General features: G+C 47.1%; 2 protein-coding genes across 3 annotated transcripts in view; both read right to left on the bottom strand.

The window, feature by feature from the left end:
* cyldl (cylindromatosis (turban tumor syndrome), like) overlaps window positions 1–20,439 on the bottom strand; it is a 44,917-nt gene extending 24,478 nt beyond the window's left edge. Inside the window, exons 1-6 of the mRNA XM_078536401.1 lie at window positions 20,305–20,439; window positions 15,459–15,938; window positions 13,889–14,182; window positions 12,879–12,984; window positions 8,051–8,262; window positions 815–968 (exon numbers count right to left, since the gene is read on the bottom strand). Coding sequence (XP_078392527.1) covers window positions 815–968; window positions 8,051–8,262; window positions 12,879–12,984; window positions 13,889–14,182; window positions 15,459–15,908 — 1,216 coding nt within the window. The 5' untranslated portion in view covers window positions 15,909–15,938; window positions 20,305–20,439. The remainder of the gene's footprint in view (window positions 1–814; window positions 969–8,050; window positions 8,263–12,878; window positions 12,985–13,888; window positions 14,183–15,458; window positions 15,939–20,304) is intronic.
* An 11,117-nt stretch (window positions 20,440–31,556) lies between these two features.
* naprt (nicotinate phosphoribosyltransferase) lies at window positions 31,557–68,129 on the bottom strand. Of its 2 annotated transcripts, XM_078534490.1 has the most exons (13): window positions 67,838–68,129; window positions 66,298–66,425; window positions 54,620–54,702; window positions 50,862–50,992; window positions 47,557–47,672; window positions 42,087–42,283; window positions 39,497–39,637; window positions 39,301–39,385; window positions 38,810–38,890; window positions 36,956–37,058; window positions 35,256–35,413; window positions 33,302–33,409; window positions 31,557–32,569 (listed from the first exon to the last, which is right to left on the bottom strand). In XM_078534490.1, the coding sequence occupies exons 1-13, from the start codon at window positions 68,043–68,045 to the stop codon at window positions 32,447–32,449; spliced, it is 1,662 nt and encodes a 553-aa protein (XP_078390616.1). In that variant the 5' UTR covers window positions 68,046–68,129; the 3' UTR covers window positions 31,557–32,446. The 2 variants fall into 2 exon arrangements, with proteins under 2 accessions (XP_078390616.1, XP_078390626.1); XM_078534500.1 differs by lacking the exon at window positions 39,497–39,637.
* Between the last annotated feature and the right edge of the window lie 3,960 nt (window positions 68,130–72,089).

The raw sequence follows: 72,089 nt of genomic DNA, 5'->3' as shown, positions 1-72,089 counted from the left end.
TTTTGTTACAGTGCCCCTTTAAGGGCCTGTCAATTTAATTAGTTCATTTGTTAATTAGCTTATTTTTTCCCCATTGGTCAATGGGATTAGCGAAATAATATTTCGGCACAGACTAGAAGGGCCGAATGGCCTGTTTTCTGTGCTGTAGTGTTCTATGGTTCTATGGTTTACTCAAAAGAGTATGAAGAGAGACTGCTGGGACACTGGGTTGGTGGTAGGTAGGAAGCAGACATATTGTAACGCTGCATCCTGTAAATAAACCTATTACCGGGAAAAGTATTAGTGACTAGTTTCATACTTTACCAATTGGCTTGGGATCAACTTCACAAACAAGGCCAGTCTATCCATTCTGAGGCGCAGTTCCCAGAGCTGATCGCGTTACTCCAGAAGAGGATCTGACCAAGTCCCTGTACAACTGAAGCATCATTTCCTCCCCCTTTCATCCCCATTCCTCTTGAAATAAAGACAATATCGATTGCATTAGCCTCCGTTAGAATTGGTGGAGAGGTGGGAGGTGGTGATAGCGGGTCCTACACCTAAAACTCACCTTCATCATCATCCCCCGCCCCACTCTGATCCGCTCTTGGCCTGAATCTCCAAATCTGTGGAAACTTGACACCCGCACCCTCCACCCCACCACTCATGACCTTTAAGCTTTCCTGACCCACCTCAACTTTCACCTTTGCCCTTTAACCCACCCCAGCCCACGCTTGGAGTGACCCACGCTAAGGGCCTCTGGTCACTCGCCACTTATCTTGGTGAATAAATAGCTGAATGTGAAGATGAGAGGAGATTTAGACCAAGAAACTCTTACTGGTTCGCTCTGGGTCGTCCAGAGTTATGGCCAGAGACTGGAACCTGGTGTCGGGCTGGCAAGATGCCGCTCGGACAAAGATGCCTCTTTTGGCTGCACACTGGAAGAAGCGATGCCCCTGCCAGGTCCCGTCCGAAAATCCTTTGTCTTCATCCTGTGTTTAAGAAGACAAAGGACAGCTGGTGAAATTAAATTATCAAGGGATAAAAAAGAAAATTGCAAAGTACTCCACACGCATAAGTAATAAATTGGAATGGGAATAGGGTCACCAAGGGATAGAGCGTGGAATACAGATCAAGGATGAATGGGAAGATGACCAAGACAAAGGTGAAACGCAGGGATCTAACCCGTGGGAAGTGAAGGAGTGAAAAGTAAATGGAACAGTGAAAGGTTTCGCACATCTCGGGCGGATGGTCACAAGATGATGGGAGGTGTGATTGTGAGGTCCAAAGGAGAACGGAGATAGCCAAGAGCAGCTTTGTCAGAATGAAGGGCATGTTAACATGAAAGAAACCGAACCTGAATCTTAGGACATGAATGCTGAGGCGCTGCATTCTATGTTATATACCTCATGGACAATAAACAAGGAGACAATTGACAGGCTGAATGGACAAACAGGGTAGGGGCGGGGTGGGAGTTCGGCATGTCCTACACCGACAGAGGAGAAAGTGCTGTAAATGGCTGGAGAAGAGAGGAAATTACAGCCTGACATCGGAGAAAGATACAATATCTTGGTCACATCGTTAGAGGAGGTGGTAAGACCCGTGGAGCAGGCTCGAAGGGCTGAATGGCCTTCTCATGCTCCTGTTTCTTATGTCCTAAGACAGGGACGGTTATTGGAAGGAAAGATCGACCTATAAAAGGTAGGAGGGGGAAAACCGAGGAGAAAATGATTGATGGATATAATGGACTGGATGAAGTTGACCGATGTGGAATGTGTGAGGGCAGCACAGGACAGACAGAGGTGGTGATCCATGGCAGTCAAAGGTGATACCAACAAACCCAATGAACTACAGCGAAATGGCAGAAATATGAAATAATGACTTTGCCCCGATATTTACCAGGAAACTAACATGGCAGACATAACATTAGAAGAGATCAAAAAGGATATAAAGATATTTAAAGATAGAAAGGGGGACAGATAATTGATAAACTAATCAAACTCAGAGGACAAAAACCCTGGACCAGGTCGACTGCATCTGCCAAAAATAAGAAGCGTTAGGAAGAAATAGCAGAGGGAATATAACATGTAAAAGGAACGAGAAAAGAGAATAGTAACGGGGGACTGGTGAACAGCTAATAGGATTCCTATATATATACAAAGTGATATAGCACAAGCTCAGGTAACTATAGATCTATTAGCTTAATGGCAGTGGTAGAGAAAAGCTTAATGATAGATGGAATAGAAAGACACTGAGAAACTGATATTATAAAGAGCAGTCAGCACAAATTCCAACAGGGAAAGCCACGTTTCACCAATTTTCTTCAATTTTTTGAAGAAGTGGGGGAGACAGGGGTAACGCGGTGGATGGAATATTGTTTGTTACCGGACTGCACAGTAAATTCATGGCTAAGGTCAGGCAGCGCATTCCAGACCGTCACCACCCTCTGGGTAAAAATGTTTTTCCTAACATCCCCCCTAAACCTCCTGCCCCTCACCTTGAACTTATGCCCCCTTGTGACTGACCCTTCAACTAAGGGGAACAGTTGCTCCCTATCCACCCTGTCCATGCCCCTCATAATCTTGTACACCTCAATCAGGTCACCCCTCGGTCTTCTCTGCTCCAACAAAAACAATCCAAATCTATCCAAACTCTCTTCATAACTTAAATGTTTCATCCCAGGCAACATCCTGTTGAATCTGCTCTGCACCCCCTCCAGTGCAATCACATCCTTCCTATAATGTGACGACCAGAACTGCACACAGTACTCCAGCTGTGGCCTCCCCAAGGTTCTATTCAACTCCAACATGATCTCCCTACTTTTGTAATCTATGCCTCGATTGATAAAGACAAGTGTTCCATATGCCTTTTTCACCACCCCACTAACATGCCCCTCTGCCTTCAGAGATCTATGGACACACACGCCAAGGTCCCTTTGTTCCTCAGAACTTCCTAGTGTCATGCCGTTCATTGAATACTTCCTTGTCAAATTACTCCTTCCAAAGTGTATCACCTCACACTTTTCAGGGTTAAATTCCATCTGCCACTTATCTGCCCATTTGACCATCCCGTCTATATCTTCCTGTAGCCCAAGACACTCAACCTCACTGTTAACAACCAGCCAATCTTTGTGTCATCCGCAAACTTACTAATCCTACCGCCCACATAGTCATCTATGTCGTTTATATAAATGACGAATAATAGGGGACCGAGCACTGATCCCTGTGGTATGCCACTGGACACTGGCTTCCAGTCACTAAAGCAGCCTTCTGTCATCACCCTCTGCCTCCCACAACTAAGCCAATTTTGAATCCACCTTATCAAATTACCCTGTATCTCATGTGCATTTGCCTTCTTTATAAGTCTCCCATGTGGGACCTTGTCAAAGGCTTTGCTGAAATCCATATAAACTACAACAACTGCACTACCCTCATCTACACACCTGGTCACCTCCTCAAAAAATTCAATCAAATTTGTTAGGCATGACCTCCCTCTGACAAAGCCATGCTGACTATCCCTGATCAAACTCTGCCTCTTCAAGTGGAGACAGACACTCTCCTTCAGAACTTTCTCCAATAGTTTCCCTACCACTGACGTGAGACTCACTGGTCTGTAGTTCCCTGGCTTATCTCTACAATCCTTCTCAAATTGCAGTGCCACATTAGCTGTTCTCCAGTCCTCTGGCACCTCCCCCGTGGCCAGAGAGGAATTAAAAATTTGGGTCAGAGCCCCTGCGATCTCCTCCCTTGCCTCCCCCAGCAGTCTGGGACACAAATCATCTGGACCTGGAGATTTGTCCACTTTTAAGCCTGCCAACACCTCCAATACCTTGTCACTCCCTATATCAATTTGCTTAAAAACCTCGCAGTCTCTCTCCCTGAGTTCCATACCTTCATCCTCATTCTCTTGGGTGAAGACGGATATGAAGTATTCATTCAACACTAGCGATGTCCTCTGGCTCTACCCATAGATTGCCCCCTTGGTCCCTTATGGGCCCTACTCTTTCCCTGGTTATCCTGTTCCCATTGATATACTTATAGAATATCTTAGGATTTTCCCTACTTTTACCAGCCAGAGCTTTCTCATATCCCCTCTTTGCTCTCCTAATTGATTTCTTAAGCTCCAGCCTGCACTGTCTGTACTCCACTAATGCCTCTGCTGATTTGCTTCCCTTGTACCTGCTAAAAGCCTCTCTTTTCCTGCTCATAGTAACCTGAATATCTCTGGTCATCCATGGTTCTCTGGGCTTGTTACTCCTTCCTATCACCCGAGAGGGAACATGTTGAGCCTGTACCCTCCCCATTTCCTTTTTGAACACCCCCCACTGTTCCTCTGTAGATTTCCCCACAAGTAGCTGTTCCCAGTCTAACTTGGCCAGATCCTTCCTTATTTTACTAAAATCCACTCTCCCCCAATCCAAAACTTTTTTTGCAACTTGTCGATTTCTTTGTCCATAACAAACTTAAACTGTACTAGGGAGAGTGTTTGAGAGAGAGTGGGAGAGAGAGTGTGAGAGGCTGAGTGAGAGAAAAGGTGCCTCCATCTTGAAGCACCCTCTCTATTCCTGACCCTGCCATCACAGCCTGCTGTTCCTCTCAAACTGGAAGGTCTCTGATTGGCCCTCCAGTTTTGAGAACCAGCCCACCAGCCTCACGTGAACAGGGAACCTATCTCCGTGCCAATTAAAGGAATGTCCCTGTGAAGATCCCAATGAGTGAATGTCTCCCCCAGGGAGCGGGTTCGGGACGTGGAAACTGTCCCGACTTCTGTTTCCCATCTCCATCGGGAAAATCCAGCCCCGTGTGTCCAAATTGGGTCGAGGAACAGGAGGACCTCAAGGTACAAACACACAAATCACAAAAGTAGCAACGCAGATCAGTAAGGTCAGAAGAAAAAGCAAACCATAACACGGATTCATTTCTAGAGGGATAGAGTTGTAAAGTAGAGAAGTTATTAAACTGGTAGAGAATCTTGGCTAGACCACATTTTGAGTACTGTGAACAGTTCCTTATTCACTAAAAGACATAGAGGCATTGGAGAAGGTGCAAAAAAGCTTTACAAGAATAATACCAAAACTGAGAGGTTATATGTATCAAGAAGATGGGGAGATGGTGGTGTAACTCTTTCGAGTTATCAACAGTCACAGATTGTAACTCTTTCGAGTACATTCACAGTTCTTGGTTTCCGGGAGTGGGACATGAACCCACAACCTTCTGATTCAAAGGCGAGGGTGCTATGAACTGAGCCACAGCTGACACCTCGAGATGGTGGTGTAGTGGTAATGTCACTGGACTAGTAATTCAGAGGCCCAGCTAATGCTCTAGGGACACGGGTTCAAATCCCACCACAGCAACTTCAATTAAATTCAATTAATAAAATCTGGAATCACATCTCAGTATCGGTGACAACTATCATGGAGTGCCCTTTAGGGAAGGAAATCTGCCATCCTTACCTGGTCTGGCCTACATGTGACTCCAGACCCACAGCAATGTGGCTGACTCTTCACTGCTCTCTGGAATGGCCTCGCAAGCCACTCAGATCAAGGGCAATTAGGATGGGAAACAAATGCTGGTCTTGCCAGAGACACACACATCCCATCAAAAAAGGAAAAATTAACATGCTCTTTTCCCTAGAAACAAGAGAAGATTGGGGGGGGTGTGGAGTGACCTAACAGAGGTCTTTAAGATTAGGAAAGGGTTTGATAGGGTAGACATAGAAAAAGTATCTTGGAGGAGTACAAAACTAGGGGATATCGTGACTCCCCTCCTGACTCCCCAAAGCCTCTCCACCATCTACAAGGCACAAGTCAGCAGTGTGATGGAATACCCCCCACTTGCCTGGATGAGTGCAGCTCCCACAACACTGAAGAAGCTTGACACTATCCAGGTCAAAGCAGCCCCCTTGATTGGCACCACACCCACAAACATTCACTCCCTTCACCACTGACGCACAGTAGCAGCAGTGTGTACCATCTACAAGATGCACTGCAGGAATTCACCAAGGCTCCTTAGACATCACCTTCCAAACCCACGACCATTACCATCTAGATGGACAAGGGCAGCAGATAAATGGGAACACCTCCACCTGGAAGTTCCCCTCCAAGACACTCACCATCCTTACTTGGAAATATATCGCCGTTCCTTCACTGTCGCTGGGTCAAAATCCTGGAACTCCCTCCCTAACAGCACTGTGGGTGTACCTACACCACATGGACTGCAGCGGTTCAAGAAGGCAGCTCACCACCACCTTCTCAAGGGCAACCGGGGATGGGCAATAAATGCTGGCCCAGCCAGCGAAGCCCACATCCCATGAATGAATAAAATAAAAGTCAGTAATAAATCCAATGGGGAGTTCAAGAGAAACATCTGTACCAAGAGACTGGTGAGAATGCGGAACTCACTACCTCAGGGAATGGTTGAAACGATTAGTGTAGATGTATTTAAGGGCAAGGTAGATAAACAAAGGAGAAAGGAATAGAAGGGAAATGGTGAGATGAAGGGAAATGGTGAGAGACAGATAGCATGACTGGCAAACCAGTTAGGCCAAAAGGCCTGTTTCTGTGCTGGATGTTTTATGTGAGTATATTTAACACTGAATACAACTTTAGGACCTCCCCAGAAAATACTTTTCAAATGTAGTCACTGTTGTTTTATAGGAAAACACGGCAGAAATGTGGTAATGACTGAATAATTGGTCTTTAGTGATACTGGAAAAACGGTGGTCAAGACACCGGGACAGGCACAGCTCCTTTGCCCTCCTTCGGACAACGCCACACAAACATACCAATTAGGAGCAGGAGTAGGCCATTCAGCCCCTCAAGCCTGCTCTGCCATTCAGTTAAGATCATGCCATGGGATCTTTTACATTAACCTGAGGGCTGAGGGCGCCTCAGTTTAACATCGCATTTGAAACGCAGCACCTCCAACAATGCAGTACTCCTTCAGTGCGGCACTGGGAGGGTCAGCCTAGATGTTGCGCTGAAGCCCCTTCAGTGGGAATTGAACCCACGGCCCTCTGACTCAGAGACAAGAGTGCCACAAACTGAGGGGAGTTTCACAAGTCGGTGGAGATACGAGGTACCCTGTTCTTCGGCGAGAGTCAACATTCAGTGAGAGGCAGTGCAAAAGAAACCTGCAGAGTGGGGAGGGGGAGTAAAGCAGTATCCCATCACACTCCTGACTTGTGCCTTGTAGATGGTGGACAGGGAGTCAGGAGGTGAGTCACGATATCCCCACTGAGCAAACGTTAGCGGGACCTGAACCCATGGTGCAGCAGGGGTGTGATCTCCTGGCCTGTGAGGAAGGGGCTCAGCAACACCTACTATGGGTTGAAGGAATGGTATTTGCAAAAGGCATCCAGTCCATTCTGCCCAGTAGATGAACACCCCACGCAGAGTGGCAACGAGGACCCAGTCGTACAGCGGTCAGGACACAGAATGCAACACGGACGACCAGGCCCAATGGCAAACTGTGAACTTCTGGTAATTAAGTGCCAGGGAAAATATCCCCCCCCGAGCTACCATTTCATCGTTTAAAAACCCAAAGTGCTTCTCTTAGGTCCTTCAGGAAAAGGAACCTGCTACCTCTGCCCAGTTAGGCCTCCAGTGACCCTCCTGTGCGGTTAACTGCAAAGACCCCAATCACTATTCATTGACACTATTGCTGAAAAGTGCTGCTGTGATGCTCCTGCAGTCGAATGGCCGAGAACATTTCCTTCTATGCTCTCTCTCTCTCACACACATACACACACGCACGCACACACAGTGGCTACTTCAATGAAGCAAAGGAGATCAGAATCGCAATCATGAGAGAGAGAAAGGAGAGAAATGCACAGGCTCATTAATGCTGCGGGGCCCTTGACATGGAGAAAACATCCAAGGGCCTTCATGGAGGACTAATGGTGAGTCAGAGAGGGGAAACAGAGAGATGGGTTTAAGGAGATGGAGACGTTTAGGGGTGGAACAGCAGGGAGTGAGGCCTAGATGGTTGAAAGGCAGTGCTGCCATTGGTAATTGCACTGCTTGAGCTAATGTGTTATCCATCGTTCCTGGAAAAAGTGCCAACCTTCTCCTTACCAACTCGACACCAGCAATTTCGCCCGTCATTGTTGGGAGGTGACCCATCCACTGGATGACTCCAGTCATCCACTGCCCTTTTCCCACGTCGATTTGAACAACAGATTTAACTCCCAGGTAGCGATCTGACCGGCTCCCTCCATTTTCCACGAGGTCTCGGTTCAGGCCCTCATGTAGCCAGCCTCCATCCCCTGAGACCTGGCTCTCTCTGGCTGGATTGGAAGAAAGAGAAAAAAATATATAATCATCGACTCCTCAAGTCAGCCTGTTTAAACCAGCGGGGGTCAAAGGCCACGACCCTAACCTACCCCGACGACCTTTGGGCCAGCGGTCCTGCATTTCCCTTACACGGGGCGAGCTCCTGATTGGCTATCTAGGCCACTAGGCCACTAGTGACCACTAGGCCACGTAGCAGCAAAGCCTGCGACACCAGGCCGCGACCAGGGGGAGGAGGGGCCTGCAGCGCTCATCTGACTGCATTGGCTATTCTCGCTTCCTTCAGCTGCCCTGAGGAATTGCCTTTCAAGGCCTTACATCTAGATAGCTTCTAAAAGTATGAGACTCGCTGCCCAACTTGCATATATAAATAACTAAGCTCCCCCTAGAGAGCAGGTTAGTCATCCCCACACTATCCACCTCCCTCATAACCAGATACCAGAGGTTGGTTTCAGGTTTTTGACATTTTAATCCTGTTCTGCACCCCTCTCTCCGATTTGTGGAGGGAATTACAAATCTCCCAATATTTCTGCCTTAATATTGGACTGGAAAGGTCATCACCATGAACTGCTTTCCACCCAATAACAGGCTTGCAACCACAAGGACCACATTCAGGGTTACGTCGATATAAATACACTCCCAGACACAACCCAATTGAACCATAACCAACCGCTCCCTCTGGCAAAGCATTCCAGGCTCCCTCATTCCGTCTCTGTGAAGAAAAGTGTGAGGGCGGAGTCAATAATTATGCGGCTTGATGTTTGTCACATTGGACACAGCCTTCCCACACACTCCCTCCTCCACACACTTTTTGCAGAAATGCTCACAAGAGCAAGCTTCTTTCATGGGATGTGGGTCGTCACCGACAGGACCAGCATTTGTTGCCCATCCCTAATTGCCCTCCAACTGAGTGGCTCGCTAGGGCAGTTAAGAGTCAAACGCATCGCTGTGGGGCTGTGCGTCTGGAGGCAGATGTTAAACCAAGACAAGGTACGGACGGCGGATTCCCAGAATGGGTTTTTTTTAAACGACAATTGACGATAGTCGTCATGGTCACCGTTACTGAGACTAGCTTTATATTCCAGGTTTATTAATTGAATTTAAATTCCGCCTGATGCCGTGGTGGGATTTGAACCCCTGTCCCCAGAGGTTTAGCCTGGGTCTTATTAGTCCAATGACGTTACCACTACACCATCGCCTCTCCCTTTTATACAAAGGCAAATCGTTAATGCAAAAGCAAAATGCGACGGCCGCTGGAAATCTAAAATAGCAACAGAAAACATGGGAAATACTCAATAGGTCAGAGAAAAACAAAACGTTTTTGTCTTAACCTTGTTTTTGCTTTCAAGCGGCAGCTGTTCATCGTTCTCTCATTCGCATCTCCTCTGGGCACATCTTTTGTTCCTTTACTTGTTCCATTCCCACTCCCTTTGGCCCTACACGAACAACACTCTTGTTATTTAATCTCTCCTGCCCTCCATCCTTTCGCAGCTCTTCATTTTTGTTCCTTTTCACCCGCTTAAGATCTATTACATCCCTAACTTTTCCCAGTTCTGAAGAAAGCTTGGGGAGAGACTGGGGCAGTAGGATTCATTTTAGGTATGGGGACCACTACAAACACTCCCAGGACAGGTACAGCACGGGGTTAGATACAGAGTAAAGCTCCCTCTACACTGTCCCCATCAAACACTGCCAGGACAGGTACAGCATGGGGTTAGATACAGAGTAAAGCTCCCTCTACACTGTCCCCATCAAACTCTCCCAGGACAGGTACAGCACGGGGTTAGATACAGAGTAAAGCTCCCTCTACACTGTCCCCATCAAACACTCCCAGGGCAGGTACAGCATGGGGTTAGATACAAAGTAAAGCTCCCTCTACACTGTCCCCATCAAACACTCCCAGGACAGGTACAGCACAGGGTTAGATACAGAGTAAAGCTCCCTCTACACTGTCCCCATCAAACACTCCCAGGACAGGTACAGCACGGGGTTAGATACAGAGTAAAGCTCCCTCTACACTGTCCCCATCAAACACTCCCAGGACAGGTACAGCACGGGGTTAGATACAGAGTAAAGCTCCCTCTACGCTGTCCCCATCAAACACTCCCAGGACAGGTACAGCACGGGGTTAGATACAGAGTAAAGCTCCCTCTACACTGTCCCCATCAAACACTCCCAGGACAGGTACAGCACGGGGTCAGATACAGAGTAAATCTCCCTGTACACTGTCCCCATCAAACACTCCCAGGACAGGTACAGCACGGGGTTAGATACAGAGTAAAGCTCCCTCTACAATGTCCCCATCAAACACTCCCAGGACAGGTAAAGCACGGGGTTAGATACAGAGTAAAGCTCCCTCTACACTGTCCCCATCAAACACTCCCAGGACAGGTACAGCACGGGGTTAGATACAGAGTAAAGCTCCCTCTACACTGTCCCCATCAAACACTCCCAGGACAGGTACAGCACGGGGTTAGATACAGAGTAAAGCTCCCTCTACACTGTCCCCATCAAACTCTCCCAGGACAGGTACAGCACGGGGTTAGATACAGAGTAAAGCTCCCTTTACACTGTCCCCATCAAACTCTCCCAGGACAGGTACAGCACGGGGTCAGATACAGAGTAAATCTCCCTCTACACTGTCCCCATCAAACACTCCCAGGACAGGTACAGCACGGGGTTAGATACAGAGTAAAGCTCCCTCTACACTGTCCCCATCAAACACTCCCAGGACAGGTACAGCACGGGGTTAGATACAGAGTAAAGCTCCCTCTACACTGTCCCCATCAAACTCTCCCAGGACAGGTACAGCACGGGGTTAGATACAGAGTAAAGCTCCCTTTACACTGTCCCCATCAAACTCTCCCAGGACAGGTACAGCACGGGGTCAGATACAGAGTAAATCTCCCTCTACACTGTCCCCATCAAACACTCCCAGGACAGGTACAGCACGGGGTTAGATACAGAGTAAAGCTCCCTCTACAATGTCCCCATCAAACACTCCCAGGACAGGTACAGCGCGGGGTTAGATACAGAGTAAAGCTCCCTCTACACTGTCCCCATCAAACACTCCCAGGACAGGTACAGCACGGGGTTAGATACAGAGTAAAGCTCCCTCTACACTGTCCCCATCAAACACTCCCAGGGCAGGTACAGCACGGGGTTAGATACAGAGTAAAGCTCCCTCTACACTGTCCCCATCAAACTCTCCCAGGACAGGTACAGCACGGGGTTAGATACAGAGTAAAGCTCCCTTTACACTGTCCCCATCAAACTCTCCCAGGACAGGTACAGCACGGGGTTAGATACAGAGTAAATCTCCCTCTACACTGTCCCCATCAAACTCTCCCAGGGCAGGTACAGCACGGGGTTAGATACACGTAGTGAGAGGCCATCACCTCTAGGAAGCAGCGTCATGGATGAACCCAATGTAAAACAATGGCAACAGGAGCAATAGGAAGAATGTCCTGAGGACCTGGGGTTTTTTTTGAGACAGTTAGAAAAAAAGCTGGTACTTACATAACAAAAGCAACCTGCATTTATGTAGCACCTTTGAAACATGTCCCAAGGTGCTTCACAGTTGTGCAAGTACAGTGAGGCAATGAAAGGGAGATCAAAAGCTGGGTCAAAGGGTAAGCTTTAAGGAGGGCAGAGAGAGAGAGAGAGAGAGGTCGAGAAGCGGAGGATACGAGTTCCAGGGTGAGATGCTGGTGTAGTGGTAATATCACTGGACTAGTAATCCAGGGGCCCAGGCTAATTCTCACACGGGGTCAAATCCCACCACAGCTGCTGGTGGAACTTAAATCAAATTAATAAAATCTGGAATTAAAAGCTAGCCTCAGTAATGGTGACCATGAAACTATCATCGATTGATGTAAAAACCCATCTGGTTCACTAACGCCCCTTTAGGGGAGGAAATCTGCCGTCCTTACCCCAGTTTGGCCTACGTGTGACTCCTCTGAAATGGCGACTAGATTTGGGGCAACAAATGTCGGCGACGCCCATATCCCATGAGAGAATAAAAACCAAAGACACCAGGGTGGCTGAGAACTTGGCTGCCGCTGGTAGGGAGAAAACTGGGTGGGGGATGGGGAGTTTGTAGGCCAAAAGTTACAGGGACATGGCTATGGTTGGATCCTCAACACGAGGACGGGAATTTTAAACTGGAGGTGTTGCAGTCCGAGAGCCAATACAGTTCAGCAAGGAGAGGGTTAACGGGACATGGGTCAGGAACTGAGTAATGGATCGGGCGGACAATGGGGTCAATAGGGTCCCAGGGAAAACAACTGGGGTCAAGGGGCCAGCAGAGTTTTTAGTGAGGAGGATGGATAACGTGTGTGGAATAGTAATTTCTCTTCATAGCAAAATGGAATACTTTTGTAACATGGTCACAGTTGTTAGTGAGGCAAATTGATAAACCATCTTCTAATGGGAACCACGGAGGTGACAGGTAGTGCGCACACATTGTCCCTGGGCAGAGACCACAGCAAGAGCTGGGAGAAATCGAGTGTGCCCGCCTGATGTCCCCCTCTCGGGTATCATCCGAGATCAGTCCCAACCCCGACTAACTCCCCTCCCCGACCACCCCCTTTGACCATTCATCGAGACTCACAGGTACTCCGCCGGATGCTCCCGGCAGGTAGAAGCGTGTTTTCCTTTATGACAGAATGTAGCGGCACCCTCAGTGGCACCTTCGGCTCCTCCCCGTTCACCTGGTCCTGCAACAGAGTGAAGCAACCCTCAGCTTGGACATCCACACACCAAAGGCGACGTTCGCTGATGAAAGCACTGCCTCGGAAAGCCAAAAGAGTGAAGGAAATAGAGAGAGGGGAAGAGACTAGGAGAAAAGGAGGTGGGGGGGGGTGGTGGGGAAACTTAATTGTCTGTCAAATGCCTCTAGGGTAGGCAGGTTCCAGCTCCCCCTGGTGTGCACAGCAAGCTCCCACATACAGCAATTCAGGTAATTATGGGGAGAAACACTGGCCAAGACATCAGGAGAGCTCCCACACCCCGGGATCCTTTAGGAAGAGGGCAAATGGGGCCTTGGTTCAACATCTCAGCCGAAATATGGCACCTCCGGCAGCGTAGCACTTCCTCAGTACCGCGCGCTGTGGGATTTTCAGCCTAGATTCTGAGCTCGGGTGTCTTGGAGTGGGACTTGAATTCACAACCTTCTTACTCACAAGGTAAGGGCGCTACCCACACAGCCACAACTGAAAGGGCGTGTACGAGGGGAGTCATGCTCGATTGAGCTTTGCCCCTCCTGACCCCCCCAACCCAACCCCGGAGATTGAGTATTGACATCGCTGTGTCAGGAAAGGAGTTGGAGAGAGGGGTAGAATTTACAGACGGATTCAAAGCCAATTTACCTCAACGAGCCTCTCAGGACCGAACTCACGACTGAAACTACAGCACAATCCCCCCGACAACAGCAGGATTTTAATCGCCCAGTATGTGGAGGATAGTTTATGTTGTTTACAAAATCAATCCCGGTAAGCGTGGTCCTCTAGGTGTGATGGGCAGGGGAAATGAACCAATCACCTCCATTCTAGCTGGGACTTGTGCTGCCCCTAACACTGCCTGATAAAAAAGACCGTTAGCCGACGCCACAGTTTCACTCACCGATTCGAGGTTGACCAGTACCGCCGAGCCCCCGTCCATGAACCCCATCACCGTCCCCCCTTTCATTTCCTCTTCGACGCAGACAACCACCCGGTCTCCAGTGTTCACGGGGCGATCCACCCGCCCGTCACTGGTCTTCACGCCTCCCGCGCTCGTGCACTGCCCCTCCTCCCCGAAGCTCCATCCCCGCGTGACCTTGTTAAACGGCACGAAGATGCCGCACCCCTTCTTGCAGTGGAAGTACTGCTGCTCGCCAAATGTTCCGTCGTTTTGGTCCTCTGCTTCCCCCTCTACCTGCAACGGGGAGGAATTAAAACAGGAGGGAAGAGGAGAGGGGGGTGGGGTGGGAGCAGGAGGGAGGCGGTGAGTAGGAGGGGAGGCAAAGTGACAGCTTGTTTATAAAAGTGACCGATGATGCTCAGTGATCTTGCTGAAATGAAAATGGAGGGAGTGCTATTCGGGTAACATCCCTAACTTACAACAGCGCTTAAAAAAAAAATGCATTATTAGAACACACTTTAAATGGGGAATATCTGTACTGGGTTCTCAGGAGTGAGTTACAGGCTGCAATCTAATCGAGGGGTTTGGGGTGGTTTATATGTAGAATAACAGATACCCGGGAGTGAGTTACAGATTAGAATCAAATCAAGGGGTTTGGGGGGGGGTTTATATATAGAATAATGGATACCCGGGAGTGAGTTACAAACTGGAATCTAATTGAGGGGTTCAGGGGGATTTATATATAGAATAATGGATACCTGGGAGTGAGTTACAAACTGGAATCTAATTGAGGGGTTCGGGGGGATTTATATATAGAATAATGGATACCCAGGAGTGAGTTACAGACTGCAATCTAATCGAGGGGTTCGGGGGGGTTTATATATAGAATAACAGATACCCGGGAGTGAGTTACAAACTGGAATCTAATCGAGGGGTTCGGGGGGTTTATATATAGAATAATGGATACCCGGGAGTGAGTTACAGACTGCAATCTAATCGAGGGGTTCGGGGGGTTTATATATAGAATAACAGATACCCGGGAGTGAGTTACAAACTGGAATCTAATCGAGGGGTTCAGGGGGTTTACATATAGAATAACAGATACCCAGGAGTGAGTTACAGACTGGAATCTAATCGAGGGGTTCGGGGGTTTATATATAGAATAATGGATACCCGGGAGTGAGTTACAAACTGGAATCTAATTGAGGGGTTTGGGGGGTTTATATATAGAATAACAGATACCTGGAAGTGAGTTACAGACTGGAATCTAATCGAGGGGCTCGGGGGGTTTATATATAGAATAACAGATACCCGGGAGTGAGTTACAAACTGGAATCTAATCGAGGGGTGAATGCGGTGGGGGGTGGTTTATCTCTAGAATAATGGATAACTGGGAGTGAGTGTTACAGATTAGAATCTAATCGAGGGGTTCGGGGTGATTTATATATAGAATAACAGATACCTGGAAGTGAGTTACAAATTGGAATCAAACCAAGTGGTTCAGGGGGTTTATATATAGAATAATGGGTATTCGAAAGGGAGACTTTGTTGCATCTTCCGTGAAGCCTACCTGCAACTCAATTCCAAAGAATGTTCCGGAAAGCTTCGGCATGTCGCATATGCTTCCGATGTACCTGACGATCCCAGGCAGTGACTTGGATTTGTAGTCGACAGTCACTAGATCCAGTAGGTGGATCTGCCGTGCGTTTTCCAACATCTCCTTCTCCAGGTAGAGGCTGAAGCGGCGAGCGGACGGGCTGACTGCGTGGAGCAAGCCCGCCTCCTGCTGGCTCAGCTGGTGCAGGCTGTCCACCTCCAGGGCGAGGTGCACATCTGCCTCCACCAGGTGGAACTTCAGTTTCCGGCCAGGTGCCTGAGGCTCGGTCTGCATCTCCTTCAGGTAGTCAGGCTCGGCAATAAGGGCAATATTCCCGGCAGGGAAGACACGGTCATTGACAGGCAAGTCTTCCATTAAAATGAAGTAGAGGTATTTAGTCTCTTTCTTACTGGGTAAGAACATCACGGCTTTGTAAAATCAGTTACAAAAATCCTGAAGAATAGAAGAGAAACAGTTAAGAGATGGGGGCGGGGGTCGGGGGTGGGTGGGGTTGACAGGGAATAAAATGAATATTTTCTCTTGGGTCTGTTGTTCGCACTGGAGAAATTTAACTTTTGACTCTCTGGATAAAGGTCACAGTCTTCAATCCGGCCGAGACTACAGGGATTGAGAGTGTGTCTGTCACTGTCTGTGTCTGACTAGCTGTCCCCTGTCACTGTTGCCTATCTCTCGATCCATCTCTGCGTCCGTTCTCCATCTGCCTCTCTGTTGCCTGAGACTCTGTCTGACTGTCGCCTCTCTCTCTCTCTCTCGTCATCTGTGTCTATTGTTTATCTGACCGGTCTTTATGTTTCTGTCCGCTGGTTTCTCTCTCTCTCTCTCTCTCTGTCTGTCTCTGTGTGTCTGTCCTGCTCCCTGTCTCTCTCTCTCTCTGTAGGAAGAAAGTATTTAAATGGAGAGAGACTGCAGAATGCTGCGGTGTAGAGGGATCCAAGTATTTTCATACATGAATCACAAAGTTCACATGCAAGTAGTTAGGAAGGCAAATGGAATGTGGGCCTTTATTGCAAGGGGAGATGGAGAATGAAAGTAGGGAAATCTTGCTACAACTGTACAAGGCATTGGTGACCTGGAGTACAGTGTACAGTTTTTGTCCCCTTACTCACGAAGGGATTATACTTTCATTGGAAGCAGTTCAGAGAAGGTTTACCAGGCTGATTTCTGGGATGAGGGGTTTGACTGAAGAAAGGTTGAGCAGGTTAGTCCTGTACTCATTGGAGTTTAGAAGAATGAGAGGCGATCTTATTCAAACATAGAGGGATTAGTAATCCAGAGACCCAGGGTAATGCTCTGGGGATGGTGGAACTTGAATTCAATAAAAATCTGGAATTAAAAGTCTAACGATGACCATGAAACCATTGCCGATTGTTGTAAAAACCCACCTGGTTCACTAGTGCCCTTTAGGGAGGGAAATCTGCCGTCCTTACCTGGTCTGGCCTACATGTGACTCCAGACCCACAGCAATGTGATTGACTCTTAACTGCCCTCTGAAATGGTCCAGCAAGCCACTCAGTTGTCTCAAACTGCTACAAAGCCCAAAAGGAATGAAACTGGATGGACTACTTGGCATCGACCCAGGTACAGGGAAAGACAACGGCAATCTCAGTCCTGTCGACCCTGCAAATTCCTCCTTGCTAACATCTGGGGGCTTGTGCCAAAATTGGGAGCGCTGTCTCACAGACAGCAACAGCCTGACATAGTCATCCTCACGGAATCACATCTTACAGATAATGTCCCAGGCACCACCATCACCATCCCTGGGTATGTCCTGTCCCACCAGCTGGACACACCCAGCAGAGGTGGCAGCACAGTGGTATACAGTCGGGAGGGAGTTTCCCTGGGAGTCCTCAACATGACTCCATGAAGTCTCATGGCATCAAGTCAAACATGGGCAAGGAAACCTCCTGCTGATTACCATATACCACCCGCCCTCCCCCGCCCCACCCAATCCCCAGCGACACCCACATCCCATGAATCAATTTTTTAAAAAAGTAATGGTGACCATGAAACTACCATCGATTGTTGCAAAAACCCATCTGGTTCACTAATGTCCTTTAGGGAAGGAAATCTGCCGACTTACCTGGTCTGGTCTACCTGTGACTCCAGTCCCACAGCAATGTGGTTGACTCTTAACTGCCCTCTGAAATGGCCCAGCAAGTCATTCAGTTCAAGGGCAATTAGGGATGGGCAACAAATGCTGGCCTTGCCAGCAATGCCCACATCCCATGAAAGAATTTGTTTAAAACTTGAGCTGCCCCCTGATGACATGAAGAATCAACCACGCAGTGTGGCGCTGGAGTCACTTGTAAGGACGGTCAGGGAAGGGGGGGCAACAGGTTTCCTTCCCTCAAGGCCATCGTGAGGCAGCTTCTTGACCACTTTTTTGGTTCTAACAGAAGTTGTTCAATTCAGTTTCCCAATTTGTCACGAACTCATCCTCTGATTCGCTGGTTCAGGGCCACACGTGTGTATAACGATGGCTCAGAGGATAGTGCAGTCACTGCTGAGTCACAAGGTTGTGGGTTCAAGTCCCACTCCGGAGGCTTGAGCACAAAATCCAAGCTGACAATCCAGTGCAGCACTGAAGGGGTGCTGCACTGTTGGAGGTACCGTCTTTCATATGAGACATTAAACTGAGGCCCTGCCTGCCCTCTCAAGTGGATGTAAAAGATCCCAGGGGGCTATTTTGTGAGTTCTCCCCACTGTTCTGGCCAATATCTATCCCGCAACGATCATCACAAAAACAGATTATTTTGTCATGACAACATTGTTGTGGGATCTTGCTATGTACAAATGGGCTGCCACATCACAACAGTGACTACACTTTCGATGGCTGCGAATTATTTTAGCACATCCAGAGGTTGTGAAAGGAGCTATGTCACAGCCATTTTGTACACAGCAAGATCCCACAGCAATCTTATTAGGACTAGATAATCTGGCCTAATGATAAAAGTCTTTCTTAATAACAACCATTCCTCCTTTAAGACTCTCCTCAAGACCAAGCTTATAGTCACCCGCCCTAATATCACCTTATTTTGGCTGAGTGTGCCTTTCTATCATTGATAATCACTCCCGTGAAGCTATTTCCAATGGTCCCCTACATTAAAGATACTATATAAATGCAAGTTGTTGTTTTACTGCACCACCTATAAGAACTGAAGGGTCTAAAATTCAGTAGTTTTTCAGTTGGAACTCTTTCCAGGTATAAAAATAGAAAGTGCTGAGATTGTACATGAGGTTAATCCACATCTGTGAGAGGTTTAATTGTTCAGGGTGGGAGCCTCTCTGATTGAAGGTTCCCTGTCTGTCTCACTGCAATGTGGTGACACAGGGGTCTAAATTCCAACAGTGATGGCACTTCATGGGCTGCCAAGCACTTTGCAACATCCAGAGGCCAGAGAAGGTTCTGTACAACCACAAGCCCCTTCTCCGACATATCAAAGCTGAGACTGGATGAACACTTGAAGGGAAATCATTTTACGAGACTACAGTGAAACAGCCAGGGAGTGGGATTAACTGGAAAGCTCTGCCAAAGAACTAGCACGAGGATGATGGGCAGATTGGCCTCTTTCTCCTATTTCGAGATTCAAAGTGCACTACCAATCAATAGGCAGCACATGCACCTCTGGGTCACAAGGTTCCAGGTTCAAGTCCCACTCCAGGACTTGAGCACAAAATCCAGGCTGACCCTCCCAGTGCAATACCGAGAGGGTGCCACACTGTCAGAGGTGCCATCTTCCATACAAGACATTAAACCAAAGCCTCTCTCAGATGGGATCCCACAGCACTATTTTTTTTAAAATATTCATTCACGAGATGTGGGCTTCGCTGGCTGGGCCAGCATTTATTGCCCATCCCTAATTGCCCTTGAGAAGGCGGTGGTGAGCTGCTGCCTTCTTGAACCACGTGTAGGTACACCCACAGTGCTGTTAGGGAGGGAGTTCCAGGATTTTGACCCAGCGACAGTGAAGGAAAGGCGATATATTTCCAAGTCAGGATGGTGAGTGACTTGGAGGGGAACCTCCAGGTGGTGGTGTTCCCACCTATCTGCTGCCCTTGTCCTTCTAGATGGCAATGGTCATGGGTTTGGGAGGCGCAGTTGAAGGCACCTTCGAAGAAGGGCAAGGAAGTTCGCACCCATGTCCTGGCCAATACTTACCCCTTAACCAACATTGCTAAAAAAAAATCCTGGACATTATATAACATAGCCAATGGTGGGATCTTGCTGTGTACAAATGGCTGTCATGTTTCATACATTACAGCAGTGATTACACTTCAAAATTGGCTGTGGGACATCTTTGTCCCTTTGGGACATCCTGCATTGAAAAGGTGCTATATAAATGCAAGCCACTTTAATGTATTATGGATAAACTCATAGAATCACACAGCGCAAGCGGCCATTCAGCCCATCATGTCCCTGCCAGCTCTATTAAATCATGCCATTGTCCCTAGCTGCTCTTTCCCCTCAGCCCTGCAGACTTTGTGCTCGTTTCTTTTTTTTAAAGTTACTACTTGATCCGTTTCCTCTTCTCTTCCAAGCAGTGTATTCCAGATCACAACAACTCACCAATAAAAATTAATCTTTGCACGCAGGTTTAAAGATATAAAACGAAACTGAAAGAGAAAAATAATTGCTGCCGCAGATTTTGACCTGTTCCGATGGTTCCAAACTCGCTTATCTCTCCCACAGATGCGACCCATTGTTATGCTTTTACTCCTTAAAAATGAACTCTTCCTAACTCTTGCTGAGTGTTTGCAGTATTATCCTGTGTTGCCCTGACTGATCTGCAGTGTTTACCTGGGCCAGGAGCTGAGGTGAAGCGATGGGTGATGTCCAGATGTTGCACTTGGGTCTCCTGTGTTACTCTGTATCCCCCACACTGGATACAGCAGAGAGCTGGTGTCTGCCGGAGCTGCTCCTGTCCCAGCTGTTTCAAAACTGGATCTTATTATTTCAATGTCGGTCTCTCTCTCTCTTCCTCCTGCGGTTCACTCGCTGCTTCCGTCTTTTGGAGGGATTTAAAACACTGACAGATCCCTGGTCACAGGGAGAGAGAGAGAGAGAGAGTGAGCTTTAGGCAATGATGCAGATCATCTCCCTCTGTAGGTCGGAGGTTTAAACGCCTGCTGGCCGGAAATCTCCAGAATCAGCGCAAATCAGACCAAAATCAACCTCACCCTCCCATAAACCCCACCCTAAAACTATCCAAACTGGCTCAAACCCATCCCAAACCACCCTCAGCACCAACCCAAACTAGCACAAAACTACAAGACACCTCTAGGCATCCACTATCTCTATTGCAACACTCTGTTCCAACACTATGGAATGCAGAATATCAGGTCCTGGGCACTTAGAACCATAGAACACTACAGCACAGAAAACAGGCCATTCGGCCCTTCTAGTCTGTGCCGAAATATTATTCCGCTAGTCCCATTGACCTGCACCTAGTCCATAACCCTCCAGACCTCTCCCATCCATGTATCTATCTAATTTATTCTTAAAACTTAAGAGTGAGCCCGCATTTACCACGTCAGATGGTAGCTCGTTCCACACTCTCACCACTCTCTGAGTGAAGAAGTTCCCCCTAATGTTCCCCCTAAACCTTTCCCCTTTCACCCTAAAGCCATGTCCTCTCGTGTTTATCTCTCCTAATCTAAGTGGAAAGAGCCTACTCGCATTTACTCTGTCTATACCCTTCATAATTTTGTAAACTTCTATCATATTTCCCCTCATTCTTCTACGCTCCAAGGAATAAAGTCCTAACCTGTTTAATCTTTCCCTGTAACTCAACTCCTTAAGACCCGGCAACATCCTAGTAAATCTTCTCTGCACTCTCTCAATCTTACTGATATCCTTCCTGTAGTTAGGCGACCAGAACTGCACACAATACTCCAAAGTTGGCCTCACCAATGTCTTATACAACCTCACCATAACATCCCAACTCCTATACTCAATACTTTGATTTATGAAGGCCAGTATGCCAAAAGCTTTCTTTACAACCTTGCCTACCTGTGACGCCACTTTCAGGGAATTATGCATCTGAACTCCCAGATCCCTTTGTTCCTCCGCACTCCTCAGTGCCCTACCATTTACTGTGTATGTCCTACCTTGGTTTGATCTTCCAAAATGTAACACCTCACACTTTTCCGCGTTAAATTCCATCTGCCATTTTCTGGCCCATTTTTCCAGTTGGTCCAGATCTCTCTGCAAGCTTTGAAAGCCTTCCTCGCTGTCCACAACGCCTCCAATCTTAGTGTCATCAGCAAACTTGCTGATCCAATTCACCACATTATCCTCCAAATCATTGATATAGACAACAAACAACAATGGTCCCAGCACAGATCCCTGAGGCACACCACTAGTCACAGACCTCTGAGAAGCAATCATCCATTACCACTCTCTGTCTTCTCCCACACAGCCAATTTCGAATCCAGTTTACAACCTCTCCATGGATACCAAGTGTCTGAACCTTCTGAACTAACCTCCCATGTGGGACCTTGTCAAAGGCCTTACTAAAGTCCATGTAGACAACATCCACAGCCTTTCCTTCATCTACTTTCTTGGTAACCTCCTCGAAAAACTCTACAAGATTCGTTAAACACGACCTGCCTTGCACAAAGCCATGCTGACTATCCTTAATCAGCCCTTGGCTGTCCAAATAATTATATATCCGATCTCTCAGAACACCTTCCAATAATTTACCTACTCATGACGTCAGGCTCACTGGCCTGTAATTACCTGGTTTAATTTCAGTCCCATTAATTTCTCCAACACAACCTTCTTACTTATACTAATTTCTTTCAACTCATTTTCCCCCGAGTCCCTTGGATCTCTAAATCTGGGAGATTTCCTGCATCTTCCTCAGTGAAAAGAGACACAAAGTAATCATCTAGTTTCTCTGCCAATTCACTATTCCCCATTCATATTCTATTCTCCCTTTCTTTACCAGTTTCTTGATCTTCCTTTGCTGTCTTCAAAAAACCTCCCAATCCTCAGGTTTACTACTACTTCTGGCAACTTTATAAGCCTTTTCTTTCAATCTTATACAATCCTCAACTTCCTTTGTCAGCCGTGGTTGATTGAGTTTTTTGGGGTTTTGCACCTTGAAGGAATGTATAGGTGCTGTAAGCTATGTAATAGTTCTTTGAAGACTATCCATTGCATATGTACGGTCATAACCTTTAATGTATTTTCCCAATCCACCTCAGTCAATTTGTCCCTCATGCCTTCATAGTTTCCCTTATTCAACTTTAATACCCTTGCTTCAGAGTGAACTCCTCATTTTCAAACATAATGTAAAATTCTATCATATTGTGGTCACTCATCCCTAAAGGTTCTTTTACAAGGAGATTATTAATTAGCCCTTTTTCATTACATAATACTAGATCTAATTAAGCCTGTCCTCTAGTCGGCTCCTCAACATACTTCTCTAGAAAACCATCCCTAACACACGCCAGAAACTCGTCTTCCGCAGCATTAGTGATCAGTTAGTTTACCCAGTCTATATGCAGATTGAAGTCACCCATGATGACTGTATCGCCCACGCTTCTCTCATCTCCTGATTAACATCATGCCCCACATCACCATTACTGTTTGGTGACCTATAAACAACTCCAACCAATGTATGCTGCCCTTTGCTGTTTCTTAGCTCCACCCAAACAGATTCCACACATTGTTCTTCTGATCTGAGATCCTCCCTTATTAATGCACTGATCCCTTTTCAGTGCAGCTCCAACTCCTTTCCCATTTTCCTAAACGTTGAATATCCTTGAATATTCAGTTCCCAGTCTTGGTCACCAAGCAGCCATATTTCCAAAATGGCAATTATATCATACCCATTTACCTCTATTTGTGCCTTTAGATCATCTACCTTATTGTGAATTCTGTGCACACTCAGGTAGAGAGCCCTTAACTTTGTCTTTTTGATATCATTCTCCATTCGAAGCATACTCAATGCTCTGCTTTGTTTCTCCTGCCTTCTAGTCTCAATACTAATTCCTGTTACCAACTTTACTGTCTTCCAATTTGGGCCACCCCTCAGGTTTCCACCCCACTGACAAGCTAGTTTAAACGCACATCAACAGCACTAGTAAATCTCCCTGTGAGTATATCAGTCCTCGTCCTGTTAAGATGTAACCCGTCCAGCTTGTACAGGTCCCACCTGCCCGAGAACCAACCCAATGCCTCAGAAATATGATGCCCTCCCTCCTACACCAGTTCTCCAGCCACATATTTAATCGATCAATCCTCCTATTCCTATGCTCACTAGCACGTAGCACTGGGAGTAATCCTGAGATTACTGCCCTTGAGGTCCTGCTTTTTAATTTCCTTCCTAACTCCCTGAAATCTGCTTTCAGGACCTCATCCCTCTTCCTACCTAAATCATTGGTACCAATGTGGACCACTACTTCTGGCTGACCCCCCTTCCTCCGAAGGATGTCCTGCAGCCGCTCAGTGACATCCTTGACCCTGGCGCCAGGGAGGCAACACACCATCCTGGAGTCACGTTTACTGCCTCTGAAATGCCTTTCTGATCCCCTGACTATGGAATCCCCTTTAACTATTGCCCTTCCATTCTCGTACTCCATTCCTCCCCACACCCCCCACCCCCCCCTACAGCTGAGCTGCCCGTGGTGCCACAGGCTTAGTTCTGGCTGCACTCCCCTGAGGGACATCGCCCTGATCAGCATCCAAAATGGAAAACCGATTAGCAAGCAGGTTAGACTCAGGGGACTAATGTACTACCTGCCTGGTTCTCTTGGACAGCCTCGCGGTCACACGTTCCTTCTCTGGCTGCACGCTACTGACCTGCGTGCGACCACCTCTCTAAATGTGCTATCCACGTAGTCCTCTGCCTCACGGACGCACAACAGTGACTCCAGCCACCGGTCAAGTTCTGAAACCCAGAGCTCAAGCTTGTGCAGCTGGTGACACTTCCTACAGATGTGTTTGTCAGGAACACATGGTGTGTCCACGACTTCACAAGTACCGCAGGATGTACACTCCACTCGGCAAAGCTGACCTGCCACCCCGTAACTCTAAAAACTATTTATTACACTTAAAGTAGAATAAATTACTAGCAACTTAACTTTACTACACTTCCACTAACTTTATCTTCCTTTGGATTACTTCATTTCACTTTGACTTCATTTAACTTTACTTCCCTATTGCTCATGTTCCTTACTGAAATCCAAATAGCTACTTTTTTATAAATGACGTGTTTTTTCTATTTTTAAGCTTTTTAAGCACACTCCCTTCTCACCAACCAATGTACTTACTGTTTTCCTGTGATGTCACTCCTGGATTCTTTCAATTCAGCCCACTGCCCGAGTAGAGACGTCCCTCGCAGGTCTGGCTGTCTCCACTTCCAGAATATGAGTGAAGGCCCCGAGCCTCGCCCTCTATTTATCCGCTGTCCGAATAGTGGTGTCCCATGCAGGTCCGCCTTCAGAAGCCATGATGGGATTTCAACTCATGTCGCTGGAACATTAATCAGGGTCTCTGGATTACTAGCCCAGTAATATTACCACTCACGTATTATGCAAGTGTTTGTGGGATCTTGCTGTGCGCCGAACAGCTGCCATGTAAACAAGAGTGACTGCACTTCAAAAAGTACTTTGTTGGCTTTAAAGCTCTTTAGGATATCCCAAGGCTGGGAAAGGTGCAACAGAAATTTAAGTCTACTTATTTTAAAGGGTTACATTCTATTATCCTTGTGGCTGCTCTTCCACATTCTACCCTCTGTAAACTTGAGGCCATCCAAAAGTCTGCTATGAATAAATTTAAAGACTGGCTCTGGTTTCTTCATTCACCAACTGCCTATCAATTAAAGGTGCTGTATTAACTGTTACTCTGACTACTTATTGCACTTGTGCACTAGCTGTTAATGAATTGTAACTTTAATTAGAGAGTAGTGAGAATGCAGAACTCGCTTCTTGCATAATTGGCTTTATCCTTTCATGGGATGTGGACATCACTGACAAGGCCAGCATTTGTTGTTCCAATCTCTAACTGCCCCTGAGTGGCTAGGCCATTTCAGAGAACAGTTAAGGGTCAACCACACCTGGAGTCACATGTAGGCCAGACCAGATAAGGGTGGTAGATTTCCTTCCCTAAAGGACATTAGTGAACCAGATGGGTTTTTACAACAATCAATGGTATTTTTATAATTCCAGATTTATGAATTGAATTTAAATCCCCCCCCCAGCTACCATGATGGGATTTCAACCCATGTCCCCAGGGCACCAGACTGGGCCTCTGGATTACTAGCCCAGTGACATTACCACTAGGCCACCATCTCCCTTAATTGAGGTCAATAGTTTAGATGCATTTAAGGGGGAAGCTAGATAACTGCACAAGGGAGAGATGAACAAAAGAATGTGACAACAGGTTTAGGGGTAGGAGGAGGTTTGTGTGAAGCATAAATACCGGCGTGGACCAGTTAGGCCGAATGGCCTGTTTCTGTGCTGTAAATTCCATGTAATTCTGCAAAATCCCTCAAAGCAAATGTATAAAAAAGGAAGAAATGGTCGACTGATTAACATCAACTTGTATTTATAGAGCACCTTTGACAAGTTAAAACGTCCCGAAGCGTTTCACAGGTGTTGTTGGGTGGCTGAGTTGCTACTGTTAATGATAGAGTTGATCTGCAGACACTTCTTGGGTGGAAACTTTAAGTTTGTTTACAATATACTCAGCAGCAACTACACGCGTGCTTTCAACTCCAACTCTATCTCTACGCTGTCTGCTGAGGTAGCCTGCGCTACTCTCCTATTGGTTACTACAAATCATGTGATCTTGCCTAACAAGTGTTATTCTTAAAGGTACATTGCACACTAAATAAAACCATAATTACTACATTCCTCCCTGTTTAACTCAGCTATACATATTATATTTACAAGCACATATTTTTCAAGACAACATAATATTTACACTGGGTAAGGAATCTACAAGTTCAGTCTTTCAGGTGGTTTCTTGGTATATGTGGAACGTCGCAGCTCCACAACTTCAGATTCTTTGTCAGGAACCTCCTTTTCCAGAGTTGCCTGAACATCAGGTGCTTCAATGGGCACCTGCAGTTCTGTATCCTCAACTCTTACAGGAACATCGAACAGGTCAGTCCTGGGTTGAGTATCCTCAACAGAAAGCACAGACCTGGTCATGATCAGTGGTGGAACCAAATCTTGGTGATTTGTCTCTCTCCCCCTTAAACGGTCCACATGCTTATGGATGATCCTGCCTTCCACTCCCACATGGTAAGATCGAGGTCCAGTCACCGCACTTATTTCACCCAATAATCACTTTGGTGTTTTCCTGAAATCTTTCATGTATACCGGCTCTCCCACAGTAAATTTCATCTCACAACTTTGCCAGTTGTGTCTAGTTTTCTGGATTCCCTAGCTCCTTTCCACCTTCCCCTCTAAATTTGGCATTATTAAGCTCAATTTCGTCCTGACACGGTGTTTCAACAATAACTCCGCAGGTGTGACACCTGTTATTATGTGTGAGGGGTGGTCCTGTAATGAAAAAGAAAGTGTGCTAGCTTGGTTGCCAAGGAATCACCAGTTAGCTTTCTCATGCCTGTCTTGAATGTTTGAACCTCCCTTTCGGACAGTCCGTTTGAGGAAGGGTGGGTACGGTGCAGTTTTCACATGAGTGATACCGTTGAGGCTGATAAACCATTGAAACTCAGCACTCGTAAATGTCGTGCTATTATCGGAAACGACTACTTCTGGTAGTCCGTAAATGACAAAACTCTGATGTAGTTACATTGGTGATTTCATCTCATATACATCCAACCATTTTGAATGGGCATCGACTATGAGCAGAAACATTGTTCCCAGGAAAGGTCCAACGTAGTCAATGTGTAACCGCACCCAGGGTCTACCTGGCCACTCCCATGGGTGTAATAGGGCTGTCGCTGGCAACATTTGCAATTGCTGACATTGCACACAGTGCTTTACTAAACTCTCTACTTTGCCATTCATCTCAGGCCACCATAGATAGCTGTGTGCTATGGTCTTAATTCGGGAAACTCCTGGATGGGCACTGTGTAGTTCAATTAAAAGTGGCTCCCTTCCTGGTTGGTTATTTCATGCCTTCTGTTGAAATGCGGTTTCATTTCTCATTCGACAGCACCTTCCAAACCCACGACCACTACCATCTAGAAGGACAAGGGCAGCAGGTAGATGGGAATACCACCACCTGCAAGTTCCCCTCCAAGACACTCACCATCCTGGCTTGGAAATATATCGCCGTTCCTTCACTGTCGCTGGGTCAAAATCCTGGAACTCCCTCCCTAACAGCACTGTGGGTATGCCTACACCACATGGACTGCAGCGGTTCAAGAAGGCAGCTCACCACCACCTTCTCATGGGCAACTAGGGATGGACAATAAATGCTGGCCCAGCCAGCGACACCCACATCCTGTGAATGAATTTTTAAAAATTTCATCAGATATGGGTTCCTGTGACCAACCATGTAGCACTTGTTCTCATACTTGAGATAGGACTGGGTCCTGACTTGTCCAGTCTCTGATCTGTCGAGCACATGCCGGTGAGGGATCTAAGAAATTTAACAGTAAAACAAGTTCCTGTGGAACTAGGACGTGCTCATCGTTTTCCTGTAAAGTCAAATGACTAAGGACATCAGTGTTTGCGATTTGATTGCCAGGCCTATGTACGGAAGTGTATTTGTATGCTGCCAGAATTAAGGCCCATCGTTGTATTCTTGCTGAGGCTATGGGTGGTATAGCCTTGTCCTCCCTAAACAATCCTAGCAATGGTTTGTAGTCTGAAACGATTGCAAACTGACGGCCATGTACGTACTGGCGAAATTTCTTGACACTAAATATGATGGACAGGCTGCCTTTTTCTATCTGCGAGTATCCCTTTTTTCTGCTGTGGTGAGTGTTCTTGATACGTAACCTATTGGTTATTCCATGCCGTTGTCCAGCTGTTAAGAGAGAACGGCTCCCACTCCGTAAAAAGATACGTCACACGTCAGCATGTTCTTTTGTTTGGGTCATAATGCACTAATAGATTGGATGAGAGCAACAATTGTTTCACCTTTGTGAAATCTTCTTTCTGGGAGCCTCCCAAGATCAATGTTGGCTCTTTTTGAGTAGAGAATGCACGTGAGGCATTCTATGTATTGAGACCAATCGTTTGTGGCTGGTTCAAACGGATCAATTCTCCAAAATTGTGGCATTTTGAGAAGGGAATAACTTCTTCAATTCTAACGGAGCTTTCTACTTACAGTCACTGGGCGAGGTACAGGGCTGATTTCTGTCTAAATTGATTTCTTCTGTGCAATCCTGTTTTATCCTCGTCGCCAGTTTGTTGTAGGGTGGCCAAGTTGTACCATTAATGATAGAGTTGATCTGCAGACACGTCTTGGGTGGAAACATTGGGCAGAATATTGCGCTCGTCGGGAGGGCATCATGTCGCGACGTCATCGCATACTCGCGTGATATTTCGGTTGGTGGGCACAATAGCAAGAATGCGATAGCAAGTGGACGAGAATACAACGATGGGCCTTAATTCTGGCAGCATACAAGTACACTTTCGTACGTAGGCCTGGTAACCAAATCGCGGACAGAGTCACATGAAGGGACATGTTATTAACATTTTTAAATTCTTTATCTATCAACTCAGGGAGCTTTTACTCTGCACACGTCCCTGTGCATGTGCGTACATCAGCGCTCGCACTCCTGCCGCCTCCACCCCGACAGCGCTGAGCGCCGTGTGGATTCGTGGTCGGAGCCCGATTACGGGCAGCAGTCGGCTTCCCGGCCACTCCCGAACCTGCCCGACCACTGGAAAACCCTGGCCATTAAGTTTATTTACAATATACTCAGCAGCAACTGCATGCGTGCTTTCAACTCCAACTCTATCTCTACACTGACTGCTGAGATAGCCCGCGCCACTCTCCTATTGGTTACTACAGATCATGTGATCTATTTCTTATTCTTAAAAGTACATTGCACACTAAATAAAACCATAATTGCTACAACAGGAGAGTTATCAGACTGTAAAAGTACTTTAATATTCTATCCAAACAGGTCCCTCTCTCATTTCACTCAGTGAGTGTGTGATTTCCAACTGTGAGTAGCTTTTTGGGAAGGGAAATAAATAAATCTACAGGACTAGTAGTTGTATGAAATGATTCTGCTTTTATTGCTGAATAGTCCTGCCTCCTGACACCGTCCCTTTTGTCCTCAGTGTAAGAATGAAATTGGAAGAACTACACTTCAGTCAATGAGCCCACAGCCAGGCTGAACGGTGAACAGAGGCTCAGACAGAAACTTTGGGAGACCACAGGAAAAGGGAGGTGGGCCCCCGAGGGAGGGGGAACAGGGCTTCAGGTGGAGGGGAGGTAGGCCTCGGGGCAGGGGAAAGGGGTCTCAGGAGGAAGGGTGGTGAGCCTCAGGTGGAGGGACATAGGCCTCAGGCAGAAGAAAGGTAGGGAGAGGGAAATGGGCCTCAGAGGGAGAGAAAGTGGGCCTTAAGGGGAACGGGAAATGGGCCTCGGGGAGAGGAAGTGGGCCTTCGGGGGAAGGGGAAATGGGCCTCAGAGGGAGAGGAAGTGGGCCTTAGGGAGAAGGGGAGATGGGCCTCGGGGAGAGGAAGTGGGCCTTAGGGGGAAGGGGAAATGGGCCTCAGAGGGAGAGGAAGTGGGCCTTAGGGGGAAGGGGAAATGGGCCTCGGGGAGAGGAAGTGGGCCTTAGGGGGAAGGGGAAATGGGCCTCAGTGGGAGGAGAAGTAGGCCTTAGGGGGAAGGGGAAGGATCTCAGCTGGAGGGGAAGTAGACCTCGGGGAGGTGGACCTCACGATAGGCCTCAGGGGGAATGGGAGGTGGGCTCAGAGGGAGGGGAAATGGGCCTCAGGTGGGGGAGTGGTAGGCCTCTGGTCTATCCAACCTATACTATAAGTTTATCTGGTGAGTAACTGAGGCTAATGGGACCCTTGCCAGAAGGTGGGACATGGACAGGATGGGAGTCAGCTATGGTGCCCCTTGTGGTTGAAAAGCCTCATTGTCCAAGCTCGGAAGTGGATGAGGGGTCGCTTGAGTCAGTCTGGCAGATCTGAAATCAGTAAGGAGTAGGAGGGAAAATCTGAAAGGAATGTTTTATTAATAAAAATCATGCTGAGGTTATGAGGGAAGGTGATTGAAGTTTCCTAGAAAGAGGAAAATCTTAAGCGGAAGGGGAACAGACCAAGTTGTTTCAGGCAAATTGTCCCATGTGGGGAAAGAGTCAATCGCTAGTGGACATCAAAAGGAACCTTGGGACATAAGGAGTGAAAGGGAAAGTTGGAAGGAGGGTTTTTGCCCAGTGGAGAGAGTAATGGAGCGAGTGGCCAAGGAATGCTAGAACATCGGAATAGGAGGCCATTCAGCCCCTCGAACCTGTTCCACCATTTGATGAGATTGTGACCACAACTCAATTTGCCCAGCTTAGCTCCAAATCCCTCCATTCCCTTATCCAATAAAAAAACAACCTGCTGACCTCGGGCTTGAAGGCTCCAATTGCTCTGCTCAGCACCCACTAGATATGAGGAGGGAATGGTGGACACAATCTCCTCCTTTTCTTAGGAACATTTCTTCTGATCCTGTCAGCAAACAGGGGCGGTGCTGGGTCGTATTCTGTAGCTGAAGCAGTTTGATGTAACTCAGCATTTGGATATAGGCAACGTCAAAGGGCAGTTAAGGGTCAACCACAGTGGCTTGGGGCTGGAGTCACGCATGGGGCCAGACCAGGGAATATTGTCAGCTTTCCTTCCCTAAAGAGCCATCAGTGAACCAATTGGCTTTTAATCAAACATTGCTGGAAAAACTCAGCAGGGCTGAAGAAGAGTCAAAACAAAAACAAAAATACCTGGAAAAACTCAGCAGGTCTGGCAGCATCGGCGGAGAGGAACACAGTTAACGTTTTAAGTCCGCATGACTCTTCAACAGAACTAAGTAAAAATAGAAAAGGGGTGAAATATAAGCTGGTTTAAGGGGGGGCGGGGGTGGAGGGGTGGGGGGGTGGGACAAGAAGAGCTGGATAGAGGGCCAGTGATAGGTGGAGATAACCAAAAGATGTCACAGACAAAAGGACAAAGAGGTGTTGACGGTGGTGATATTATCTAAAGGGATGTGCTAATTAAGGGTAGAAAGCTTTTATCTGAAGAAGAGTCATACGGACTCGAAACGTTAACTCTGTGTTCTTTCTCTCCGCAGATGCTGTCAGACCTGCTGAGCCTTTCCAGCGTTTTCTGTTTTTGTTTCAGATTTTCAGCATCCGCAGTATTTTGCTTTTATCTCAATTGGCTTTTAATGACAGTTTGACAGCTTTGCCATCAGTGTTACTGACGCTGGGTTCCTATTTCCAAAAATAAATAGAATTCAAATCCTCACACTGCCAATGAAGAGATTTGAACCCACACACTTTTACTGAATTACTAACCTAACCATTAATTACCCCACCCATTATTCCCACAGACTCTTTCAATTGGCGGAATATGCTTCTAATAGGATGTCTAGTTCGGTTGTCCATTTGGCGGCTTCTGGAGATGTCAACTGGAGAATTGAAGTACCTCCTGGAGCAGATCTGATGGAGTGGGGGTGGATGACGGTGGGAGGGGGGGAGGAGGATGACGGGGGGAGGGGGGGAGGAGGATGACGGGGGGAGCGGGGGGGAGGATGACGGGGGGAGGGGGGAGGATGACGGGGGGAGGGGTCGGGAGGAGGATAATGGGCGGAGGGAGGAGGATGACGTGCGGAGTGGGGGAGGGATGGCAGGCAGATGGTGGGGTTGATGGGCAGAGGGTTGGGGTGATAGGCAGGGGGGTTGACTAAAAAGACTACAGTTGGAAGCATATTTATCATTAAAAAGCCACACGTTGTTCGGGAAGTTTGTGGCTATTTTTCAGGGTCCCCGGTTCTGCGGTGTTTCTTAAAGGCCGTTGACATCTACAGGGAGCTGAGAAGCGATTGGCTCATTCAGGGCGTCAGAGGTTGGTTTGCTCTCCTTTGTGAGGTCGTTCAGGAGGTCACAAAGTTTCAGTGAAATAGCAACCTGGAGTTAGAACAAAGGAAGAAGTTACATTGATATAGCTCCTTTCGCATCCCCAGGACATCCCCAAAGCGCTTTACAGCCAACGTTGTAATGTCAGACCAGCCAATTTGCACACAGCAAGCTCCCACAGATAGCAACATGATAATGTGATTGAGGGATAAATTTTGAGCCAGGATGTCAGAGAGAACTCCCCTGCTCTTCAAAATCAAATCGGATCAAACTTGGGAAGATGTGGTAAATCAAACAGCAGAGTCAAGACAAGAGTTGGGGTTTGATTGAGTTTTCAGGCAGGGGGCGATATTGGTGTACAGGGTCTATCACCATCCGTGGCCTTCCTGCCCTCTTTCTTCCCAGACACGAGTCCTCTCCCTCCCTCCCCACCCCCCACCCCCCCCCGACCCCCGCAAGATGGCCTTGGAAACTAATCCCGCCACCCAGATTGTTTCGTCACCATTCCGGGCCGAATCCCCGCCAATCCTGGTGGGAAGATGGTTTGGCAGGAATTTCAGTGAGGCCGGTTGCAGCAGCCGAGTTTCCGGCTGGTCTCCCTCACTACCCACGACCCAAAACAGGCCCGGAGTTAAAATCGGGGCAGGGGAGCCTTTCCCTTCTGAGCGGTCAGAGGTCATGGCAAGGAACTCGACCGAAACCAGATCCCCCATCGAGAATCCTTCAATTAACTAACATCTAAAGGAGAACTTGCATTAGGGAACTTCGTGTTTGGTCTCCTACCTGGTAAGGAACAGGATCCTGAAGATGCTTGTGCTTTGGATGGAGGTTGATCAGGGAGTTCTGGGCATGGCTCTTGATCTCTGATGTTGTACACAAGCCCTCGTAAATCTAAAACCCCCAAAACACACAATTAGAAATAGATCGCATATTCTACTCCATTTGCGTCCTGTCACTCTTCTATGAACCTAACCCTAAATCCATCACTGTTCAGGAGGGTAAGGTATCAATGCTTCTTCCCAGTCAATCCACCAGGGGGCAGAATTCAACGGGTACAGAAAGATCTGAGAGTGTTCCGTCTGTTCCTTTTGTGAAGGGTGGGGGGTACTATTCTGGTAATATTAATTTGCTGTGGGAGCCTTACTCTGGGTCGAACCTGTGTTATGGATGGAGTACTCTATATGGTCATGCATAGGGATCTTAGTGTTTTATCATGTCTGTAGCCCCCCTGATTCCCCCGTGGATCAGTTGAGATACAGGTCAGCCATGATCTGATTGAACAGCGGAACACTATTGAACAGCAGAGTCTCCGGACATCACTGCAGGAGTTCCTCAGGTTAGCGTTCTCGGCCCAGCCATCTTCAGCTGCTTCATCAATGACTTTCCCTCCATCAGAAGGTCAGAAGTGGGGATGTTCGCTGATGATTGCACAATGTTCAGCACTATTCGCGAGTTGCAAATCATCAGTGAACATCCCCACTTCTGACCTTATGATGGAAGGAAGGTCATTGATGAAGCAGCTGAAGATGGTTGGGCTGAGGACGCTACCCTGAGGAACTCCTGCAGTGATGTCCGGAGACTCCGCTGTTCAATCAGATCATGGCTGACCTCACAAAGTTCAGTCCAAATGCAGCAAGACCTGGGCAACATTCAGGCTTGGGCTGACAAGTGGCAAATAACATTCATGCCACACAAGTGGACCATCTACAACATAAGAGAATCTAACCATCTCCTCTTGATGTTCAATGGCATCACCATCGCTGAGTCCCCCACTATCAACATTCTGGGGGTTACCATTGACCAGAAACTGAACTGGACTGGCCATTTAATACTGTGTCTAATACAGAGGCCTGGAATTCTGTGGCGAGTAACTCACTTCCTGACTCCCCAAAACCTGTCCACCATCTACAAGGCACAAGTCAGGAGTGTGATGGAATACTCCCCACTTGCCTGGATGAGTGCAGCTCCAACAACACTCAAGAAGCGCGACACCATTCAGGGCAAAACAGCCCGCTTGATCGGCACCCCATCCACCACCTTAAACATCCACTCATTCCACTATTGACACGCAGTAGCAGCTGTGTGCACCATCTACAAGATGCACTGCAGCAACTCACCAAGGCTCCTTCGACAACACCACCCAAACCCACAACCTCTTACACGTAGAAGGACAGGGGCAGCAGATAGATGGGGACACCACCACCTGGAAGTTCCCCTCCAAGTCACTCACCATCCTGACTTGGAAATATATCGCCGTTCCTTCACTGTCGCTGGGTTAAAATCCTGGAACTCCCTCCCTAACAGCACAGTGGGTGTACCTACACCACATGGGCTGCAGCGGTTCAAGAAGGCAGCTCACCACCACCTTCTCAAGGGCAACTAGGGATGGGCAATAAATGCTGGCCCAGCCAGGGAAGCTCACATCCCGTGAAAGAATACATTTTTAAAAAGACACTGTCTGGGCTGAATGACCTCCTCCTGTTCCTATCGTTCACATTGTCCTTGAATCTGGAGGAAATGAAGGTTGATCTCTGGGACACTGCTGCAAGCTGCTCCCAGAAGAAAAATCAGAGGGTATTTAAAAAGAAATCTAATTTAATTTTGATAAACATATTGGAGCTGGAGGAGAAAGACTGACAGTGCGTGAGGGTCACACGATAAAACCCCCAGGAATGTGTAAAGCCGGCAGCCCAGAAGGAACGAGCAATGGCTGAAGCTCGAGGGGTCTGTCACTCACCTGGCCATGTTGATAGTAAACTCGGTGAAGGGTCTCCACTCTGGCCGCTGTCACTTGGAGACACTCGTCCCTCCTGTTCAGAACATGACAGCGAATTTCCTCACCGGCCCTCGGGGCAGGTTCATCACCCAGCGTCAGGAGGTCGAGGAAGGGACTTCCTGGGGAAGGAGGATGGTGAAGAGAGAGGACGAGAGAAAGGTGAGGTGGATTCGCTGTTTGTTTTTCAACATATTGCTTGTCACTCACGTTCCAAAACTTTTACCCTCACCCCCAGCAGACATAGAGACTTCCATTCCATAGCCTGGACTCGACTGACATCCAGACCTCAGAAATATAGAAACTTTAAGCTGCATGGCTGCCTTGATGCTCGATAATTAGTAACCTAACACATCACGGCTCCCTTTATTTTACTTTTTATTCTTCTGCTCTTCCATGCCTATTGATCCTGCTGCTAAGCTTCTCCGTCTGTCCCTCGCAGGACTAGGAGGCAGTCTACAGGGGTCTTTCTCTGAGGGTATCACACCCCCTAGCTCCAAGTCTACACTGATGATGCGCATCATGGCTATGACACCATTACATTTTGGGCTGAATCCCCCAGGCCAGGGTGACCACTGACAGGCCTCAGGAATACCAGGCACCCCTTGCCAAACCTCCGATGTGTACACGCATGTGCAATCTAAAAGAAAATACCACACATAATGAACCAGTCTCTTAAAGAGAGCTAAACTCGGGGAGCTTGTACATTCCAGATTATAATGAACTCTGGAGGGAGCTAAAGCAGCTAAAAAAACAAAATCTGAGTGTTTTTGATCTGTTTTTACCAGCCTGCTCATAGCGTCTCCTCAGACATCCTGCCAATAATTTCAACTTTAAATGCACAGAGGCTGGGCTGCTAAGTGCTGCAGTGTTCAATTGTTCTGCATTTGATTATGTGAATCTGTTACTATTGATGCTCACCCTGTTTGATTAGTTAAGCCTGGGTATGGGCTCAAATAAAAGTTTGAAAAAAACTGTAGAAGTTGCCAGAAGCAAGAGCTGTAAGCATGGAACAGACATTATAAAGCAGTGTAAATAAAACCTGTGACACTCATAGAAGCTGGTGTCATCTCTGCATAGCTCTGAGACATAAAATATACAACTGCACCTGGTCTAGTGAAATGTTTTATCAGAGAGAAAAAAAATCACAACATTTCTCCCCCCTTAAGTTGTATTTTAGTCACCTTTGGTCAAGGCGTGAAACATCTGGACTTGGCGGAGCACCTGGATTTGATATTGGGCCTAAAACGTTTGGTTGAGACTGAGGCCCAACTTGGTAGCTGCTGGGATGATTCAATTGGTAGCACTTTTTGCTACCAGTCTCCTGGCCAAGATTTATCCCTCAATCAACCTCACAAAGTTTGATTATTTTGGCATTATCACATTGCTGTTCATGGGAGCTTGCTGTGCACAAAATGGCTGCTGCGTTTCCTACGTTACAGCAGTGACTACATGTAAGGACTTCATGCTGGAAAGGGCATTGTGATGTCATGGGGTTGTGAAAGGTGCTACATAAATGCAAATCCTTTCACACATTTCATCCATGTGAACTCCCGGTGGTGATTGTCGGGTAGGGGTCTGGAACACTGGCTGCCCATTCCTGCGCTAACCCGGGTCATTTCCAGTTAGCCAGCATCCTCATTCCCTCCTGTCGCATCTCTCACCGTCAAGGCCGTACAGTCTGTAAGCTGTTTTCTTTCCTGGGAGAGTCATTTTCTCCTTATCCTCACTCAGTTTGATCCGGGCTTTCCCACAGACCTGTGTCAGCTGCAGAGTAAAGATAAGGTCAGTCAGCAGGGTAGGAACCTGAGAATTCTCAAATCCCAGAGAATGGGGCTGTATTTATCAGGGAAGGAAATCTGATGATTCCCCTTGGCCAGCAAGCGAGTCGGGGCAGCGAGAGCCAGCGAGCAGAGATTTTGGTCCTTGTGTCTACACGGGACCCATTTCTCCCTGATTCCGGATTAGAGGAGTGCCGACATAGGAACTAGTCCAGAGTCAGGGCTCTGACCCGGTGATCGACCCAGTGTCAGAGCTCCGACCCGGTGATCGGCCCGGCGTCGGAACTCCGACCCGGTGATCGACCCGGTGTCAGAGCTCCGACCCGGTGATCGGCCCGGTGTCGGAGCTCCGACCCGGTGATCGGCCCGGCTTCGGAGCTCCGACCCGGTGATCGGCCCGGCTTCGGAGCTCCGACCCGGTGATCGGCCCGGTGTCGGAGCTCCGACCCGGTGATCGGCCCGGCTTCGGAGCTCCGACCCGGTGATCGGCCCGGCTTCGGAGCTCCGACCCGGTGATCGGCCCGGTGTCGGAGCTCCGACCCGGTGATCGGCCCGGCGTCGGAGCTCCGACCCGGTGATCGACCCGGTGTCAGAGCTCCGACCCAGTGATCGGCCCGGTGTCGGAGCTCCGACCCGGTGATCGGCCCGGCTTCGGAGCTCCGACCCGGTGATCGGCCCGGCTTCGGAGCTCCGACCCGGTGATCGGCCCGGCTTCGGAGCTCCGACCCGGTGATCGGCCCGGCTTCGGAGCTCCGACCCGGTGATCGGCCCGGCTTCGGAGCTCCGACCCGGTGATCGGCCCGGCTTCGGAGCTCCGACCCGGTGATCGGCCCGGCGTCGGAGCTCCGACCCGGTGATCGGCCCGGCGTCGGAGCTCCGACCCGGTGATCGGCCCGGTGTCGGAGCTCCGACCCGCTGATCGGCCCGGCATCATTGCTCCAACCCGGTGATCGGCCCGGCGTCGGAGCTCCGACCCGGCGATCGGCCCGGCTTCGGAGCTCCAACCCGGTGATCGACCCGGTGTCAGAGCTCCGACCCGCTGATCGGCCCGGCATCATTGCTCCAACCCGGTGATCGGCCCGGCGTCGGAGCTCCGACCCGGTGATCGGCCCGGCGTCGGAGCTCCGACCCGGTGATCGACCCGGTGTCAGAGCTCCGACCCGGTGATCGGCCCGGTGTCGGAGCTCCGACCCGGTGATCGGCCCGGCTTCGGAGCTCCGACCCGGTGATCGGCCCGGCTTCGGAGCTCCGACCCGGTGATCGGCCCGGCTTCGGAGCTCCGACCCGGTGATCGGCCCGGCTTCGGAGCTCCGACCCGGTGATCGGCCCGGCTTCGGAGCTCCGACCCGGTGATCGGCCCGGCGTCGGAGCTCCGACCCGGTGATCGGCCCGGCGTCGGAGCTCCGACCCGGTGATCGGCCCGGTGTCGGAGCTCCGACCCGCTGATCGGCCCGGCATCATTGCTCCAACCCGGTGATCGGCCCGGCTTCGGAGCTCCAACCCAGTGATCGGCCCGGCTTCGGAGCTCCACTGTTAGGGGTTGGAGGCCCTTACAACCCTATTTCTGTAACCTCCTGGGTCCCCTATATCCCTCCACTATGTGACCTCCTCCAGCCCCTACAACCCTCAGAGTTTCTTTGTTAACCTAATGGGTGCTGTCAGTCATCTACCCCTAAGTGTAGCCTTGACCATCCCCCCCTCCAACCCATCCCTCCCCCACGCGCCCCACCACTGTACCTTATACACACAACCCAAGGACGGCTGCAGTGGGCAAGTAACCAGATTTGTTCCCACACCAATTGAATCAACTTCATGCCTCTAGAAAACAAGGAATTGGACAATTAGTGAACGAGGGTTAGAGGGGGAGGGGGCATGAGGGGAGGGGGGTGTTGGAGGATTTGAGTGAGGGGATAGGGGGTTTCGGAGAGGCGAGTGGCAGGAGGGTTTGAGAGAGGGGAGAGGGGTTGGAGGGTTTGAGAGAGAGGGTCAGGCAGGAGGGTTTGAATGAGGGGAGGGGCAGGAGGGTTTAAGAGAGGGGAGGGGCTCGAGGGTTAGAGTGAGGGGAGAGAGGAGGGGGCAGGAGGTTTTGAGTGAGGAGGTGAGGGAGAGGAGAGGGAGGAAGGTGAGAGCAGGCAGGAGTGAGGTACAGTGACTGACTATAGGTGTGCCACTCTCACCTGTTGCTGAGGGCGCATCACTCTCACCCCTCACTGGTGTGTTACTCTCACCTGGTTCTGTAAGTTTATGAGATCTTTTTCACTGATGCCATTGCTGATGATAATGGGTATATCGGAAAACCAGGAAACTTTGAATCTGAGGGGGTAAAAGCAGTTTGTCGTGAAGCAGGTCATTCAACAAGGGGAGGGGAGAAATTTGGAAAAAGCAAGAAGAGAAATCGAGGTGAGTATGGGTGGCCAGACTTACTCCTCAGCACAGGTCTGTAGTGTGCGGCGGATCTTTAAGGACTGCTGCACCAAGTCTCCGCTGTCTAGCCGCAGTCCGTCAGTCCTGTACCCCATCTCGTGCAGAGCCAAGGACACAGCACAGAAGTTGGGAACTCCACTCCTGTGAGGGGATGTGAAGACAGCGTTAGGGATCTCCACGGGACTCCCGGTTTTCGCAGCCTGCTGCGGCTGACCAGGCCAGAAAGGGCTCCTTCAGGAGGCCCAACGCTCGTGATGGGGCCTACAAAACCCGCAGCACCATCCTGGGCTGACAACTCTGCACCAAGTCACGGGTCTTATCCCAGCAGGTGCTGGATTGTGTAAGACCACGTGCGCTGGGTTAAATGGCCCAACACCATATCGGCCCTCTGAACGAGGGCAATTAGGGGTGGGCAATAAATGCTGGCCTAGCCAGCGACACCTAGATCCCGTGAACGAATATGAAAAGAAATCATCCTAGTGTTAGCATTACAGAGCTGGATTTTACCAGCCCTCTGAAGACAGGCTGGAGGGCAAGGGGGCGCCCCTAAAATAGTGAGAGAAGACGTAGGGGGATGGAGTGATTGTAGGGAAGGTGGCAAATGGCTCTGAGGCAAATTGAGCTCTTGATAATTAAAGCCTTCTCCCCACTGCTGGCATTTTGCCAGGAGACCTCTGACACGTGGGGAAATCTGCCTGCAGGCTTAGGGTGGGGTCCTCCTATCTGGGCACTATTTGGTTCTCGGTGTGCCCCCACCCCCGGTGGCAATGGCCAACTTCTGCAGTGATGCGGCCGTCTACCTTCGCCTTGCCCTCTCCAAGGGCGTGCCATACCCCACTTATCAAGTGTGAGGCTTCTTTCCATTCATGGCGGCCATTTCCTCCAGGTGCAGTCCCAGCAGGAGCCACCACTCCCGGTGGCACTGCTGAGCTAATGGTCCTCTGATTGCTCAGCAGCTCCTAAGGGTGACCAAAAATCTTTTAAAGGGACAGCAGCTCCGACTGCAATGAAATATTTGCCTGACCCCCCCCCCCGTAAAATGTGGCTTCAGGCTCCGCAGACAGCCAAAATGGGGTCACCTCCAATTTCAGGCCCATTGGCAGGACTCCCACTGCAAGAACAAAATTCCGGCCATAGAATTTTACAGCACAGGAGGAGGACATTCGGCCTATCATGTCTGCCCCAGCTTTTTGAACGAGCTATCCAATTAATCCCACCCCTCTGCTCTATCCCCATAACTCTATATTCGTCCTCATCCCACCTCTGGAGAGGAACTTACAAAACTGAAAAGGTAATGGAGAAAATAATATGATTGATAATTGACAAGCCTCCAGGACCTGAAGGGTGAGGACTATTGATATGTTAGTGATGATCTTCCAAACTCTCTCAATTCAGGAATTATCTCCTTAGAGTCACAGAGTCATAGAGGTCTACAGCACAGAAGAAAGCCCTTTGGCCCATCAAGTCTGTGCCGGTCAAACAACTACCTAACTATTTTAATCCCATTTTCCAGCACTAGGCCCATTGCCTTGTTTACCATGGCATTGCAAGTGCACATCCAAATACTTCTTAAATGTTATGGGGGTCCTTGGATTAGACAATCACCAATCTCGCATTTTTAATTCTTTCACGGGATGTGGGCTTCACTGGCTGGGCCAGCATTTATTGCCCATCCCTAGTTGCCCTTGAGAAGGTGGTGGTGAGCTGCCTTCTTGAACCACTGCAGTCCATGTGGTGTAGGTACACCCACAGTGCTGTTAGGGAGGGAATTCCAGGATTTTGACCCAGCGACAGTGAAGGAATGACGATATAGTCCCAACCTTCTCAAGGGCAATTAGGATGGGCAATAAATGCTGCTGATGCCCACATCTCGTAAAATGAATTTTAAAGAATAGTTAGGATGGTGAGCAGCTTGGAGGGGAACTTGCAGGTGGTGGTGTTCCCATTGATCTGCTGTCCGTGTCCTTCTAGATGGTCGAGGTTGCGAGTTTGGAAGGTGCTGTTGAAGAAGGCTTGGCGAGTATACCATCTTGTAGATGGTACACACTGCTGCCACTGGGCATTGGTGGTGGAGGGAGTGAATGTTTAATGTGGTGGATGGGGTGCCAGTCAAGTGGGCTTCATTATTTAAGAAGGGTGGGAGAGAGAAACAAAGACATTAAAGTACAATCAGACGAACTTCAATCTATTATTACGTTCCATTTACAGCATGGAAACAGGCCATTTGGCCCAGCTAGTCTTTGCCGGTGTTTATGCTCCACTCTAGTCTCCTCCACACTTCATCAAAACCTATCCGCGTGTCCTTGTACCTCTTTCTTCCTCAGTTCAACATCTTATCCAAAAGATGGCACCTCCGACAGTGCAGCCCTCCCTCAGCCTAGATTTCTGTGCCAAGATCCTGCAGTAGGACTTGAACTCATAACCTTCTGGCGGGAGTGCTACCAATTGAGCCGTGGCTGATGAACTGCTCGGTGACCCCTCCATCGCCATGTGGCGGACGTTACTGGGTGAACATTGCTCCGTTTGGGCTGCATTGCAACAGGTTGCCCCAAACGGCTATTATAAAAAATTACAAAACTCAGTTTTCTACCTCATCACATTGTACGTGTCGACCAGGGCGATGAAGTTTCCCGGATACGTCAGGGCGTAGGAGATGAAGGCCGCCAGCTCGGAGGAATTGATTTGATCCTGAGACATGCGCAGAAGGGGGCAGATCCGAACGAGCCACTTCTCACACAGAGAAACAAAATCCACTGCAGGCTGTCCCTCAGACGCAGGTTTCAGGGTCTGGTAGGCGTTGAGAAAGAAAACAAAATGCTGTGAGTTTGGACATTCTTCGGCCTGGAAATTGGTCCATTTTTCAGGCAGTACATAGACTACTAAAGGCCCCAATGTGGCAGGCAGGGAGTGCGGACAGATTTCCTGGTCGGAGTGCACTACCCACCGTAGTGGACAAGAAAGGATGTACCCAGAGGAGGTGCAAATGACAGAATGACGAACTTAAATATTGCCGAAAAGAGAATTGCTGAAGCTTTTTGTCTTGCACTCGTTCGGACAAACACAAGAATGCCAAATTTCAAACAATCACAGCAATTCACACCACAGGAGAAAAGAGTGCTGATTGGTTGACAAGTCAACTCTGACTGGCTGAGCTGTTGCCATGGAGAAAGCAACAAGGAACTATAGGCTCCCTAAGCTCTCGGGGTAATTCAAAAAAGGTGCAAGGCTTGAACATATTCCTTTTGTTTGCAGAGAACAGGCCCCCGTTTATGAATGTATGTCACTTCTAGTGAACGTAAATGAGCCACATAATGAGCTCAACAGATTATCTTGGTTTAATTAATTGGTTGTTAGTGTAGCTATTAGCGCACTCAGGATTGTTCAGCAAGTGCTGTCCAATCGCAGGATCACATCCAAAAGTAGACATTTTGTTTCGAGTTTTGCAAGCATGGGCTGGTTGAGTAAGGGTATCTTTGCACGTGCAAATAAATGAGGAGCTGAAGGTTTAAGAGAGATTACATAAACTAGGCTTGTGTTCCCTCTAATAGAAAGGGTTAATGAGGGATTTGATTATGATTTTCAAGAATTTGAGAGGAATTCATTGGGTAGAGAGAGAGAGAGAGAAACCTTTTCCAGTGGTGGGGGCGTCTAGACCAGGGGACATAACCTTTAAATCAGAACTAGGCCAGTCTAGAGAACAGTTGGGAAATAATTCTTTTTGCAAAAGGTGGTAGGAAGTGTTGAATTCTCTCCCATAATAACCAGTAGATGATTAATTAATTTGAGTAGAATTAATAATCTTAAATGTAAGATTGATCCATTTTTGCTAGCCGTAGGCTATTAAGGGATGCGGAGCCAAGTTGGGTAGTAGGGGTTACGATGCAGATCAGCCATGCTCTCACTGAATGGTGAAATAGGCTCGAGCGGATTGCTGGGCTACTACTGTTCCTAAGTACCAGGAGGAGAGGGTTGTCCATCGAGGAAAGACTGAGCAGAATGGGCCTATATTTAAAAGAATGAGGGTTATCCTCATTGAAATTCTGAGAGGGCTTGACAGGTTAAGTGCTGAGACACTCTCCTGCTTCAAGGAACTATAGGAACTATAGGAATCTCAGGATAGAGGATCAGTCGTTCAGGACTGAGATGAGGAGGAATTTCTTCGCTCAGAGGGCTGTGAATACTCTGCTCCAGAGAGCTGAGAGATGCTTAGTCGGTAAGCGTATTCAAGTTGAAGATCGCTGCTAGATTTTTGAGCTCTACCAGGGCATCATGGGAAATATGGGGCTAGGACAGGAGAGTGGAGTTGAGGTAAAAGATCAGCCATGATCTTACTAAATAGCAGAGAAGGCTCAAGGGGCTGATTGGCCTGCTCCTGCTATTTCTTATGTTATTACCTTCCTAATGTCTTTATGAGACTCCAAAATGGATTCCTCTGAGGCAGCTCAAACCCATCTGAGTCACTAATGTCCTTTAGGGAGGGAAATCTGCCATCCTTACCTGGTCTGGCCTACATGTGACTCCAGACCCACAGCAATGTGGTTGACTCTTAATTGCCCTCTGAGCAAGGGCAATTAGGGACGGGCAATAAACGCTGGCCTAGCCAGCGATGCCCACATCCCATGAACAAATATCTTAAAAAAGCTCATGCCCTCAGGAAGAAAATCAGGCCTAGTGATAGTCTGCTAGGCCTAATCAGGAAGGCAAGTAACTTGCTTGAATTTGGAAACAGGAGTAGCAGTCATCATGGGCCCATCAATCCTGTCCATAGGTTACAACTCTCCCTAGTCCATTCTAAATTGGGGATCTCACTGTAAATTATGGGAGCGGAGAGAGATAAATATCACATTAGATGTGTGGCTGAGGCATTGTTGGAATAATTGAGTGGGGCTCTCTATGATTCACAACCACATTGTACCCAACCTAGCACTCCTTTATGTAAAATGGCTCCATAACATTACTCACCTGGGTGACCTTTTTATTTATTCTTTGACAGCATGTGGGTATTGCTGGCATTTGTTGCCCATCCCTAACTGCCCTTGAACTGCGTGGCTTGCTAGGCCATTTCAGAGTCACCCACATTGCTGTGGGTCTGGAGTCACATGTAGGCCAAACCAGGTAATGACGGCAGATTTCCTTCCCTCAAGGACATTAGTGACCCAGATGGGTCTTTACAAGAATCGATGCTAGTTTCATAGTCACCATTACTAAGCTTTCAATTCCAGGTTTAATTAATTGAATTAAGTTCCACCAGCTGCCCTGGTGAGATTTGAACCCATGTCCCCAGGGCATTAACCTTGGCCTCTGGGTTACTAGCCCAGTGACATTACCACAACATCATTACCACTACTCCTACTTACAATCTCTAGCATTCTAATGTCAGCTGACCTTCACCGCAGATGGCGTTGGAATTCTCTAGACAGTTGATCAAACCATGGTCAGATTGGTTAAGGTGTATAAAATATTTTCTCTGTATCGATCCTATTGCCTCTGGTGAAGGATAGGGAGTCCAGAATATGACCCTAAAATTAATGCCAGGCCATTCAGAGGTGATATCAGGAAGCACTTCTTCACACAAAGGGTAGCGGAAATCTAGAACTCTCTCCCTCCATAAAGCTGTTCCCCCTGTTTCTATGTTCCACTGACTGGGCAGAGGGTGAGTCAAACACTAGACTGGGTCAAGGGTTTGAATCCAGGCCCGATTGATCTGATGGTAGAACATGGGAAATGCTAGACAATTTTTTAAAAATGTATTCACGGAATGTGGGCATCGCTGGCAAGGCCAGCATTTATTGCCCATCATTAATTACCCCCAGTTGGGCTTGCCAGACCATTTCACAGGGCAGGTAAGAGTTAACCGCACTGCTGTGGGTCTGGAGGCACATGTAGGCCAGGTGACAGATTTCCTTCCCAAAAGGACATTAATGTACCAGATGGGTTTTTAACAACAAGAAAGAAACACTTGCATTTACATAGTGCTTTTCACGACCACCAGAGGTCTCAAAGCGCTTTACAGCCAATGAAGCACTGCGCCCAAGCAGGCAGGGAGTGCCCCAGGTTAAGATCTCATCCGAAAGACAGCACCTCCTGGAGTGCAGCACTCCCGCAGCACTGCACTGGAGTGATCAGACTTCATGTTTGCACTCAAGGCCTGGAATAGGACTTGAACCCAAAAACCTAGTGGCTCAGAAGTGACGGTAATAGGAACTGGGCCACAGCTGACCCTTAGAAGTCTGAAGAGTGCTCCAAGCTTAACAAAGGTTTTTTTTTTAACATGAACGTCTGTTCTGCTGGCAAGTATTGAGCCTGCTCCACTCTGCATTCTGTGGAGATATTTCAGATTGTCGACCTGCCTTAGGGTCAACAACTTGTAATTATAACGACCCAGGGCGCTTCAGAGGAGCTTTATAAAACAAAACTTGACCCCAAGCCGCATAAGGAGGTATTCAGTAAAGTGACCAAAAGCTTGGTCAAAGGAGTAGACTTTAAGGATCTTCTTAAGGACCTTCTTTGAATGGCGGAGCAGACTCGATGGGCCGAATGGCTTAATTTCTGCTCCTATGTCTTATGGTCTTATGGTCTTCTCTAGGGCAATTAGGGATGGACGATAATTGCTGACCTGGCCAGCGACGCCCACATCCCAAATGAATAAATATTTTTTAAAAAGAGGCTCTGAAGAAGTCATACAGACTTGAGACGTTAACTCTGTTTCTCTCTCCACAGATGTTGTCAGACCTGCTGAGGTTTTTCCAGCATTTTCTGCTTTTATTTCAGATTTCCAACATCCGCGGTATTTTGCTTTTAAAAAAAAAGAGGGTTACGGAGGGAATCCCAGAGGTTGGGGCCTAGGCATCTGAAAGCACAGCCACCAACGTTGGGGCAATTAAAATCGAGGATGCTCAAGAGGCCAGAATTAAGAGGAGCGCAGAAATCTCAGAGGGTTCTGGGGTTGGAGGAGGTTACAACGAGAGGGAGGGACAAGACCATGGAGGGATTTGAAAACATGGTTGAGAATATTAAGGTCGAGGTGTCGCCCGACTGGGGGCTAGTGTAGGTCAGGAGCATAGGGAGGATGGGTGAATGGGCCTTGGTGCAAGGAAGGACATGGGCAGTAGAGTTATGGGTGGCCTCAAATTTATGTAGGGTAGACTGGAGGAGGGCAGTCAGGAGTGCATTAGAATAGTCATCTAGGGTATATCAAAGGCATGGACGAGGGTTCAGCGGCAGGTGGGCTGAGACATGTGCAGAGTCGGGTAATTATAGGGAGATGAAACAAGGTTTCTTGGTAATGGGGGGGTGGGAGTGCTATGGCGTTGGAAGCTCAGCTCAGTAAAAGTAACCATGAAGATGTCGGACCTTGGTTTCTTTAGGGAAGGAAACCTGCCATCCTTACCCAATCTGAGCCTCGATGTGACGCCAGTGTCTCACCAACATGGTTGGCGGATGCACTAAAGCTTGGGGCAGCCGCCGCAAAGGCGCAATAGGGAAAGGTCGCTGTCTAAGACCTTTCAGCCATTGTGCACCGAGGGGCTGGGAAAGGTATAGACCCCCTCGGGCTGTATGACTCACATTGAATGTATGTAGTGAATACTAAATGTATCACAATTATATTGAAGCATCTCAGAGTACAACATGATCTGTAACTTAAATACCATTGCACTTTCTGCCACGACCATTTTGAAATGTCTGCAATGTTCCTTTAATTGTACTGAAGTACCTCAGGGTGCAACATGATCTAGGTAGAAAACTTGAATATTATTGCATTTTCTGTGGTGGCCATTTTGAAATGTTTCGTAATGTTCTTTCAGATATTTATGAATAAAATATACTTTTGCAAAAAAAAACATGGTTGACTCTTCACTGAAATGGCCTAGGAAGCCACTGTTACCATTACCTTCCCACAGAAAGCTAGGGATGGACATTAAATGCCAGTCTTGCTAGCAATGCCAACAAACTGGGAATTAATATTAAAAGGATGTTTTATATTTGTTTTACTATCTTGTGTAACTCATCATCAGGTCAGTCCCAGGATTAATGACACGCAGGTGAGAGGAAGCACTTACCCGAACCTTGACCTCGGACATTGATGTGAAGGAAGTGATGTAAGAATGCGCCATGGATCCAAACAATGGAATCCCATAGAGCTTCCCAGCTAGGACATTGCTTGTGCCATCGAATCCTAGTGGTAAACAGGTACAAAACAAAAACATACACACATTTCCAAAAGTGATGTTTTTTTTTAGGATTAAAATTTAGGTAGGATTGTAATTAGCATTGGGATTGGCGTTAGTTGTCGGATTTATGTTGGTATTAGGTTTTAGGTTGTGTTTGGGAATTAGATTGGGAGTTATGGGGAGATGGTGGTGTAGGGGTGATATCACTGGACTAATAATCCCGCAGCCTTGGCTAATGCCCTGGTGACATGGGTTCAAATCCCATCACTGCATAACCATGTCATAAAAATCCATCTGGTTCACTAATGTGCTTTAGGGAAGGAAATCTGCCGTCCTTACCCATTCTGGCCTACATGTGACTCCAGGCCCACAGCAATGTGGTTGACTCTTAACTGCCCTCTGAAATGACCTAGCAAACCACTCAGTTCAAGGGCAATTAGGGATGGGAAACAAATGCTGGCCTTGCCAGTGACACCCACATCCCATGAAAGAATAAAGTCTCAATTGTTAGTCTTGGGATTGTGATTAATATTGGGATGTGGATTGGGATTTAGAAAAGGATTGGAATTGAGGGTTGGATAGGATTAGAATTTTGATTGGGTTGTTAATGTAATTATGGTCGGACCATCACCTTTAGCTCCCACTCTAAACTTCAATAACTCAGTCACTGTCCTAGGCTGAATCAAACTGTGTTCAACTTTATGCAACCCCAGACTGATCTTCCAACCCTTTGAAACCCCCGTACCTACAGTTCCACAACATCTGCTGCATCTGCACATCTCAGCCCATTTGCCACTGAAGCCATCTTCGATGACTTTGACACTTCCAGATTTGACTATTCTAATGCTCTCTGGACTGGCCAGCAAACCAAAACCATCCCTAAACTTCACCTTAGTGTAAACTCTGCTGCCCATGTCCTGATCCACACTGACTTCACTTTCCCATCAGCCATCTCCTTGCTGACCAAATTGGCTTATCACTCCCAATACATGAAATTTAAAATTTTCATTCTCTTGTTAAATCCCTTCATGGTCCCTTTCTGCCTATCTCTGTAATTTCCTCGATGCCTACAACCCTCCCTATCTCAGTAACATCCTCCAGCACCGACAAACCTCCCTACCTCTGTAAACTTCTCCCCAGTCCCTACAAACCTCCCTATCTCTGTAACCTCCTCCTGTCCTACAACCCTCCCTATCTCTGTAAACTCCTCCCCAGTCCTACAACTCTCCCTTTCTCTGTAACCTCCTCCTGTCCTACAGCCCTCCCTATCTCTGTAAACTCCTCCCCAGTCCTACAACCCTCCCTTTCTCTGTAACCTCTTCCCCTGTCCTACAACCCTCCCTATCTTTGTAACCTCCTCCCCAGTCCTACAACCCTCCCTATCTCTGTAACCTCCTCCCCAGTCCTACAACCCTCCCTACCTCTGTAACCTCCTCCCCTGTCCTACAAACCTCCCTATCTCTGTAACCTCCTCCCCTGTCCTACAACCCTCCCTACCTCTGTAACCTCCTCCCCTGTCCTACAAACCTCCCTATCTCTGTAACCTCCTCCCCTGTCCTACAACCCTCCCTATCTCATGGAGAACAGACCTGCACAAGAAGGGCAGCGACAACAGGAGATAAAAACAGCGGCAGAGAGCCCCTTCAACTTGTTTCTACCTGTCAGAGCCAAAGAATTTCTTCTCTCAGAGAGTAGTGAATGTCTAGAATTCTCTACCCCAGAGAGTTGTGGGGGTTAGATCACTGAAAGTATTTAAAGAGGTAGATAGATTTTTGAAATATCGGGGAGTTGAGGGCTATGAGGAGCTGGCACGAAAGAGGAGTTAAGGCCTGGGGCAGATCAGCCATGATCTTATTGAACGGCGGGATAGGCTTGAGTGGCTGAATGGCCTACTCCTGCTTCTATTTCTTATGTTCTTATGTTATTATCTCTGTAACCTCCTCCCTAGTCCTCCAACCCTCCCTTGCTCTGTAATTCCTCCCCAGTCCTACAACCCTCCCTAACTCTAACCTCCTCCCCAGTCCTACAACGCTCTCTAACTCTGTCACCTCCTCTCCAGTCCTACAGCCCTCCATTCCTTTCCAGCTTCCTACCTTCCTACCTGTGTTCCCATCAGCCTTCTCCATGCAGACCAAAATGGCTCATCAGTCCCCAATACTTGAAATTTAAAATTGTCATTCTCTTGTTTAAATCCCTTCATGGTCCCTCTATCTCCCTATCTCTGTAACTTCCTCAGTCCCTACAAATCTCCCTATCTCTGTAACCTCCTCAATCCTATAACCCTCCCTATCTCTGTAACTTCCTCTAGCCCCTACAAAACTCCCTATCTCTGTAACCTCCTCTAGCCCTACAAAACTCCGTGTCTCTGTAACCTCCTCTAGCCCCTACAAAACTCCCTATCTCTGTAATCTCCTCTAGCCCCTACAAAACTCCCTATCTCTGTAACCTCCTCAAGCCCCTGCAAAACTCCCTATCTCTGTAACCTCCTCCCCCATTCTACAACCCTCCCTATCTCTGTAACCCCCTCCCTCATTCTACAACCCTCCCTATCTCTTTCACCTCTCCCCTGTCCTACAACCCTCCCTAGCTCAGTAACCTCCTCCCCAATTCTACAACCCTCCCTATCTTTGTAACCTCCTCCCCCATTCTACAACCCTCCCTATCTCTGTAACCTCCTCCCCCATTCTACAACCCTCCCTATCTCTTTCACCTCTCCCCTGTCCTACAACCCTCCCTAGCTCTGTAACCTCCTCCCCCATTCTACAACCCTCCCTATCTCTGTAACCTCCTCCCCCATTCTACAACCCTCCCTATCTCTTTCACCTCTCCCCTGTCCTACAACCCTCCCTAGCTCTGTAACCTCCTCCCCAGTGTTTGGGATTGGGGTTTGGGATTTGTATTTGGTTTGGGATTGGGATTGGTTTGGGATTTGGACTGGGATTGGGAATTCAGTTTGTGAGCGGGTTTGGAACCTGTGCTCACAGGTGACAATGAAGAATTTGAATGTGGACATCTCCACCCAGACTCCTGCCATTCCAACAATGCTCATAAAAACAGAGGAAACCGCCAATATTTCTGCCTGATAAATCCCTCTCCGCTAATTAGAGAACGTGCATCAACTCTACATCCATGATCAGAATCTTGCACCATCCAAATGGGACAGAGAGTGAGTACTGTACACCCATCAACCTCACCTCCTATGTACGAGTACTTCGAGGCTGAGACCCCACCATCTGGACCTTGCGCCCTCCTCAAGCCCAGCTCCAGGAGACGTTTCCCTGGTCCAGCCGCGAGTCTGAACCTGGCAGCGTTGGTGGCCACGAGGCTGTGGAGACAAGGATGGTAACCAATTTTCAACCCTCTCCTCCTGAAGCTGTTGACTTACTCCTGGGAAATTGGTGGCTCAAGCACCGGGCACGATATCGTGGGACCATCATTCGTGCGTGCATGTAGCCATTTTGACCATCGAGGACATGCCCCAACAGCCACGCACTTCCAACAAACATCCACGGATAGCAGCAGGACCTGGGATAACATCTGAAGCTTTCCATGCTGTGGATCAGTAGCACTGGGCCAAGGTGGAGCTTCAGAGGCAAGTAAAAGATGAGAGTAACTAATTCAGGACAGCCTAGAGGTTAAACATGGAACTTTCCTGGGCTACATTCTGCTGGAATACTGGGATATAATCCAAGAGTTACTGTCTCACACACTGAGGATGTACTGAGTTTGCTAATGATACCAAGCTAGATGGAAAGGTGAGGTGTTGGGAGGACAGAGAGGATGCAAAGAGATATAGACCAGTTAAGTGAGTGGGCTACAAGCTGGCAGATGGAGTATAATGTGGGGAAGTGTGAAGCTATTCACTTTGGTTGTAAGGGTAGAAAAGCAGAATATTGTTTAAAAGGTGTGAAACTCGTAAATGTTGATGTCCAAGGAGAGTTGGATGTGCTTGGACAAGGAACGTAGGTTGTTAGCATGCAGGTGCAGCAGGCAAATGAGAAGCATGTTGGCCTTCATTGCAAAGGGATTGGAGTACAAGAGTAAAGAAGTCTAGCTGCAACTGTCCAGGGTTTTGGTGAGACCACATCTGGAACAGTGTGTGCAGTTTTGGTCTCCACATTTAAGCAAGTATATACCTGCATTGGAGGCGGTTCACCAGATTGGTCCCTGGGATGAGGGGGTTGTCCTGTGATGAGAGGCTGAGTAAAGTGGCCCTATATTCGCTGGAGTTTAGAATGAGAGGTGTTCTCAGTGAAAGTTCTGAAGAGGCTTGATAGGGTGGACACAGAGATTGTTTCCACTGGTCGGGGAACCTAAAACACGGAGGGGGCACAGTCTCAGGATAAGAGGCCGATCTTTTGTGGAGAATGTGGAGAAATTTCTTCACTCAAAGGATTGTGAATCTTTGGAATTCTCTACCCCAGAGGGTTGTGGATTCTCCATCGTTGAATACATTTGAGGCTGGGATAGACAGACTTTTGGTCCCTCCTGAAATTAAGGGACATGGAGAGTGAGCGGGAAAATGGAGTTGAAGCCCAAGATCAGCCACGATCGTATTGCATGGCAGAACAGGCTCGATGGGCCGAGTGGTCCACTCCTGCTCCTATTTCTTACGTTCTGGATGAGGGACAAGAGGGTGGTCTTCATTACAATGTCACCAAACAGTCCCTCTAAGCGATGCGAGGACACTTCTGCACAACAAATGAAAAGCTTGCATTTACGTAGCACCTTTCAGGACCAACAGACGCCTCAAAGCGCATTACAGCCCATGAAGTTTTATTTTGAAGTGTAGTTAGTGCTGTTGCAAACTCCCTCAAACAGCAATGTGGTCATGATCAGACAATCAGTTTTTTGTGATGTTGATTAAGAGATGAATATGGGCCAGGGCACGGGGGATAACTCCCGTGCTCATCTTCGGAATAGTGTGCTGGGATCTTCTCCATCCACCTGAGAGCAGGTCACACCTGATTTAGCGAGCATTACCCGTATAAATGTTGGTGGAATACAGGTATTAGTCTGTGATGCCGACACGGCCAAAGGAGAAACAGTAGAAGGTGTGGGGGTGACAGGCCTGCAGTTTAATATTGCATCTGAAAGACAACCCCTCTGACAGTGCAGCAATCCCTCAGTACTGCACTGGGATGTCAACTTGATCTTTATGCTCAATCCTGGAGAGTGACTGGAACCTTGTGATCGAGAGGCAAGCGTATTACCAATGGCTGACGCACATCCGGAATTTACCGGACAGAGCAAAAACAGGTTGCAAACATCGAAAAGAAATTTGAGGGAATATCATACGTGAACAGGTGAAAATGTGACTGTGTGAACGTGGCTCTGGAACAGTTCCTACAGATTGGAGGGTAGCTAATGTAACCCCACTATTTAAAAAGAGAGACAGAGAGAAAACAGGGAATTATAGACCAGTCAGCCTGACGTCGGTAGTGGGAAAAATTCTAGAGTCTATTATAAAAGATTTAATAGCTGAGCACGTGGAAAACAGTGGCAGAATCGGACAGAGTCAACATGGATTTACGAAAGGGAAATCATGCTTGACAAATCGACTGGAATTTTTTGAAGATGTAGCTAGTAGAGTTGGTGAGGGGGAACCAGTGGATGTGGTTTATTTGGACTTTCAGAAGGCTTTCGACAAAGTCTCACATAAGAGATTGGCGTGTAAAATTAAAACGCATGGGATTGGGGTTAGTGTATTGAGATGGATAGAAAACTGGTTGGCAGACAGAAAACAAAGAGTAGGAATAAACGGGTCTTTTTCCGAATGGCAGGCAGTGACTAGTGGGGTACCGCAGGGATCGGTGCTGGGACCCCAGCTATTCACAATATATATTAATGATTTAGATGAGGGAACTAAATGTAATATCTCCAAATTTGCAGATGACACAAAGCTGGGTGGGAGGGTGAGCTGTGAGGAGGATGCAGAGATGCTTCAGTGTGATTTGGACAAGCTGAGTGAGTGGGCAAATGCATGGCAGATGCAGTATAATGTGGATAAATGTGAGGTTATCCATTTTGGTAGCAAAAACAGGAAGGCAGATTATTATCTGAATGGCTATAAATTGAGAGAGGGGAATGTGCAACGAGACCTGGGTGTCCTTGTACACCAGTCGCTGAAGGTAAGCATGCAGGTGCAGCAGGCGGTAAAGAAGGCAAATGGTATGTTGGCCTTCATAGCCAGAGGATTGGAGTACAGAAGCAGGGATGTCTTGCTGCAGTTGTACAGAGCCTTGGTGAGACCGCACTTGGAATATTGTGTGCAGTTTTGGTCTCCTTATCTGAGGAAGGAAGTACTTGCTATAGAGGGAGTGCAGCAAAGGTTTACCCGACTGATTCCTGGGATGGCGGGACTGACATATGAGGAGAGATTGAGTCAATTAGGATTATATTCGCTGGAGTTCAGAAGAATGAGGGGGGATCTCATAGAAACCTATAAAATTCTAACAGGACTAGACAGGGTAGATGCAGGAAGGATGTTCCTGATGGTGGGGGAGTCCAAAACTAGGGGTCACAGTCTGAGGATACAGGGTAGACCATTTAGGACTGAGATGAGGAGAAATTTCTTCACCCAGAGAGTGGTGAGCCTGTGGAATTTCGTTACCACAGAAAGTAGTTGAGGTCAAAACATTGTATGTTTTCAAGAAGGAGTTAGATATAGCTCTTGGGGCGAAAGGGATCAAAGGATATGGGGAGAAAGCGGGAACAAGCTATTGAGTTGGATGATCAGCCATGATCATAATGAATGGCGGAGCAGGCTCGAAGGGCCAAATGGCCTACTCCTGCTCCTAGTTTCTGTTTCTATGATCTCATGAGCATGTAACCATGCAATCATGTGACCGTGTGAACACGTGATCATGTGAACATATCCCAGAGAGTTCATAAACAACTGGAGAGAAAACAGGAGAATAAAATGCCAATTAAACAAGTGGTGGTCTCTGACCTGGCATAGTTCACCAAAGTGAGCAGTGTGGTCTCGAGAATCTGAACAATAGCCAGAGGCCCCTCAACTTCCAACAAAGCGACCTGGAAAGAGAGATTCACATAACACACTGACTGACAGAGAGAGATTCAAACATTAACACCCAACACACTGACTGAGAGAGAGATTTACACATTAACACCCAACACACTGACTGAGAGAGAGATTTACACATTAACACCCGACACTGACTGAGAGAGAGATTCACACATTAACACCCAACACTGACTGAGAGAGAGATTTACACATTAACACCCAACACACTGACTGACAGAGAGAGATTCAAACATTAACAACCAACACACTGACTGACAGAGAGAGATTCAAACATTAACACCCAACACACTGACTGACAGAGAGAGATTCAAACATTAACACCCAACACACAGACTGAGAGTGAGATTCACACATTAACACCCGACACTGACTGAGAGAGAGATTTACACATTAACACCCAACACACTGACTGACGGAGAGAGATTCAAACATTAATACCCAACACGCTGACTGAGAGTGAAATTCAAACATTAATACCCAACACACTGACTGAGAGTGAAATTCAAACATTAACACCCAACACACTGACTGAGAGAGAGATTTACACATTAACACCCGACACTGACTGACAGAGAGATTCACACATTAACACCCGACACTGACTGAGAGAGAGATTTACACATTAACACCCAACACACAGACTGAGAGAGATTCACACATTAACACCCAACACACTGATTGAGAGTGAAATTCAAACATTAACACCCAACACACTGACTGAGAGAGAGATTTACACATTAACACCCGACACTGACTGAGAGATTCACACATTAACACCCGACACTGACTGAGAGAGAGATTTACACATTAACACCCAACACACTGACTGAGAGAGATTCACACATTAACACCCAACACACTGATTGAGAGTGAAATTCAAACATTAACACCCAACACACTGACTGAGAGAGAGATTTACACATTAACACCCGACACTGACTGAGAGAGAGATTCACACATTAACACCCGACACTGACTGAGAGAGATTCACACATTAACACCCGACACTGACTGAGAGAGAGATTTACACATTAACACCTGACACTGACTGAGAGAGAGATTTACACATTAACACCCAACACACTGACTGACGGAGAGAGATTCAAACATTAATACCCAACACACTGACTGAGAGTGAAATTCAAACATTAATACCCAACACACTGACTGAGAGTGAAATTCAAACATTAACACCCAACACACTGACTGAGAGAGAGATTTACACATTAACACCCGACACTGACTGAGAGAGAGAGATTCACACATTAACACCCAACACACTGACTGAGAGAGATTGACACATTAACACCCAACACACTGACTGAGAGTGAAATTCAAACATTAACACCCAACACACTGACTGAGAGAGAGATTTACACATTAACACCCGACACTGACTGAGGGAGAGAGATTCACACATTAACACCCGACACTGACTGAGAGTGAGATTCACACATTAACACCCAACACATTGACTGAGAGAGATTCACACATTAACACCCAACACACTGATTGAGAATGAAATTCAAACATTAACACCCAACACACTGACTGAGAGAGAGATTTACACATTAACACCCGACACTGACTGAGAGATTCACACATTAACACCCGACACTGACTGAGAGAGAGATTTACACATTAACACCCTACACACTGACTGAGAGAGATTCACACATTAACACCCAACACACTGATTGAGAGTGAAATTCAAACATTAACACCCAACACACTGACTGAGAGAGAGATTTACACATTAACACCCGACACTGACTGAGAGAGAGATTCACACATTAACACCCGACACTGACTGAGAGAGATTCACACATTAACACCCGACACTGACTGAGAGATTCACACATTAACACCCGACACTGACTGAGAGAGAGATTTACACATTAACACCTGACACTGACTGAGAGAGAGATTTACACATTAACACCCAACACACTGACTGAGAGAGAGATTTACACATTAACACCCAACACACTGACTGAGAGTGAGATTCACACATTAACACCCAACACACTGACTGACGGAGAGAGATTCAAACATTAATACCCAACACACTGACTGAGAGTGAAATTCAAACATCAATACCCAACACACTGACTGAGAGTGAAATTCAAACATTAACACCCAACACACTGACTGAGAGAGAGATTTACACATTAACACCCGACACTGACTGAGAGAGAGAGATTCACACATTAACACCCAACACACTGACTGAGAGAGATTGACACATTAACACCCAACACACTGACTGAGAGTGAAATTCAAACATTAACACCCAACACACTGACTGAGAGAGAGATTTACACATTAACACCCGACACTGACTGAGGGAGAGAGATTCACACATTAACACCCGACACTGACTGAGAGTGAGATTCACACATTAACACCCAACACATTGACTGAGAGAGATTCACACATTAACACCCAACACACTGATTGAGAATGAAATTCAAACATTAACACCCAACACACTGACTGAGAGAGAGATTTACACATTAACACCCGACACTGACTGAGAGAGAGATTTACACATTAACACCCGACACTGACTGAGAGAGAGATTCACACATTAACACCCGACACTGACTGAGAGAGAGATTTACACATTAACACCCAACACACTGACTGAGAGTGAGATTCACACATCAACACCCAACACACTGACTGAGAGTGAGATTCAAACATTAACACCCGACACACTGACTGATGGAGAGAGATTCAAACATTAATACCCAACACACTGACTGAGAGTGAAATTCAAACATTAATACCCAACACACTGACTGAGAGTGAGACTCAAACATTAACACCCAACACACTGACGGAGAGAGATTCAAACATTAATAACCAACACACTGACTGAGAGTGAGATTCAAACATTAACACCCAACACACTGACTGAGAGTGAAATTCAAACATTAACACCCAACACACTGACTGAGAGTGAAATTCAAACATTAACAGCCAACACGCTGATTGACTTAGAGAGAGAGATTTACACATTAACAGCTGACACATTCACTGAAAGAGATTCACACATTAACACCCAACACACTGACTGACAGAGAGAGATTCAAACATTAACACCCGACACACAGATGGAGAGAGATTCACACATCAACACCCAACACACTGACTGACAGAGAGAGATTCACACATTAACACACGACACACTGACTGACAGAGAGAGATTCAAACATTAACACCCGACACACAGATGGAGAGAGATTCACACATCAACACCCAACACACTGACTGACAGAGAGAGATTCACACATCAACACACGACACACTGGCTGACTGAGAGAGATTCACATATTAACACATGACACACTGGCTGACTGAGAGAGATTCACACATTAACACATGACACACTGGCTGGCTGAGTGAGATTCACACATCAACACACGACACACTGGCTGACTGAGAGAGATTCACAGATTAATACCTAACACACTGACTGACTGAGAGAGATTCACACATTAACACACGACACACTGACTGACTGAGAGAGATTCACATATTAACACACGACACACTGACTGACTGAGAGAGATTCACATATTAATACCCAACACACTGACTGACTGAGAGAGATTCACATATTAATACCCAACACACTGACTGACTGAGAGAGATTCACACAATAACACACTACGATCTGACAAACACACAGAGATCTGGGTGAGTGTGTGGATTTTATTTAAAACAGAGAGTGGGTGAGTGTGTGGATTTTATTTAAAACAGAGAGTGGGTGAGTGTGTGGATTTTATTTAAAACAGAGAGTGGGTGAGTGTGTGGATTTTATTTAAAACAGAGAGTGGGTGAGTGTGTGGATTTTATTTAAAACAGAGAGTGGGTGAGTGTGTGGAGTTTATTTCAAACAGAGAGTGGGTGAGTGTGTGGATTTTATTTAAAACAGAGAGTGGGTGAGTGTGTGGATTTTATTTAAAACAGAGAGTGGGTGAGTGTGTGGATTTTATTTAAAACAGAGAGTGGGTGAGTGTGTGGATTTTATTTAAAACAGAGAGTGGGTGAGCGTGTGGATTTTATTTAAAACAGAGAGTGGGTGATTGTGTGGACTTTATTTAAAACAGAGAGTGGGTGAGTGTGTGGATTTTATTTAAAACAGAGAGTGGGTGAGTGTGTGGATTTTATTTAAAACAGAAAGCGGGTGAGTGTGTGGATTTTATTTAAAACAGAGAGTGGGTGAGTGTGTGGATTTTATTTAAAACAAAGCGGGGAGATGTCATTTAAAAAGAGGGTGGAGAGCAGCTGATTGGTGAAAGCAAAATACTGCGGATGCTGGAAATCTGAAATAAAAACAAAAATTGCTGGAAAAACTCAGGTCTGACAGCATCTGTGGAGAGAAAGACAGTTACTGTTGAGTCCAGATCACTCTTCTTCAGAGCTAAAGAGAAGTAGAAATGTGGTGAAATATATACTGTTTAAGGGGGTGGGACAGATGAAGTTGGATAGAGGGCTAGTGATAGGTGGAGGCAAAGGAGATTTGCAAAAGACGTCACAACCAAAAGGAGAAAGGTGTGTTGACGGTGGTGATACTGGCTAAAGGATGTGCTAATGGTGACATTAAGAGTAGAAAGCAGGATAAGCAAGTGACAGATGGCCCGAGTCGGGGTGGGGTGGGGGGAGGGGATGGTGTGGGGGAAAAAGATCGAAATAGCCTAAAAGGTGGGGATAAAACAATGAATGGAAATAAATTTTTTAAATAATAATAAAAATGGGTGGGGAAAAAAGTACATATAAAAATTAAAATGAAAATATAAATATTTGAAAAAAAGGGGATCAAAAAGGGGTGAGGTTGGAGGAGAGAGTTCATGATCTGAAGTTGTTGAACTCTATGTTAAGTCCGGAAGGCTGTAAAGTACCTAGTCGGAAGATGAGGTGCTGTTCCTCCAGTTTGCGTTGAGCTTCACTGGAACATAGCAGAAGGCCAAGGATGGACATGTGGGCATGAGAGCAGGATACGCCATCCTGGCAATGCTTGAAATGGCAAGTGACAAGAAGGTCTGGGTCATGCTTGCGGGCAGACCGAAGGTGTTCTGTAAAGCGGTCACCCAGTCTGCGTTTGGTCTCTCCAATGTAGAGGAGACCGCATTGGGAGCAGCGAATGCAGTAGACTAAATTGAGGGAAGTGCAAGTGAAATGCTGCTTCACTTGAAAGGGGTGTTTGGGCCCTTGGGCGGTGAGGAGGGGGGAAGTAAAGGGGCAGGTGTTGCACCTTCTGCGATTGCATGGGAAGGTGCCATGGGAGGTCAAGCCATTGTTTCCAGGACTGTCACTGACCTAATTTCCTCTGGAGATCTTCCCTCCACAGCTTCCAATCTCATAGTCTCTCAACCTCGGACAGCCCGCTTCTACCTCCTTCCCAAAATCCACAAACAGGACTGTCCCGGTAGACCGACCGTGTCAGCCTGTTCCTGCCCCACTGAACTCATTTCTTCCTATCTTGACTCCATTCTCTCTCCCCTTGTCCAGTCTCTTCCCACCTACATCTGCGATTCCTCTGATGCCCTACATCATATCAAGAATTTCCAGTTCCCTGGCCCCAACCATCTCCTCTTCACCATGGACGTCCAATCCCTCTACACCTCCATCCCCCACCAGGATGGTCTGATGGCTCTCCGCTTCTTCCTTGAACAGAGGCTTGAACAATCCCCATCCACCACTACTCTCCTCCATCTGGCTGAACTTGTTCTCTCACTGAACAATTTCTCCTTAAACTCGTCTCATTTCCTCCAAATAAAAGGTGTGGCTATGGGTACCCGCATGGGCCCCAGTTATGCCTGTCTTTTTATGGGGTATGTGGAACATTCCTTGTTCCAGTCCTCCTCAGGTCCCCTCCCACAACTCTTTCTCCGGTACATCGATGACTGTTTCGGTGCTGCTTCATGCTCTCGTCTGGACCTGGAAAAATGTATTAATTTTACTTCCAATTTCCACCCCTCCATCATTTTCACATGGTCCATCACTGACATTTCCCTTCCCTTCCTTGACCTCTCTGTCTCAATTTCTGGTGATAGACTGTCCACCAATATTCATTACAAGCCCACCAACTCCCACAGCTACCTCGACTACAACTCCGCACACCCCGCTTCCTGTACGGACTCCATCCCATTCTCTCAGTTCCTTCACCTCCGTCGCATCTGTCCCGATGATGCCACTTTCCAAAACAGTGTATCTGGCATGTCTTCCTTCTTCCTTAACCAAGGTTTCCCACCCACGGTGGTTGACAGGACCCTCAACCGTGTCCGACCCATCTCCTGTGCCTCTGCCCTCGCACCTTCCTCTCCCTCCCTGAACCATGATAGGGTCCCCCTTGTCCTCACTTTTCACCCCACCAGCCTCTGCATTCAAAGGATCATCCTCCGCCATTTCTGCCAACTCCAGCATGATGCCACCACCAAACACGTCTTCCCTTCATCCCCCTGTCTGCATTCTGTAGGGACCGTTCCCCCCGGGAGACCCTGGTCCACTCCTCCATCACCCCCTACTCCTCAACCCCCTCCTACGGCACCTTCCCATGCAATTGCAGAAGGTACAACATCTGCCCCTTTACTTCCCCCCTCCTCACAGTCCAAGGGCCCAAACACTCCTTTCAAGTGAAGCAGCATTTCACTTGCACTTCCCTCAATTTAGTCTACTGCATTCGTTGCTCCCAATGTGGTCTCATCTACATTGGAGAGACCAAACGCAGACTGGGTGACCACTTTGCAGAACACCTTTGGTCTGTCCGCAAGCATGACCCAGACCTTCCTGTCGCTTGCCATTTCAACACTCCACCCTGCTCTCATGCCCACATGTCCGTCCTTGGCTTGCTGCATTGTTCCAGTGAAGCTCAACGCAAACTGGAGAAACAGCACCTCATCTTCCGACTAGACACTTTACAGCCTTCCGGACTGAATATGAGTTCAAGAACTTCAGATCATGAACTCTCTCCTCCATTCTCATCCCTTTTTGATTCCCTTTTTTCAAATATGTATTTTTTCATTTTAATTTTTATATATACATTTTTTCCCACCCTTTTCTATTATTATTTTAAACATTTGTTTCCATTCATTGTTTTATCCCCAGCTTTTGGCCTATTTCGACCTTTTCTCCCACACCATCCCCTCCCCCCACCCCACCCCACCCCCACTAGGACCATCCGTCACTTGCTCATCCTGTTTTCTACTCTTAATGTCACATTAGCATCTCCTTTAGCCAGTATCACCACCATCAACACCCCTTCGACCTTTCGTTTGTGACATCTTTTGCAAGCTGATTGGTGAGTTGGATAGGTGAGTATTTCTAGTCTTTAGATTAAAATTAAGGTCTATGGTTAGTGTTTAGATCTCTAGCCTTTATTTTCTCTTTCTTAAAAATAGCTTGTTAAGTATAAGATCGATACTGATGTAAATAATTAATTTCAGTAAAGTGTAAAAAGCAGGGATACTAGAGTAATTAATTAATAAATTAAATAAAATACGATAGCGCTGGCAGGATGGGTGATGTGTTGCTGCTACAGCATGTGGGAGCTGCTGGACACCAAGGTGATCTGGAGTGAACACATCTGTAGTAAGCGTTTGCAGCTCGAGGAACTTCGGATCCGAGCTGAGGAGCTGGAGTCCGAGCTGCAGACATTGCGCCACATCAGGGAGAGGGAAAGTTACCTGGACACTTTGTTCCAGGAGACGGTCACACCCGACAGGTTAGATAATTCGAAGTTGGTCTGTGATCAGGGACAGGAGGGTGTGACTGCAGGTGAGGCAGATATGGGGACCGGGGGTAGCGTTCAAGGAGCCTCAGCCCCTAAAATTGTCCAACAGTAACGGGGTTCTTGCAAGCTGTATCGACGAGAGCGGTGACTGCAGGGAGGATGAGTGAACTGACCACAGCACCGTGGTACGGGGAGCCATTCAAGTGGGGGGAAGAAATGGGAACTTAGTAATGTTAGGGGCCAGTATAATTAGGGGCAGATATACTGTTCTCTGCAGCAATAAGTGTGAGCCCTGAAGGCTGTGTTGCCTGCCTGGTGCCAGGGTTAAGGACATCTCCTCAGGGTTGGAGAGGAACTTGGAGTGGGAGGGGAGAGATCCAGTTGTCGTCACCCATGTTGGTACTAACGACACTCAGGACAAGAAAGGAGGTTTTACTGAAAGAATTTGAACAGTTAGGAGCTAAATTAAAAAGCAGAGCCTCCTTGGTAATAATCTCAGGATTGCTACCTGAACCATGGGCAAACTGGCATAGGGTAAATAAAATCAAGGAGTTAAATATGTGGCTCAGAGATTGGTGTGGGAGGAATGGGTTTCAGTTCGTGGGGCACTGGCACCAGTGCTGGGGTAGAAGGGAGCTGTTGTGGTGGGATGGGCTTCACTTGAACAGTGTCCTGGCGAATCGAATAACTAGGGTTATAGAGGGGGTTTTAAACTAAATAGAGGGGGTGAGTGTTCTGGAGGTTCCTAAGTAGGCTTACAAAGCAAACGGATATGACGGCATTGCAGGGCAGCTACTTAGGTAATGATACCCAGAGTGTAACAGGAAGGGACAGAATGTACAAACATTAAAAAAAGCAGCAAATAGGGTCAAAGGGGGAAAAATGGTAAAAAGGCACAATTAATGGCTCTTTACTTCAATACATGTAGTATTTGGAACAAAATAAATGAATTAACTGCACAAATAGAGATTAATGGGTATGATCTTATAGCCATTTTGGAGACATGGTTACAAGGAGATCAAAGCTGGGAACTAAATATTCAGGGGTATGTAACTTTTCGAAAGGACAGGCAGGAAGGAATGGGTGGTGGGGTAGCTTTGTTAGTACGAGATGGAATAAGTACAATAGCAAGAAATGATCTTGCATCGGAAGATGTAGAATCCATATGGGTGGAGGCAAGAAGAACTGGTGGGAGTAGTCTATAGGCCCCCTAACAGTAGCTATGCTGTCAGACAGAAGATAAATCAGGAGATAATGAGGGCATGTAAAAAAGGCAGTATATTAATCATGGGTGACTTTAATCTCCATGCAGATTGGGAAAATCAAATTGGCAGAGGTAGCCACGAGCAAGAATTCATAGAGTGTATTTGGGACAGTTTCCTAGAACAATATGTTGTGGATCTAACTAGGAATCAGGCTATTTTGGATCTGGTAATGTGTAATGAGGCAGGTTTAATAAATGATCTCAGGGTAAAAGATCCCCTAGGAAACTGACCACAACATGGTAGAATTTAGCATTCAGTTTGAGAGTGAGAAACTTAGTTCGGAAACATCTGTGCTAAACTTAAATAAGGGTAATTACAAAGGAATGAGGGCAGAGTTGGCTGGAGTGGACTGGGAAAGGAGTTTAGCAGAAGAGACAGTTGATGAACAATGACAGATGTTTAAGAAAATAGTTCATGACTCACAACAAAGATATATCCCAGTGAGGAAGAAAGATTGTAGGAAGGGAATAAACCAGCCATGGTTAACCAAAGAAGCCAAGGATGTATCAAAGTGAAAGAAAAAACATAGAATGTGACAAAGCTTAGTGGTAAGCCAGAGGAAACTTTGAGGGTAAACTAGCAAGTAATATAAAAACAGACAGTAAGAGCTTCTTTAAATATATAAAAAGGAAGAGAGAGACCAAAGTCAATATAGGCCCCTTAGAGAATGAGGAAATAATGGGGAACTAGGAAATGGCAGAGGAGCTGAATAAATACTTTGCATCAGTCTTCATGGTAGAAGACACTAATAGCATTCCAAAAATACTAAATAATCATGGGGCAAAAGGGGGAAGGAAATAAATACAATAACTATCACTAGAGAAAAAGTATTAGGGAAACTAATGGGGTTAAAGGCCGATAAGTCCCCTGGACCTGATGGGTTGCATCCTAGGGTATTAAAGGAAATAGCTGCAGAGATAGTGGATGCACAGGTAGTAATCTTCCAAGAATCCTTAGATTCTGGAAAAGTCCCAGAGGATTGGAAATCTGTCAATGTAACACCCTTATTCAAAAAGGGAGGGAGACAAAAAACAGGTAACTATAGGCCAGTCAGCTTAACATCTGTCATTGGGAAAATGTTGGACTCTATTATAAAGGATGTAACAGCAGAACATTTAAAAATACATAATCTAGTCAAGCAGAGTCAGCATGGCTTCATGAAGGGGAAATCATGCCTGACAAATTTATTAGAATCCTTTGAGGAGGTAGCAAGCAGGATAAAGGGGAACCAGTAGATGTGATATATTTGGATTTCCAAAAGGCGTTCGATAAGGTACCACACATAAGGCTACTTAATAAGGTAAGAGCCCATGGTGTTGGGGGTAACATATTAGCATGGATAGAGGACTGGCTAACTAATAGAAGACAGAGAGTTGGGATACGGGGGGCATTTTGGGATAGCAACCTGTAACTAGTGGAGAACTGCAGGAATCAGTGCTGGGGCCACAATTATTTACAATATATATTAATGACTTGGATGAGGGAAATGAATGTGCTATCGCCAAGTTTGCAGATGAACATGAAGGCAAGTGGTGAGGATGACACAAAGAGTCTACAGAGGGATATAGATAGGTTAAGTGAGTGGGCAAAAAAGGAACCGAAGGAATGTAATGTGGGAAAGTGTGAGGTTATGCACTTTGGCAGGAAGAATAGAGGAGCTGAACATTATTTAAATGGAGAAAGACTGAAGAAAGCTGCAGCACAGAGGGATTTGGGGGTCCTCGTGCATGAATCACAAAAAGCTAACATACAAGTTCAGCCGGTAATAGGGAAGGCAAATGGAATGTTGGGCTTTATTTCAAAGGGAATGGAGTATAAAAATAGGGGCGTCTTGCTAAAGCTATACAAGGCACTAGTTTGACCACACCTAGAATACTGTGAACAGTTTTGGTCCCCCTATCTAAGGAAAGATATATTGGCATTGGAGGCAGTCCAGAGAAGGTTCACTAGGTTGATCCTGGGTGTGGGGGGATTTTCTTATGAGGAGAGGTTGAGTAGGTTGGGTCTGTACTCATTGGAGTTTAGAGGAATGAGAGGCGACCTTATTGAAACATTTAAGATTCTTAGGGGGCTTGACAGGGTAGATGCTGAGAGGTTGTTTCTCCTTTTGGGAGAGTCTAGGACCAGAGGCATAATCTCAGAGTAAGGAGCTGCCCACTTAGAACAGAGATGAGGAGGAATTTCTCCTCTCAGAGGGTAGTCAATCTGTGGAATTGTTTACCACAGAGGGCTGTAGAGGCTGGGTCGTTAAGTATATTCAAGGCTGAGACAGACAGATTTTTAATCAGTTAGGGAATCAAGGATTATGAGGAAAAGGCAGGAAAGTGGGGTTGAGGATTATCAGATCAGCCATGATCTCGTTGAATGGTGAGGCAGGCTCGATGGGCCGAATAGCCTACTTCTGCTCCTACGTCTTATGGTTTTATTGACGCACATACACATGCACACTCATATATACACAGATACACACACACAGACTGGAGCAGACAGGGCAACAGCGACACAGATACTGGGACACTCTGTGACAGTGAATCGAGTGGCAGGCAGGGTATTGGTTGTTTTTCACCTTCCAGTACCTTTGGAAAGACGACCGATCCCTCGGGCATGGCTCTCAGGGTGACTGTTGACGTGTTGATGTTGCGCAGGTAATCGTAAAAACTTTGTTCTGTTGTCGGGGGGAGCACAGACTGCAGATACTTGACATCTGCGGCAAGGAGCAGAAAATGTCACCAGTTTGCATTGTGTGTCAGGTGGTCAATCCTGACTGAGGGTCAACTCAGGAGTTGATCAGTTCCCCAGAGAGCAGGCTGGAAACTAGCATTCACGAGCCCTGCCCACACATTTAATCCCAGCATTGCAAGGTCAGTCCCCATTAACTAAGGTTCACCAAGTGGCCTGGTGATAACTAACCAGCTTGTCCAATCTATAATCACCGATAGAGTTAGGAACATTGGAACATGCATCCCCTTGACCCCATCCAGCCACTCAATTAGCTCATGACTGACCTGTAGCTTAACCATCATTTACCCATCTTGGCTCCATATCCTTTGCCCAATAAAAATCTATCGGTAGCAAAAACAGATGGAAATACTGAGTTCACAATTGAGATCAATGACCTTTCATCAGAACTGGAAAAAGGGATGTAACAGGTTTTAAGAAAGTAGTTAGGGAGCACTGAGGAAATATAAGGGGTTGGGGGGTGCTAGGGAAAGCTGGGGGCTGGGGGCAACAAAAGGGGAAAGGTCTTCGATAGGGTAGAAGGCAGGAGAAATTAAATGACAAGAAGGGGCAATGGTGGAAGGCAAAAGGTGGTGGTGATGGGGCAAGGAAAGAAACGAAGGGTGTGTCTAAAGGAGGTGTGAATGGGAAATAACAGGGATATCACCCACCAGCTGCCGTCCAGAAAAAATGGGGGGGTTGAGAGTACGGTCTGATATCGGTGAACTCAATGTTGAGCCTGGAAGGCTGTGAGGCGCCTTATCGAAAGGTGAGGTGTGGTTCCTCGAGCTCACGTTGAGCTTCATGGGAACAGTGTGGGATTTGTGCAGAGAGTTAAAATTACAGACAACCTGAAGCTTGCGGGGGTGGGGGTGGGGGGTGGGTCACACTTGCGGACTGAACGGAGGCGTTCAGCAAAGCAGTCACAGAATTGTTACAGCGCAGAAGGAGGCCGTTCGGCCCATTGTGTCTGTGCCGGCTCTCCGAGGGAACAATTCGTCTTAGTGCCGCTCCCCTGCCTTCTCCCCATAACGCTGCACATTCTTCCTTTGTCCTAATAAGTGACGATATAAAGCGTTTGGCAAAATGTCCCTCTTTTTTCAGGAGGAAGCAAAGGGCTGTGAATCTTTGGAATTTAGCATCTCAGAGAGCAGTGGCTGTATCCATCATCGACTGTATTCAAGACAGAGATTGATAGATTTTTTGGTTGCTGAGGGATAGTGGGGGTAGGAGGAGCTGAGGTGGAAGATCAGCCATGATCGTATTGAATGGCAGAGCAGGCTCGACGGGCCGAATGGCCTCCTCCTGCTCCTATCTCTAATTCTTATCCTATTGTGAAACCTTTGATCCCTCATGTCCTCGCACAGGAAAGAGTTTAATGAAGTTTAAAATATTTACCTTCCTCAGTTAGCTGGAATTTTGAGAGAAACAGCAGACAATCCTGGAGACCAGCGAAAATGGTGAACTCCCCCCCCAGGGGATTTTCTCTGAAGTATAACTCGAACACAGCGTTTGTCTCCTCTTTCCCACATTTCCAATATCCGTAGGCCATAGTGAACTGATAGAAATCAGTGAGTAGAGGCTGGACTGTGCAGTCTCGCAACATCTTTGTGGCTGACTGTGAACTTGGAGAGACCAGGCACTGTGTTTGCAGCTTCACTCTGCACTGCACTCAGTAACTCACTCTCACAACTACGAACAAACAAAGACAAAACAGAAAGCTCCTTCCTATAAGAATAAAAACAAAAAACTGCGGATGCTGGAAATCCAAAGCAAAAACAGAAATGCCTGGGAAAACTCAACAGGTCTGGCAGCCTTGGCGGAGAAGAGCTGAGTTGACATTTCGGGTCCTCATGACCCTTCAACAGAACGATCTAAACAAGCTCCTTTCTGTGCCAGAGTTCAGGAGGCAGCACAGGGTCAAAATCCTGCTCTCCTCCGCACAGGATTCTGGGAGTTGTAGTGCTCTCAAGTTACAGGGAACCTCAGCATCTTGTAACAAACCCATAACACCCCAGACAGGTTTTACCCTGTCTGCCTCATTTTGCAGGCATTTTCTCTCCTTGTTGAGCAGATGGGTGCGCGTGTGTGTGTGTATTTCAGTGTATATATGTGACTTTGTGTGTGAGGGCCAGTGTGTGTGCAATGTGTGTGAATTTGAGTGTCCGTGGGTGGATGAGTGAGTGTGTACATTTCAATGTGTATGTGTGAGTTTGAGAGACAGGGTGTGTGTTCGGATCAGTGTGAGTGGATGACTGTGTGAGTGTATTTGTGTGTGTGTGTGTGAGAGATATGTATGTGAGTACTTTTGGTGCATGTGGTGTTTGTTTTGGTGCGGGTGGATGAGTGTGGGTGTGTGCTTAAGTGTGTGTGCGTGTGCAAGTGAGTATGTTTGAGTGAGTTTGTGTGTGTGGATAGATGTGTGTTTGAGTGTGTGTGTGTGTTTTTTGGATTGAGAATTGGTTAGCAGACAGGAAGCAGAGAGTAGGAATAAATGGGTCTTTTTCAGAGAAGCAGGTGGTTGACTAGTGGGATACCGCAGGGATCAGTACTTGGGCCCCAGCTATTCACAATATATCAATGATTTGGATGAGGGAACCAAATGTAATAGTTCCAAGTTTACTGACGACGTGAAACTTGGTGGGAATGTGAGTGCTGAGGAGGATGTTAAGAGGCTTCAAGGAGATTTAGACAAGTTGAGTGAGTGGGCAAATACACGGTAGATACAGTATAACATGGATAAGTGTGAAGTTATCCACTTCGGTCAGAAAAACAGAATGGTAGAGTATTATTTAAATGGTGATAGATTGGGAAATGTTGATGTACAAAGGGACCTGGGTGTCTTTATCACCAATCACTGAAAGCCAGCATGCAAGTCCAGCAAGCAGTTAAGAATGAAGTACTCTCGCCTTCAGTGCGAGAGTACTTGAGTACAGGAGCAAGGATGTCTTACTGCAGCTGTACAGGGCCTTGGTGAGACCACGCCTGGAGTAGTGTGTGCAGTTTTGGTCTCCTTACCTAAGAAAGGATATACTTGCCATGAAGGGAGTGCAGTGAAGGTTCACCAGACTGATTCCTGCAGGATTGTCGTATGAGGAGAGATTGGGTCGACTAGGCCTGTATTCCCTGGAGTTTAGAAGAATGAGAGGGGATCTCATTGAAACATATATAATTCTGACAGGGCTGGACAAACTGGATGCAGGGATGATATTTCCTCCAGCTGGGGTGGGGGGCGGGGGGATCTAGAACAAGGGGTCACAGTCTCAGGATACTGGGTAAGACTATTTAGGACTGAGATGAGGAGAAACGTCTTCACTCAGAGGGTGGTGAACCTATGGAATTCTCTACCACAGGAGGCTGTGGATGCTAAGTCACTGAATATATTTAAGAAGGAAATAGGCTAGATGTCAAGGGGTATGGGGAGAGAGCGGGAGTATGGCGTTGAGATAGAGGATCAGCCATGATCAAATTGAATGGTGGAGCAGGCTTGAAGTGCTGAATGACCTACGACTGCTCCTATTGTCTATGTTTCTATAGATAGGGTTACCAAACCTCCAGGGCTGGCCTGTAGTCTCCAGGAATTGAAGATCAATCTCCAGGACACTGCTGTGTGCAACCCTGGAGAAAAATCATTGGGACATTAAAAAAGATTGTTCCTTTCAAATTTTCTTTGAATATTTCTCTTTGCCAGATATAAAAAGTACTGAAAATGGGAAAAACAATGGCTGTTTGATTGACAGTCAAGCATCATCCAAGTGGGTAATGAGTCTTTTAGCTTTCCAATTGGCATAGGAAGGCAGTACGTCACAAGGATGGATGTGTTGGCGACTAATGGCTGGAGCGTGGGGACAGGACATGTGGTGAAACCTCCAGGAATACATTTAGTCGCAGTTGGCAACCCTATTTATAGATGGTTCCTGGGCTAGCAGGAGCTCCTTTATAACTCTTGGCCTTCATTTGCCCTTCCTCCAGCTCCTCCATCTCCTTTCAGTCGGTGTTTAAGTTCCAGGTTCCTATCTGCTTTTGTCAACCTGTCCGGCAACCTTCAAAAATTCATACACAAACTCCCCAGGCCTCGAGATTCTTGCCCCCTCTTTAAAGTTGTGCCATTTATCTTGCAAAGTCTCTCCTCATTCTGCCTGCCCAAAATGTATCGCCCCCCCCCATTTTTCTGCATTGAATTTCACCTGCCACCATCCACCCATTCCACCAGCCTGTCTTTGTTCTCTCGAAGATTTGTGACATCTGCTAATTTCAAAAATGTGCCCTTACCAAACCACCCCCTTCTGCCCAACTCTCCAAGTCATTAATCCAAATCAAAACCAGCAGGGACCCTAGTACTTTGGGGAACATCGAGTTTAACGTATTCAATTTTGCTGACAATACAAGGATAGGTGGGAAATTAAGCTGTGAGGAGGACACAGAGTCTGCAAAAGGATATAGCCAAGTCAAGGATATAGTGGGCAAAGAGATGGCAGATGGAGTATAATGTGGAAAAACGCGAACTTATTCACTTTGGTAGTAAGAATAGAAAAACAGAATATTTTACTAATAGTCGTTTGGCAGTATAGAACTTGAGTATTGATGACAAACGGGACATGTCTAAAATTTTCATCTTGCACTCATCAGGACATCATACAGTATAAATTGTTGTTTTCCCCTGACATTGGTATTCTTGCAAGTGTCCTGATGATTGCAAGGCAAAAAGCTTCAACATGTCTCTTTTCTCGTCTATATTTTACTAATAAACTACTGGTGTTCAGAGGGATATGGATGTTTTTGGATACAACACAGAAAGTTAACATAAGGGTTCAGCAAGAAATTAGGAAGGCAAATGGTGTGTTGGCCTTTATTGCAACTGGTTGGAGTAGAATGGTTATACTACAAAAGGAGACCATTTGGCCCAATGTGTCTGTGTTGGCCCTCTGAAGGAGCAATTCACCTACTGCAGTGCCAAAGTCTTGCTGCAATTGTTCAATTGTGACTAGTGGAGTTCCGCAGGGATCAGTGCTGGGACCTTTGCTGTTTCTAGTATACATAAATGATTTGGAGGAAAATGTAACTGGGCTAATTAGTAAGTTTGCAGACGACACTAAGGTTGAAGGAGTTGCAGATAGTGAAGAGGATTGTCAAAGGATACAACAGGATATAGATCAGTTGGAGACTTGGGCGGAGAAATGGCAGATGGAGTTTAATCCAGACAAATGCGAGGTAATGCATTTTGGAAGGTCTAATACAGGCAGGAATTATACAGTAAATGGCAGAACACTTAAGTGCATTGACTGGCAGAGGGATCTGGGTGTACAGGTCCACGGGGTCACTGAAAGTGGCAACACAGGTGGATAAGGTAGTCAGGAAGGCATATGGCATGCTTGCCTTCATTGGCAGGGGTATTGAGTATAAAAGCTGGGAAGTCATGCTGCAGCTGTATAGAACCTTGGTTAGGCCACACTTGGAATATTGCGTGCAATTCTGGTCGCCACATTACCAGAAGGATATGGAGGCATTGGAGAGGGTGCAGAGGAGGTTTACTAGGATGCTGCCTGGTCTGGAGGTTATTAGCTATGAGGAGAGGTTGGATAAACTTGGATTGTTCTCACTAGAGCGACGGAGATTGAGGAGCGACTTGACAGAAGATTACAAAATTATG

This window comes from Cetorhinus maximus, chromosome 3 (assembly GCF_964194155.1).
Source record: "Cetorhinus maximus chromosome 3, sCetMax3.hap1.1, whole genome shotgun sequence".
NCBI classification, from domain to species: domain Eukaryota; kingdom Metazoa; phylum Chordata; class Chondrichthyes; order Lamniformes; family Cetorhinidae; genus Cetorhinus; species Cetorhinus maximus.
Note: the sequence above shows the minus strand (reverse complement) of the source record. Positions and strands in the feature narration are given on the sequence as shown.

What these genes read in the sequence shown, in the direction of transcription:
- naprt (XM_078534490.1), bottom strand. Translation starts at nt 68,045, where the DNA reads ATGTTGCGAGACTGCACAGTCCAGCCTCTACTCACTGATTTCTATCAG. An exon ending in GAAGTACTCGTACATAGGAG is followed by an intron (nt 47,673 to 50,861) that starts GTGAGGTTGATG and finishes GTTTACCACTAG; the next exon opens with GATTCGATGGCACAAGCAAT. An exon ending in CCTTGGGTTGTGTGTATAAG is followed by an intron (nt 37,059 to 38,809) that starts GTACAGTGGTGG and finishes TTTACTCTGCAG; the next exon opens with CTGACACAGGTCTGTGGGAA.